The sequence below is a fragment of the Nicotiana tabacum genome, chromosome 2, assembly GCF_000715075.1.
Source record: "Nicotiana tabacum cultivar K326 chromosome 2, ASM71507v2, whole genome shotgun sequence".
Taxonomy (NCBI): domain Eukaryota; kingdom Viridiplantae; phylum Streptophyta; class Magnoliopsida; order Solanales; family Solanaceae; genus Nicotiana; species Nicotiana tabacum.
In genome coordinates this window covers 99713455-99785046 of record NC_134081.1, presented here as the reverse complement: position 1 = coordinate 99785046, position 71592 = coordinate 99713455, and the positions used below count along the sequence as shown (strand labels likewise).

Sequence of the window (71592 nt, the reverse complement as noted above, 5' to 3'; positions counted from 1 at the left end):
TGGCAACATTACGCCCTATGCTACAGGATTTGTAGATTGAAAGGAATGGAAAGGCTAAAGCATATCCTAGAGCGGAAGGGGAACTATAGAGTATAGACCTTCCTCTCTGGCCTTTAATATGACAGAGTGATAGGAGAATTTCACCTATTTGAACATGAAAGGAAGAGGAAATCATTTTATCAGAACACGAAAATTTCAACTTGATTTGATGGGATAGACCGGTTTTTTTTTCTCCAAGTAGCCAAAATTTTAAGTTTATTGTACATTCAAAAAGTTCATTGTTCTTGGCAGTTAGTCTTGATCAATTTCCTACAAGATTAAAAGCGCTTAAATATCACCAACAACAATCTTAGTGGTCCCGTTATGGCCTCACATGCACGTTCCATAACTGAAAAATCAAACTGTACAACCTTCTCTTCAAGGCATGTAAGCTACTCTTAACCAAACAATAATCATTAGTTCAGCTTCTAAGGGACAAAAAGTATATTTATTCAAAGAAAATCAAAGCCATAACATGCAACGATGCATAGAAACTAAAAGAAAAACTTATGGAGCTCACAGCAGCAACAGAGTAGAAACCATTTGGAATTGGTTCTGACAGTGTTCCAGTTTTCCAGAGAATCTGTGAAGCAGTCTGACATGGAAGACTATCGTATACTTCATTTTCCCTTGGTTCCTTATTCCTCAAATTTTCTTCTTTACTATCAAGGGTAACAGATCCAAACTTTTCGACGAAATCTGAAGGCCACCATGCAGCCCCTGGGGATCTCTGCTCTGAATGCCCAACTTCATCTCGTGTCTCTTCCATGTCAGTAGATAGTTTAATTGCAATACCATCTCCCTGACACTGCTACCCAATAAAAGAGCTTATACATCTTGCACTTGTTTTAAGACACTGTCATAATTAAAGAGCTTCTCCTCCTCCAACCAAGTTGGATGCCGTAAAATCTGCGAAGTATAAGTTATTTGAATGAGAGTGAACATGCTTCTAAAAAGAGATGGCTGTCAATGATTACTTTAAAGGTACTGAGAGGACTCATAACGGAAAAGGAGTGAACATGATTGAGCCTTTGGCTTCCAGAATTTGTCTTCTCAAGCCACAATAATGAACAGAGATACTAGTGCTTTTTATTTGTCTCGCTGCTACTGGAACTAGAACTCCACATAAGATAAGTTGTGGGGACATTAACCAGAGATTAACTTCAATGATCTCTATCTGGGATTTAACTTAGATTATTATTGTGGTTAACTATCTAAAGTGGTGAATAGCAGTGTTTTGGAGAATTGATCAACAAAAAAACAAGAAATACCAAATTCTAATCCTAAGAGATTGCGTCAGATTGCTCCTCCAGTACACAAAGCTGAAAGTGAAATGCACAATGCATAACTCTCAAAATATGCTAAGTTTTGCCGTTTGTCAGATAGTCTTGCACCGGCTCAGATGAAGGGCGGAAAAACATTATACGCATTAAGCCTATAGAACAGGCTTTCATGAGTAGAATTACGCACATTACTGTTTATTTCCCAAACCAACCCTACTTGGCTGACAAATCAATTTCATCAAAACTAACAAATGTACTACCCAAACCACATGGAACTACACTAAGTGACACAATTAATTCAGATTAAATTGACATATTCTAGGTTCTGACTGACGAAGCAACAGATAGATTGATTCGCAATTCATTTTTCATGCACTGGAGTGCAGTCAAATTCAGCATCAATACAGTTTCTACTAGCATTAATGTAACAATTTAATTTAAAACTCCTCATAAGAACTCACGGAGAACTCAAAATCAAGATACTACTAATGATGAAACAATCAACGAGCTGAATTTAACAAATACACATGCAAATAATACTTATCGAATCTGAAATTGATGAATACAAAGGCAAATAATTAAAAAAAAAAACGTGATCGGAGAGTTTACCAGCAGAGTAGATCTTAGAAAAATGAATCTGAAGCTAACTTCACTAAGAGGCAATTATCGCATTTGAATCCTACATCTCCTGAAGATTCAGCTTCTTGTCTCAACCGAAAGTAACACCTCAAAGACGAAACCAAATTCTAGAGAGAGAAAGAGAAAGAGAAAGAAAGAGAGATAGAGGCGGGGATTGTGTTTGATTATATTTTGGGTCTATTAATTGTTATTGATGCATCCACCGAGAAAGCGATTTTTATTCAAAGTATTGTAACTATTTTACGCTGATTTCTTAAGCTTGTGATCTACTGTGCTTTCTTGGTACAAGGAATAAAGCGTACGGTACAAGCTTTGAATGGCACAAGAGAGTTGGTTTTAGTCAACAGTCAACGGAATTGGGAATTTAATTCCATAATTTCGGGAAATGAAGGAATATACATACAATATATGATGAATAAAGAAAAAGGGTGAGAAAAAGAGTGTGATTTGAAGGGAGAAAGAGAGGTGTGAGTCACGTGCGGGAGAGGAAGTTTGCCTGTAAACTCCGACAGGCCAGCTGGCAGAGTGGGGGTGGCTTACCAACATCCACATAATCATCCGCGTGAATCCTTTTACACTTTAAAGTTTAAACACACACAGTTCGCCTCTCAGCTGGCGCAACACTCAATTCTTTTGAAATGACTTTTTTTGAATTAAATCACCTACTTAAATCTACTTTATTTCCCATCAATTTAAGTAACGTTTTAAAAAAGAGGTTCATGCAAAGTCGTGAATGCTAAAAATTGATAAGTATGAAATACAAGGTTATTCTTTTTATGTATAGTCTTACTTTTTTCGTTATTCATTTTTAAAAAAAATAATATTTTGTAGGTAAAGATTTTCACCTTCACTACCTTACACGTTAAATATTACAAAATTGATGGAATAATAATTTATTAATAAAAATATTTGGCATAATCCTAAGCATATAAAAAGTTGTGGGAAAAAACTATTTGCACTTTTTAAAAATAACAATGATTTAAAACTAAATGGTGAATATTAAGTGGTTATTATTCTTGTGTTTAAACAACTAATATTCGAAGTTCACTTACCTAACTAATTCGATTCATTTCATTCACTATGGAGAGCTGCGACGAAGCTCTCCATTTTCAAGATTCAAATATGAAATCTCTCATTCAATGTACATTGTACAAGACTATAAGGATTTTATTAGTATGATAATGATATGAGTTGAACTTAAATAAAAGAATACATAATCAATAAAATTATATGTCGAATTTAAGATTGAGACATAAGTATTATTGTAAAGATAGAAGATTATAACCATCTCGTTTTACCTAGGAAACAAACTACTCCATATTAAATCATCGACCGACGTGAACAAGAATCCAAATCGGGCTCATGTGTGAACAGGAAGCCTCGATCTTCACCAAATTGCAAATGGGGTTTAAGTCAATTTGGCTTTCGAGATCAAGGCACAGCAACTATGGTTGACTAGGTCCAATCCACATTACACGATGTACCATTAGAGAGTAGTTGTACAACTTACATGCCTTTCGAAATATATTTGATTTATTTACTTCGTACCTTCAAGAAAACAGAAGATTAAAACGACATATTATGAAATGTAAAAAGTATATCCAATTAGGGATGGCACTAATAGGTTTTGACTAAGCATGTTATTCAACATTTTCATATCCAATTTAAAACCTATTTTATAATCTTTAAAATAATAAATAGAGGATGTGAAGAATTATTGATGAAACACCATATTATGGCTCTATATCCATGAAATAGAAGCCCACCAACCAATTAAACTAAAAATAGTCGATTGAGGTATAAAATATGCATAATTTATGTATTATGTGTGTATAATTATTTATAATCAATGTATAATTTATGTATATGGCTAGAAAAAGTGAACAATAAATATCGCTGGCTATTTGTGTATAATTTATATTTTAGCATTGTTAAAGAAAGTTTTGGTAAAATAGCTTTGTGTTAGTATTTTAAAGTTTGCTGCTAGAATTTTGAAGAAGCGTGCTTCAAATTTAAAATTCTGGTATCTAAGGCTATTTTTTCAAAAAATTTCTTAACGAGGTCAAACTATAATTGGTGACATTAAATGATCCAATCTCTTTCGACTTTTCCCCCACCCTTTTTACATGCATTTCATCCACAACCAAATCACAATTGCGACGAAATGCGTGTTTCCATCGGACCTACTAATTTGTTTTTGTTTTTGTTTTTGTTTTTACTTTTGTAGGTTTTCAGTTTTCACCGACAAAACGACGTACTCGTCCTTGTTTTGTTATGACTTTTGTATTAAATTTTGGTTTGGGCAAATTTCGGGGTGTTAATGTTAATTCAAATTATGAATTTCATATCTGTCCACTGGAGTAAAACGCGAAAGATAAGAAGGTTTTCTCCATAGATAGTACTAACTTTCCTTTCTTGGTACTTCTTTTGGAACCCACAGCTTTATTTTCTGTCACCTGTAGGGCTATGAGGGAAATTATTGGTATTTTACCCAAAAAAGAGACACTTTGGTCTTTGGAGATGGTTTACCTTCAAACTCGGATAACAATTATATTTGCAAATGGATTTAAAGATATGCGAATTAATTTGACATAAAGCGATAAATTAAGTTGTTATTGAGTAAATAAAGATAAGATAAATTCAAACTACATGAGTTGGATAATTTCAGCCTTGATGGAATAATTGCCCTCGAGTCGGGCTCATCACGACCGGTGTCGATAAACAGAAGAACAAGAGCTTAAAGACAAAGAAAATAATAATGTATTGCTTTTGAGTGCGTGTTACCATGTGTCCAAATGAATTATTAGACCCCCTTTATATAGTAGGGGATTTTAGGTACAACTCTATAAAAAGTAAAAATACTTCTGATTCACTAATTGTTGGCTCCTTATCGATACGCGCCGAGATCTCGCCGTAATATTCGGTCGGTCCCGGATATTTCGGCCTTCTGTTGGTTATGCTGGATTGTCTGACATTGTTCTTCGAAGTCGCTCGAGGCTAGGACCGGCTCCGGGATCATGGCCTCGATATTCTCGAAGGCAGGCGTCATGCCCCCGGGTTCTAGTCCGGTGGGACTTTGGCTCAATTTCGGTCCCTTATTGCCATGTCTCGAGCTTGGCCTATCTTGTCGGAGGCTAGGATGTATCATGAGCTCGGTTTCACCCGTATACAGATAGTCTCCTCGTTTTTCGGAGAGTAAACGACGAGAAACGACACGAGCTTCTGATTCTTGCTTCGATGCACCGTGACAGAAACGACAAAACAACTAAAACGTCTCGGCAGTCAAGTCTTAATGGCATTAAATGCATGTCAACTACCGGTCGGCCGTCCCTGGATGCGAAACGTCGCTGAAATACTATAAATACTCCCTTCTTTGTTCATTTTAACTTTACATCTAAACCTTCTACCATCGTACCTTTAAGATTTCAATACTTTCTAGCACTTTTACTTCGATTTTTCGAGATCCTTCGCAAGAATTTTTACCCGTCTTCATCTTAAGCTATCATGTCCAATCTTTCAACTTCCTTTCTTTCTCCACCTTTCTCAAATTTTCCTCTATTATTTAAAGAAATGGCAAAGATTTCAAAAACCGTTCCCCAGAAAGAAACCTCTTCTACGACCGTTTCGCGCGCTGCCGTCGAGGAACCAGTACCTGAACCTCATTTGAAAATGTTCATCCCCGGGGGATGCTCGGTCAACGTCGATTTCAAGGTTGAAAAACCTCCCTCCGTACAAGGCCGGCGTGAGGAGGTCTTGAGATACATCTACTTGATCACTGAAGAAGTCCTTTCTACGGTCCGAAAAGACTGCAACTGGGCCGATAAGGACGTAGTGATCTCCGACCCCGATGAAGCCATTACCACCCATGTTGAGGGATACCTAAGTGTTTACACTTATCCCTTTACATTGGGCCCGGTGGACCCGGTCATCATAGATTTCTGTAAGAGGTACGAGGTATGCCTTGGTCAGATTCATCCTTTACTCTGGAGGATCGTGATCCTCCTCCGGTTCTTCATGAACAAAGTCGATGGGTGCTCGTTCACCATCGACCATCTTCTTCACTTATACAGTCCCCGAATCTTCCGGGGGGACTGATAAAGCTTGTGTGTCGGGCCAGTAAAGCCCCGTTCTCATGCATTGATGAGGACCAGGATCGGGGCTGGCAAGGCCGTTTTGTCCGAGTAAGGACTTCAGAATTAATCCCAGCCGAGTGCAGGCCATTCCCCGAGAAGTGTAATACCTCAAGTAAGTATGACTTACTTTCGAATGTCGATTTTACACTTATTTCTCTTTTTCTTACCGATGTTTTATGGTGGTGCAGTCGTTGTTCGGGTCCAGAACGTTGTCCCTCGACTCAAGGAGTGGGTCGAGGGTTTCGTATCACAGATGCCATATTCCGAGCACTCATGGCGTAAGCTCTCGAAGGGACGTTGGGAGGCCCGTTCCCATGGTGAGACTTCTTTCTTGAGTAGGTAGTATTAGGATTCCTCTTTTAATATTAAGCCTTTACTCCCTTTACTTCTTTTTGCAAGCTTATCTAAGGACGTCGAACTGAGGCCTCTAACCGGTGGCGAGGACTTACCTATCGAGTCCCATGCTCCGAGACATGCCGAAGAGAAGAAAAGAAAAAGGACTCCGAGTTCCCCGAGCTCGTAGAAAAAGAAAACAAGAAGAAGGCTGGTGCGCAAGTCAAAAGAAAGCACCAGTGCCCAAGAACCATCTTCGGATTCACTCTATCGGCTGAGAGACAAATCCGAAGAGGAAGAAGAACCCATTGTTCTGGTGGCCCGCGTGCCGTCGCAGCTTGAAGGGCAGGGGGCCTCAGAACCAAAGAACTGCGAGGCCGATTTACCTCAAGCTAAAGAGGTCGATGAGGAGGCCAGGGTCGAGGCTTCCCGGGATGTGGGCAGTGCCCCCGAAAGAGGCACTCGGTGTGATAGACATTACCGAGTCACCCTCGTTTATTGAATCTATATACAACGAGGCCCAAACGGCAAAAGAACTCCCAACGAGGGGCCCATGGGGCGGACGACCCTTTCCGCGGCTTTTTTTTATGGCGTGGATTCCACTGCCACGGAGGACGTCACCGGATTAGGTGACTTAGAGGTACCGAAGAAGAGTCCATCTTCAGGAGCAAGTGGGCCTACCTCGAGCCCGAAACTGATCAACCGGTTCCCTGCCCTAAGCGTGGATCCTGACCGGAAGCGATCCATCATCATCTCCATTTCGGAGAATGCCCGGGTTCTTTCCGCCCCCGTAGGGGTGGCCAGTTACCTTCGGTGCCTAGTGACCGAGGAAGACCAAGACAAAATGAACGAGGTAGATGCACCCTACCTGTTCAACGAAGCACAATAGGTGTTGAACCGGGTAACTTTAGAAAACTCTCGATGATTTCAATTCTTCCTCTTATACTTGAACTAATTCATTGATAATCCTAATATTCTTCTTCGTATTTGTAGGCCTCGGTGCTTTACCATGAAACTTTCCTCCGGTATCGGGATGAGTTGAACCAGCTCGAAGCCGAAGTCAGAGGGCTTGCTGAGAAAAGAGACACCTACAAACTTCTCAGCAAGCAGCGTGAAGGAGAGGATAAGAGCCTTCGAGCTGAATTGGAAGTGGCAAGGAAAGAACACGCCGACCTGGTTGAACAGGTAAAAATCTTTGAAGTTAGTGACGATGAGCTAGACACGGTGACTAATGGTCGGAACCCGTAGGTCCAGCAGAATATTGATAGGATCGACCAACTCCGAGCCGAGATGGATACAGTCAAGGTCGAGGCCGAAGAGTGGAGAGTCTGGATGGACCGCCTGGCCTCGAAAAAAGAGACTGCCCGAGCGCAGTTGGTCTCAGCAGAGGCCCAGCTTCGGGCGGCGAAGGAGAAAGCTGAGACTCGATCCCAAAAAGTTGAGGAGCTTTAGTCTCAGCTAAGCTCGGTCGTTTTTGATCGAGAGACTCTTGCCAAGGAGCTTAAGCGACCAAGTCGGTGGTTGAAATGACCAAAGCTAATGCCGACAAGATGGTGGCCCAGTATAAGGCCGATGCCGAGGCAGACCAGGACCGGCTGAAAGATATCATCGAATATGTGAAGTGGCAGTCCCTCGAAGAAATTCATGCTCGGGGTTTTGATTTATCGGACGAGGTCGAAAGTTCTAAGGGGTTCAAAGCCCAGGCCAAGAAACTAGTGTATCCTGAGGACGAAGAAGACTCCAAAAGTTCGGACGAATCTGGGGCAGAGAAGACTCTGATGGTGTCGGTGACGAGGCGGGCTCCAGTGGAGACCAGGCCGTTTAAGTGCCTTGTATATTTTTCTTTGTTTTTGTATTCTTGTACTTTGTACTTTTTTTGTCAAGGCCGTTTGGCCTTTGTAAAGATCTTTTCATATATATATATATATATATATATATATATATATATATATATAAGGCTTTTTTTCCCCTTCAACAATTTTTAAGCTTATTTCCTTTCGCTTTGTTCTTTATGATTGCAAAGATATTGAAATGCCTTAGCATGTGATATTTAGGTCTTGCCCGAAGGTTCGAACATGCCTTTCTTTAGATATTATTTTGTTTAAGATTCGTGGGGGCTCGGTATGATCGGAAACTTTCCACAAAATACTTAGAACGTTTTAAATTATAGTTTACCTAGGGTAGCCTTTTGAATCGGTTTAGAAATTTTGAAGGCCTTATTTTTTGTTATGGGTCTCGGACGTCTCTGAGCCATTTTGCTACGGCCGTAGCCTTTCTAATTTGGGTGTTGCCCAGTGGGCTTGTTACACCGAGTCATCTGGGCTTAACCGAGATAATCGTTCCCGAATGAGGGTGGTCGTAGCCTTTAAAGTTATGGCACTATCAAATAAGCTTTGTGCCCCCGGACTTTATTATCTCGAGATGTCCGAACCTGCCTTGGGCGGCAGTCCCAGAGTGAGGTGGCCCTTGGGTTCTATGTCTTTGGGGGATCAAATGTAAGAAAGAAAAATGTTCAAGGGGCAAAATATTTATCCGCAAGGCAGAAATTTTCTTTTAATTTTGTGCGTAATATACAAAGTTACACATATGGTGTTCAAGCTTTGTGTCCAAGCTCGGGTGGTCTATGCGGGCACTGTTCATTCTACAGTTTGGCCCTTACAGTAAATCCTATCGATCGAGCCTAGACTATTCGAGCACAAAGTTTCTTTCCTTGCCAAAATCATTTTCCATGGGTGATGCCCCTCCAGTGTTCGAGGTCGATCATAGAGAAGCCTTAGATACTATTGACAACTGATCTTCGATTCTAAGTTAGCACGATCCACTGTTGCCTCGTTAAAAACCTTGCTGGAAAATCCATTTGAGACAAAACCAGTTTTCAAGGGAAAAAGAGTGCAACGCGTGCTTTCATGCCTAAAATTTTTATCGTTCTTTGACGGTTACCTGCAGGTGTTAGTCAAAAACATAAATAAATAAAAGAAGTAAACGCTATCGAACCTTAGAAGTAATATCGTTTCAAGTGAGTTATGTTCCAGTTGTTCGGTAGTCGCTCACCGTTCATTGCTCTAAGCTTGTACGACCCTTTCCCGGTGATCTCGATAATTTGATACGGATCTTCCCAGTTCGATCCCAGCTTTCCTTCGTTCAGGTTCCGGGTGTTTAATGTGACCTTCCTCAACACTAAGTCCCTGACATTAAAGTGTCGAAGGTTGGCTCTTCGATTGTAATACCTCTCGATCCATTATTTTTGGGCTGCCATCCGGACAAGGGCAGCTTCGCGCCTTTCATCTAACAGTTTCAGGCTCGTATTCATGGTCTTGTTGTTTTTAATTCTTCGGTTGCATATCGGAACATAAACCAACGAGAACGGGGTAGCCCCAGTACTGGACTTCGAGGTCGTACGGTAAGCCCATAGGACTTCGAGCAAGATTTCTTTTCATTTTTCTTTGGCGTCGGTCAATCTCTTTCAGAGATTTTGGAGTATGATTTTGTTCATGGACTTCGCTTGCCCATTCCCACTAGGGTGATATGGTGTCAACAAGAATTTTTTGATCTTATGATCCTCGAGAAACTTGCTTAATTTGTTGTCGACGAACTGCTTCCCATTGTCACACACGATCTCGGCCGCCATTCCAAACCGACATATTATGTGGTCCAGATGAAATCAATGACTTCTTTCTCCCTGACTTTCTCAAATGCTTGGGCTTCCACCCATTTAGAAAAATAGTCAGTCATAAATAATATAAATTGAGCCTTACCGGGTGCCCATGGAAGGGGGCCAACAATGTCCATTCCCCATTTCATGAATGGCTAGGGGGACAAGACCGAATGTAGTAGCTCCCCGGGCTAATGAATCATTAGAGAATGCCTCTGACACACGTTGCATTTTCGTACAAACTCCTTCGCGTCGTTTTCCATGTCGATCCAATAGTAGTCGGCTCTGATTATTTTCTGAACTAATGATTCGGTGCTAGAATGATTTCCGAAAGTGCCTTCATGGATTTCCCTAAGAACATACTTGGTGTCTCCGGGTCCTAGACATATTGTGAGGGGGCCATCAAACATTTTCCGGAACAATGTACCATCTTTGGACATGATGAACCGGGTTGCCTTCGTACGCAGAGTCCTAGATTCCTTTGGGTCCGAAGGCAGTTTTTCAGTATTCAGATATTCTATATATTTGTTTCTCCAGTCCCAAGTCAGGCTCATTGAGTTTATCTCGGCGTGAGCTTCTTCCACTACTGATCTCATGAGTTGCACGACCGTTCCTGAGTTGAACTCGTCGTCATCGATAGACGACCCCAAGTTAGCAAGGCATCAACCTCGCTGTTTTGATCCCGAGGCACGTGTTGTAGATTCCATTCTTTGAACCGTTGTAACGTTACCTGCAGTTTATCCAGGTACCTTTGCATTTGTTCCTCTCTAACTTTGAAGGTACCATTAACTTGGTTCACCACAAGGAGGGAATCGCACTTAGCTTCGACCACCTCTGCCCCCAAACTTTTTGCCAGTTCGAGACCTGCAATCATGGCCTCATACTCGGCTTCATTATTAGTTAATTTTACAGTCCTGATAGATTGTCTAACTATATTACCTGCGGGCAGTTTCAATACAATTCCAAGTCCGGACCCCTTTGCATTCGAGGTGCCATCCGTAAAGAGGGTCCAGATTCCCGAAGAGGTCCCCAAGTTCAACAACAACTCTCTTTCGACCTCGGGTATTAGGGCCGGTATAAAGTTGACCGCAAAGTGTGCCAAAATTTGAGACTTAATGGCCGTCCGAGGCCGATATTCGATATCGTACCCACTGATCTCTACGGCCCATTTGGCCGACCGTCCTGAGAGCTCGGGTTTATCCATTACATTCCTCAATGGGTAAGTGGTTACGACACATATGGGGTGACATTGGAAGACGGTTTTAGCTTCCTAGAGGCATTTAGCAAAGCGAGCGCCAACATTTCTAGGAGAGGGTACCTAGTTTCGGTCTCGCCGAGATTCCTGCTAACATAGTAAATTAGAAATTGCGTACATTTCTCTTCCCGGACCAGGACTCCACTTACCGCTATCTCTGATACTACCAAGTATAGGTATAGTTGTTCGTCTGTCATCAGCATGTGAAGTAGTGGTGGGCTTGATAGATATTGCTTGAGCTCCTCCAAGGCCCATTGGAACTCCGGGGTCCATGAGAAGTTATTCTTTTTCTTCAACAGCGAGAAGAAATGGTGGCTCTTATCGGACAACCTCGAGATAAATCATCCCAAGGAGGCTCTGCATCCGGTTAACCTTTGTATAACCTTCACGTTGTCCATATCAGTGATATCTTCGATGGCCTTGATCTTATCGAGGTTGATCTCGATCCCCCGGTTGGATACCATGAATCCAAGGAATTTACCGGACTCGACTCCACATGCACATTTCTCCGGGTTCAGCTTCATATTGTATTTCTTTAATATGCTGAAGGTTTCCTGCAAATGTTTCAAATGGTCCTCTGCTCGCAGGGACTTAACCAACATATCGTCAATGTAAACCCCCATTGATTTTCCAATTTTCTCTTCGAACATCCGATTTACTAGGCAATGGTAAGTGGCGCCGATATTTTTTAGTCCGAACGGCATCACATTATAGCAGTAGGTATCGTACTTGGTGATGAAGGAAGTTTTTTCCTGATCACCCGGATCCATCCAAATTTTATTGTACCCGGAATAAGCGTCGAGAAAACTGAGGATCTCGTGGTCGGCCGTCGCATCGATCATGCGATCAATGTTAGGCAAAGGGAAAGAGTCCTTAGGACTATCACGACCCAAACCGATGGGGCGTGACGATTGCTCGAGTTCTACCTATCGAACACCCCTATGCATACGTCTAAGATATAAACATGAAATAAGTGTAGGTCATGCATAACGTCTGAAAATAAACTACTGATTCATATGAACAACATACGTGGGAAAACATGCCCAAAAGACATATATACATATATATATATATATATACGGAATACGGTAGATATATATATATATATATACGGTCTGGCGAAATGACAAAGCCACATACTATCCAACTATACATAACTGTCTACAGACCTCTAACAGAGTGTAAACTGTATAAAGGATGGGACTGGGCTCCGTCATACCCATATGTATACAAAAGTATCGTACCAAAACTCAATAGCAGCTCCGGATCAAATGGAGCACACTAACTCTCGCTGAGCAAGGATCATAAGATGGGGGACCGCCAGCCTGTCTACCTGCACCTGCGGGTATGTAACGTAGCCCCCCAGGCAATAAGGGGCGTCAATACGAATAATGTACCGAGTATGTAAGGCATAAACATTAGTATATTAAAGACATGAAAGAAACATGGAGTAAAGGACTCAACCTGTAAGTCTGAATAGCTCTGTGAATTATGAAACATTTATAATGTCATACATATGCGTATAAATGTCATCTCATGCATAGGTATATACGTACATAACATCATCAAGCCTCTGAGGGAATTCCATCATATCATCTCAGCCTCTGTGGGCGAAATCATAAATGTATACTAGCTGATCAGGTGGTGGTGCATATATAACGCCATAACCTTTCCCCATACCCCATGTACATATACTATATGCATATATAACGCCATCTGGTCATGGGTCAATATACATATATAAATTGATGCAATGCATAATGAAGTAAGTCAATAAGATCTCTCGGAATGTCATGAGACCCATGAACAGACGATATGATAGTAGGACATATGGGGAATCCAGAACATAGGCAACCCTAGTACTTCTAAGAATAGAATCATTTATAAAAGTTGTGTGCTTGATCGTTTTGTTGTATCATATGGATCATGCCAAGAGGAAAGAAGGGATAGCCTTAACATACCTCAAGTCGTCAATGCAACTCAACAACAAGCTTATGACAACTAGCGCGCCAACCCTATAACAAAGAAATACATGTACAACTTAGATGGCGCTAGTATATCACGTATCTCAAATGATAACTCGATTCTAAAATAAAACGGGCAGCATTTCCCCTAATTTTACTGATCCCTCAAGCCTACTATAGGTGATATACAAACATAATACAGTCAGCAACTCAAAAATAACCCAACTACAATTCAGGACCTTCAATACAAAAAAAAACCCCAAATATACCATAACACACCCAATCAACAAGTTATCAATTAGCCTGAAATTGCAACGACGAGCGACCAACCTACTACCCTACCACATGTGACGTTTTTTAACACACTTTTATCCTTCCAAACTCCATAAATCAGCAGCACTATAGGCCAACATGAGTGGACTACAAAACAGTCCACTAAAAGTAAAATAAATCGAACTCACGGCTTCCAATCAACGTCCCGTGAGTTCTAACTATTAGGAAACAAATTTATCAACCTTAAATGATATTTAAAGCTTAAATACAGAAATTAAATATTTTATTAACTATGTTGTACCTTCCAAAACTCAAACTACAAAGAGAACGAGAGGCGATATAGAGATACTTACGTCGTAGGGATTGTTTTAATGTTATCACTTCTTGATTTCGTACCCGGGATGTTAATCTTCTTTGAAACCCTAGAAGAGAGCTTATGGATATGTTTATGGATGTTATCAGTTCGTGTTCTATGGAAAAATAAAGATAAAGATGGCCTAAGGCCTATATATATCAACTCTGGAAAAGTCAAAGAGGTACTAGCTTGGCACCCTAGCATTGGCCCATCTTTTCACGCTTATATTTTTTAATCCGAATGTCGTATGAATGAACGGTTAAGAGCGTTGGAAACTAAATTCTAAGCCCTTCAATTTAGTATATAATATGTCCCCAAAAGACTCCATATAGTACACGAAATATATTTCTCAAAAAGCTCCATTACAAGGCAGATCCTTAGTCGGTTTTTCCGCAACTTAAATCCGATTTTCCCAAACTTTATATTTTCTATCCAAACACCATATATAGTCATATTATGACTTTAAAATTATTTAAATCATCATTAGCAAGTTTCATATTCATTATACGTCACCTTGGGACGCACATGGTATAACAAGGACACTTTATTCAAATCCTTATAATCTACACACATTCTTAATTTGTTCCCCTTTTTTGGGACTACTACTACGTTTGCTAACCAGTCCGCATATTTTACCTCTCGGATGGACCCTATTTTAAGGAGTTTAGATATCTCATCCTTGATGAAAGCATGTTTGACTTCGGACTGGGTCTCCTCTTCTGCTTGACCGGGTGGAACTTCGGGTCCAAGCTTAGCCTGTGAGTGGTTATTTCCGGTGGGATCCGTATCATATCAAGGTGGGACCAAGAAAAACAATCTTCGTTAGCTATAAGAAATTGAATGAGTTTTTTCCGGAGCTCGGGATTCAACCCCGTGCCCAGGTATATCTTTCGATCAGGTAAGTGTTCGATCGGTACGACTTGCTCCAGTTCCTCGACCGTCGATTTGGTACCGTCGGAGTCATCGGGAGCTACGAAAGACCTGGGAACCCCGTAGTCATCGTCCTTACCCATTTCCTGCTTCTCCGATTGGGACGGAACCGGTGTCAGTAGTTTCTATTTGGTTTCTCCCTTGGTGACCGGACCCAGCTCCTTAGGTACCAAAATTGTTGATATCGGGACCACCTCGTTGACTAAGAACATATCTTTGGCGGCCGGTTGTTCCCCGTAAATTATTTTTATTCCTTCCGGCGTCAAGAACTTCAACACCTGGTGCAAAGTTGAGGGTACTGCCCTCATGTTGTGAATCCATGGTCTTTCGAACAGAGCATTGTACCTCATGTGCCCCTCGATCACATAGAACTTTGTTTCCTGAACGGTCCAAGCGATGTTTACCGGTAACGTATCTCCCCTTTAGTGGTCTCATGTGCCATGTTGAACCCGTTTAGGACTCGGATCGCAGGCACTATCTGATTTTGTAGGCCGAGTCATTCCACGACCCTCGATCTGATGATGTTGGCCGAGCTACCTGAATCAATTAACACACGTTTAACTCGAGATTTATTTATGAGTACTAATATTACCAGTGCATCATTGTGGGGCTGCATGATCCCCTCAGAGTCTTCGTCGTTGAAAGATAAGGTTCCCTCCGGAACATAATCCCGAGTCCGTTTTTCCCTTATGATAGATACTTTGGTGCGCTTCAGCATCGGCCCCTGGGGGATATTTGACCCCACTGATGATCATGTTAATGACGTGCTGAGGTTCCTCATGTTCAACCTGTTTACAAGAATCTCTGTTCCTAATGTGGTTCTTGGCTCGATCACTTAGGAACTCTCGGAGATGCATGTTATTGAATAACCGAGCTACTTCCTTTCTTAATTGTCGGCAATCTTCTGTCCTGTGGCCGTGAGTGACATGATATTTGCACATTAGGTTAGGATCCCTTTGGGTTGGATCAGATTGTAGAGGTCGAGGCCATTTGGTATCCTTGATATATCTAATTTCGGATACGATGGCGTCGGCGTCGACGTTAAAATTGTACTCCGATAGCCTTGGTGCTTCTTTCGGCCCGATGGGCCTATCGAAACTGTTTTTGCTCATGAGTCCCTAGTGTTTTTTTTACCTCGATCACTTCTTCTTTCACTTTTCACGGGGTTTCGCCCAGATCCACTACCTCTTCGATCTCCATTATATGGCTGATACCGATCTATGTTCGACCTTGGCTCACGATCTATGTCTCTCTTGACTCTGTCAACTGATCTGACGGGGTAAACGGATTCGGAAGAGGCCCCGAGTTGATCATCTTCGACCCTTATTTTTGATTGATACCGATTATGCACGTCGGCCCAGATGACAACCGGGGTACTCCACCAGATTTTGCTTCAGCTGATGTGAAGCCAACGAGGTTCGAACATTGAGTCCCTGGGTGAAGGCTTGAACGGACCAATCGTATGCGATCGGAGACAAGTCCATCCGTTCCATTTGAAATTGGGACACGAATTCCGTGAGCATATTATTATCCCTCTGCTTCACTTTGAAAAGTTCTAATTTTCTGGTCTCGAACTTGATAGCCCCGGCGTGTGCTTTTACGAATGAATCTACAAGCATACAAATGAGTCAATAGAATTAGGAGGTAGGTTGTGATGCCTCCTAATGTCATAGCTCCCTTGGATAGAGTTTCCTCGAACGTTTTCAGCAGGATAGACTCGATCTCGTCATCCTCCAAGTCATTCCCTTTGATGGCGCATGTGTAGGAGGTCATATGCTCATTTGGGTCGGTCGTTCTATTGTACTTAGGAATCTTGAGCATGAGGAACGTTTTTGGGATCGGCTTCGGCGCTGCGCTCAGAGGAAAAGGTTTTTGAACAAATTTCTTGGAATCCAGGCCCTTCAATATCAAAGGTGCTCCTGGGATATGATCGACCCTGAAATTGTAAGTTTCTACCTTTTTGTCATTGGCTTCGATTTTATTCTCCCCCGATTCTATCCGTTTTGTCAATTCCACGAGAATTTTTATGATCTCGGTGTTAGTCCCCGATTCATTTTCATTCGGCCTCTCCGTGATCGGTTTATTTCTGCGGGTGACTTCCCAGGATGGCTCGGGATCAACCCTGCTCGGCGCTCGGTTTTGGTTCTGCAACAGGGCTATCGCTGCCTGTTGAGCATGTAACATTTCGAAGATCACTCCAAGTTGATCCCATCATTTTTGCCGCTGCAGTATTCTGGGCAATTGATCGGGCTTCCCCGCGTACGCTGTTCTCGGGGTCGGTAGGCATAATTGTGTTGATGGCCAAATGCAAACTGGTGTCAATGGGGTCTGCCACCGGAACTCCGCTGAGATCGACTAGGGGCACCTCGTTACCGGGTGCTGCATTGTTGTTCTCGCCATGGTGGCTGGACTCCGTATCCGTGTTTAGAGGGGCAGACTGTTGGTTTGACATTTCGATTTTAACCTAGAATCAAAGACACTTCAAAGAACAAGTGTAAAATAGGGTGTGTTACGGGAATTTATATCAAATTGCCGCTATTATCCTTAGCCCCACGGTGGGCGCCAAACTGTTTACCCTCAAAATCGGATAACAATTAAATTTGTAAGTGATTTTAAGCATACGCGGATTAACTTGACACAAAGCGATAAATTAAGTTGATATTGAGTAAATAAAGATAAGATAAATTCAAACCACACGAGTTGGATAATTTGAGCCTTGATGGAATAATTGCCCTCGAGTCGGTCTCACCACGACCGGTGTCGATAAACAGAAGAACAAGAGCTTAAAGACAAAGAAAATAATAATGTATTACTTTTGAGTGCGTGTTACCATGTGTTCAAATAAATTATTATACCCCCTTTATATAGTAGGGGAGTCATATTTTAGGTACAACTCTATAAAAGGTAAAAAAATCTTCTGATTCACTGATTGCCGGCTACTTATCGATACGCGCCGAGATCCCCCCATAATATTCGGCTAGTCCCGGATATTTCGGCCTTCTGTTGGCTATACTAGATTGTCTGACAATGTTCTTCGAAGTCGCTCGAGGCTAGGACCGACTCCGGGATCATGGCCTCGATATTCTCAAAGGCAGGCGTCATGCCCCGGGGTTCTAGTCCGGTGGAACTTTGGCTCGATTTCGGCCCCTTATTGCCATGTCTCGAGCTTGGCTTATCTTGTCGGAGGTTAGGATGCACCATGAGCTCGGTTTCACCCGTATACAGAGATGAAATCAGCTAATCATGGTTAAATGATATACATTCTTACTTTAATTCGTAAATATCAAAGATATGATTTTGTTTGATGTATACATATACAAAATGGTTCACACGGAGAATCATCATTTAGAAAACTGGCTAATAGAACGATCAGAGGTCGAATAAATCCAAGTAATTAACCAGACTAGCGAGATATTCTAATTAATTATTACCAGACCATGTCGTTTACACCTTAATTTCTCTATCTTTTGACATATTACAAATCCATTTTCCCACGATGAAGGGAATGTTAATAAGGAAATGGCTAAAATTCACACAAAATGGACCCAATTAACTAGATTATCTAGATATAGTCTAATAATAAAAAGCATATTACTATTCCTATTTTTGGCCATAACTCAGTGCCATGTAGTAGGCATCCTAATTCGAAACGCAGCGGAATTGCTTCAGAAATCCAACTTGAACGCTGGGAAAAAGAGAGAAGAAAAGTCTCCCTAGGATGGTACTAAGTGGGCGTTTGGACATAAGAATTGTAACATTCCGGGAAAAAGTGAATTTTTTTTTTTTAAGTGAAAATGGTATTTGAAAACTAGAGTTGTGTTTGGACATGAATATAATTTTGGGTTGTTTTTGATATTTTGTGAGTGATCTGAGTAAAAATTTTAAAAAACAGTTTTTTGGAGTTTTTAAATTTTCGAAAAATTTCAAAATTCATTTTCAGTAAAAATTTAAAAATTTATCGCCAAACACTGATTTCGCAAAAAAGTAAAAATTTTTAGCAAAAAAGTGATTATGTCCAAACGGGGTCTAAGATTTCCTTTATTAGTACTTCTCTAGAACCCACATCTCCTTTTCTTATATTTTGTACATGAAAGTGATAATTCTTCACGATAACAATAACATATCAAATGTATTCTTACAAGTGAGATTTAAGGAGGGTAGTGTATGTTGGATTTTTAAGTTTATTTTAGTTTAAAAGAGGGTGAATGAAAAATGGAGGAAAAAATAAAATTTTTATTTTCCATCCTTCACAAAGAGACATTGTCTAATATTTGAGGAGTAAAAGATTTTTGATGGGTATATATATAATTGCTCTTCTTCTAGCTCTTAAAGAGTTAAGAAGAAAGCAAGCCCGCGCCGTCGTCGTCGCTCGCTCGGCTCGGCTTCGGTCAAATGATTGATTGATTAATTTTTTGGACCAAATTTATTTGTTAATATTAAATATTAATGTAATATTATTTAATCCAAATTATCCATTTTTGTAATGGAAAATTAATTTTCCTCCTCGTTTTAAATTCCCGTTTTATTTTGCATAAATAGCCATTTATGTTATGGCCGTTTTACGTAAACAGTCATGACAGACCTTCTGAAGAGTTGCATCTCTTCATTTAAACTCAACATGTTGGCTATAAATAGAAGGTCATTCTCTCAGATTTTCCTTACGAAAATTCTGAATTCTCCTCTTCCTTTCTGCACTGTTTTAACTACAACAAAGCAACAGTAAGTGTTATTTGCTGCCGCCATTAGTGTTAAACACTGGGGTTTGAAGTACCGCTATACCAGTGTGTAATCCGTTCTATCCTGAGAGGAAATAATCCATAACCTCGGGTACTAGGAGGAGATTAAGTTCCTTAAGGAAACACTGTGAATTCAGTGGGCTCGAATTAATTTCTACTTCTTTTATATTTCTGTCTATACGTTGTTTTCTTCTCCAAAAATATTTTACAAATACAGTATAATAACAAGCTTAAGGAACTTAAATCATTTTCTGTATTTGTGTTATATTCACTGTTCTGGAGACTAAAACCTTTGTGGTTTTCTACTCCCGTTTTGGAGATTAAAGCCTTCGTGGTTTTCTATTCCATTTATTTACTTTAACGTATATTCTGTTTTGGTTTACTATCTGTTATTTGGAGATTAAAATCCTAGCAATTTTCTACTCCATTGGAGATTAAAATCTACGTGATTTTCTACTCCAGTTTTATTCGGTTTGAAGATATAAAAATTTCGCAGTTTATTAAACGTTTGTTTGTGTCATTCTTTTACAGAAATGACGAATGAGAACGGAAACCATGCTATTCCTATGGTGACTACCAATGTATCGACAAGCCGAACAACTCCGGCATTGGCACCGACACCGGCAGAAAAGCCCGAAAAATTTTTCGGGATTGATTTCAAGCGGTGGCAGCAGAAGATGTTCTTCTATTTGACGACTTTAAGTCTGTAGAAGCTCATTAAGGAAGATATTCCTGTTCTTCCCGATGAAACTCCAGATAATGAACGCTTTCTCGTGACTAAGGCGTGAAAGCATTCTGATTTTCTTGTGCAAGAATTACATTCTTAGCGGACTGGAGAACGATCTGTATAACGTCTATAGTAATGTAGAGACGTCAAAAGAACTGTGGTTTGCGCTTGAAAAGAAATACAAAACTAAGGATGCCGGGTTGAAGAAATTTGTTGCTGTTAAATTTTTGGACTACAAAATGGTAGATAGCAAGTCTGTTATTACCCAAGTCCAGGAATTGTAAGTGATTATTCATAATCTCCTTGCTGAAGGTATAAGTCGAATTAATATTTATATTGAAAGTATTAATTATATTATTATTACTAACAGAATTTTTATTGAAGGTCTTATCATCAATGAAGCATTCCAAATTGCAGTAATGATTGAGAAGTTGCCTTCTTTGTGGAAGGACTTCAAAAATTACTTGAAACACAAACGCAAGGAGATGTCGCTTGAAGATCTCATTGTTCGGTTGAGAATCGAAGATGACAACAAAGTTGCTGAAAAGAAAGGTCGTGAAAACTCAACAATTATGGGAGCAAACATTGTTGAGGATGCTCCTCAAAATAATAGAAAGTGGAAGAAAACTTCTGGACCGAAAAGTAACCCAAGAAAGAAGCGATTCAAAGGAAATTGCTACAATTGTGGGAAATCTGGGCACAAATCTACAGATTGTCGTGCTCCAAAGAAAGACAAGAAAAAGGGTCAAGCAAACATGGTTGAAAAGCACGAAGATATTGATGGCTTGTGTGCTATGCTTTCTGAATGCAACCTGGTGGGAAATCCTAAGGAGTGGTGGATTGATTCTGGAGCCACTCGCCATGTTTGTGCTGTTAGAGAAGCGTTTGCTACATATTCTCCCATTGGACATGAAGAGACGCTTTCTATGGAAAATTCTGCAATGGCCAAAATTGAAGGATGTGGCAAGATATTTCTGAAAATGACTTCTGGCAAGGTGGTGACTCTGAACAACGTCTTTCATGTTTCCGAGATTAGGAAGAACTTAGTTTCTACTGCACTTCTCGTTAAGAATGGGTTTAAGTGCATTTTGTATTTGATAAGGTTGTAATAAGTAAGAATGAGGTGTTTATTGGAAAGGGTTACCTCACCGAAGGCCTTTTCAAACTGAATGTAATGGTCGTTGAGAATAATAAAATTTCAGCTTTTTCTTACTTACTTGAGTCAAATGATTTATGGCATATACGTTTATGATATGTCAATTATAAAATCTTACGAAAAATGATTAATTTGAAAGTATTACCTAAGTTTGAATGCGACAAATCAAAATATCAAATATATGTGGAATCTAAGTATGTTAAACATCCTTATAAGTCAGTTGAAAGGAATTCAAATCCTTTAGACTTAATTCACACAGATATTTGCGACATCAAGTCAATACCATCTCGCGGTGGAAAAAAGTATTTCATAACTTTTATTGATGATAGTACTCGATATTGCTATGTTTACTTACTTAATAATAAAGATGAAGCAATAGATGCATTCAAGCAATACAAAAATGAAGTTGAAATGCAACTTAACAAGAAAATCAAAATGATAAGAAGTGATAGGGGTGGTGAATATGAATCTCCTTCTGAAGAAATATGTTTAGAATATGAAATTATTCATCAAACAACAGCCCCTTACATGCCCCAATCCAATGAGATTGCGGAAAGAAAGAATTGTTCATTAAAGGAGATGATGAACGCATTGTTGATAAGTTCTGATTTGCCACAAAATTTGTGGGGGGGAAGCCATTCTTACGGCTAACCGAATACTAAATCGAGTACCCCATAGAAAAATACAATCTATTCCATATGAAAAATGGAAAGGAAGGAAGCCCAACTTGAATTATCTTAAAGTGTGGGGGTGTTTGGCAAAAGTGCAAGTTCCTAAACCCAAAAGGGTAAAAATAGGACCGAAAATCATTGATTGTGTTTTCATAGGATATGCGATCAATAGTAAAGCATATCAATTTCTGGTTCATAAATCAAAAAATTTCGATATTCATAATAATACGGTTATAGAATCAGATAATGCCGAGTTCTTCGAAAATATGTATCCGTATAAAAAGGAATGTGAGTCGATTGGTGAAGGATCTAAACGACCTCAGGAAGAAAAAAAAAAAAGAAAGTACGTTTAATCAGGAGGATCCAAGACGTAGTAAACGTCAAAGAACGTCTACTTCATTTGGACCAAATTTTGTGACTTTCTTATTGGAAAATGAGCCCCGAATATTTAAAGAAGCTATGTCTTATTCGGAATCATTATTTTGGAAAGAGGCAGTCAATAGTGAAATAGAATCCATATTGAACAACTATACATGGGAATTGGTTGATCTTCCTCCTGGAAATATACTGTTGGGTTCTAAATAGATTTTGAAGAGAAAAATGAAAGATGATGGCACTATTGATAAATATAAGGCAAGACTTGCGGTCAAAGGATATAGACAACGAGAAGGTCTTGACTATTTTGATACATACTCTCCAGTTACAAGAATTATGTCCATACGAATATTAGTAGCATTACATGCGGTTTATGGTCTTGATATTCATCAAATGGACGTTAAGACGGCTTTCTTAAATGGAGATTTGGAGGAAGAAATTTACATGGAACAACCTGAAGGGTTTGTGATTCCAGGTAAAGAAAAGAAGGTATGTAGACTTGTTAAGTCCTTTTACGGACTAAAACAAGCACCTAAACAATGGCATGAAAAATTTGACCATACAATGTTGTCAAATGGTTTTAAGATAAATGAATGTGATAAATGTGTGTACATTAAAAATGTTCCAAATCACATAGTCATTATTTGCTTATATGTGGATGATATGTTGATAATGAGTAATGACATTGCCAACATAAATGCGACTAAGCGTATGCTAACTAGCAAGTTTGATATGAAGGACTTGGGAGTTGCTGATTTAATTCTGGGTATTAAGATCCATAAGACTCCTCAAGGTCTGACATTGTCACAATCTTATTATATTAAGACAGTACTTGAAAAATTCAAGTACTTAGATTTTAAAGTTGCAAAAACTCCAATTGACGTGAATCTTGCACTAGCAAAGAACAAAGGCTAAAGCATATCACAATTGAATTATGCTCGTGTGTTGGGATGTTTAATGTATATCATGAATTGTACACGACCAGATATAGCTTGTGCTATAAGTAAATTAAGTCGATACACGAGTAATCCAGGTCAATCTCATTGGATGGCAATGAAACGAGTTTTGGGATATTTAGAACATACCCAGGACTTTGCCTTGCACTACAGTAAATATCCTGCAGTGATTGAGGGATACTGTGATGCAAATTGGATCACCGGTTCAACTGATTCTAAGTCCACAAGTGGATATGTATTCACTATTGGTGGAGGAGCGATATCTTGAAGTCGTCCAAACAAACGTGTATTGCCTGCTCTACAATGGAGGTTGAGTTCATAGCCTTAGATAAAGCCGATGAGGAAGCTGAATGGCTCCGAAATTTCTTGGAAGATATTCCATTTTGGCCCAAACCGTTGGCCCCAATATGTATACATTGCGATAGTCAAGCGGTAATTGGAAGGGCTGGGAGCATTATGTATAACGGTAAATCTCGTCATATTCGATGAAGACATAAAACCGTTAGGCAATTACTCTCTAGAGGAATTATCACGATTGACTACGTAAAGTCAAGTGATAATGTGTCGGATTCACTTACGAAAGGCCTAACTAGAGAGGTAGTTGAGAAATCATCGAGGGGAATGGGACTATGGCCGAGGACAAGTCATTGTGGCGGTAACTCTACCTAGAAGACTGGAGATCCCAAGATCTAGGTTCAAGGAGATCAAACAAAGTCATTAATGACGGTTCAACATTGTCAACTAAAATTTTAGTCCATTCTCGTGATGAGACAATGTTTAGTACCAAGGATAAAACATTAAGGCCTTTTAATGGTTTCTAAATTTGATACGGGGTATATCAAATAGTGTATCTACGGGATGACACGTTTAGAAATCACCTATGTAAGTGTGAAGTGTTAGCCGCTTCAAGGAGAATTTTGTAAGGCCAGTTCTCTATGCACTTATGAAACCATGCGGTGTTCATGGCTGAAACGAACATAATAATGAGAACCAAAGAAGGTTAAGGGTTGACTGTGTGACTTATAGTTGTCTAGGTATACACCAAAGTTCGACGGTTCAAATATATCAAATCTACCGATTGACCGAGTATATCCGACATAAGTTCACTACGGAAAGTTAAAAGAGAAACCTACTTATCCAGATGCAATTAATCCTTTCTTGCGAATCACACAATTTTTTATGCATATTTCCGTGATATAGCCATTCCCCCATTCATGTGGGGGATTGTTGGGTTTTTAAAGTTTATTTTAACTTAAAAGAGGGTGAATGGGAAATGGAGGGAAAAATAAAAATTTGATTTTTCCTCCTTGACAAAGTGACATTGTCCCATATTGGAGGAGAAAAAGACTTTTGATGGGTATATATACAATTGCTCTTCTTCTATCTCTTAAAGAGTTAAGAAGAAAGCAAGTCTCGCGCTATCGTCGTCGTTTGCTCGGTTTCGGCTTCGGCTTCGGATTTGTTCAAATGATTGATTGATTAATTTTTTGGACTAAATTTATTTTTTAATATTATTTAATCCAAATTATCCATTTTTGTAACGGAAAATTAATTTTTCTACGCATTTTGAATTCCCGTTTTGTTTTGCGTAAATAGCCATTTATGTTGTGGCCGTTTTACGTAAACAGTCATGACAGACCTTCTGAAGAGTTGTATCTCTTCATTTAAACTCAACCTGTTGGCTATAAATAGAAGGCCATTCCCTCAGATTTTTCTTACGAAAATTCTGAATTCTCCTCTTCCTTTCTGCATTGTTTTAACTACAACAAAGCAGCCGTAAGTGTGATTTGTTGCCGCCATTTATGTTCATCGAAACACTGGGGTTTGAAGTATCGCTACACCAATGTGTAATCCATTCTATCCTGGGAGGAAATAATCTACGACCTCGGGTACTAGGAGGGGATTAAGTTCCTTAAGGAAACACTGCGAATTCAGTGGGCTCGGATTAATTTCTACTTCTTCTACATTTCTGTCTATACGTTGTTTTCTTCTTCGAAATATTTTACAAATACAATATAATAACAGTGTGTACTCAGACCTTATTCCTACCCTGTGGAGGTAGATAAGCTGTTTCCGATAGACCTTCAACTCGATAAATGCATTTCAAAATTGTTTTGAAAAAGAAAAACAATAGTAATTAGCCATGTGGAAAATTAATGAAGACAAGAACAATAATAACAATAAAATTACAAAGCAATAAGATAATCAAAGCATAAGAAACAACTTGCATGTAGTAATAAAACTCAAGAATAAGACAATGAGAATGATTATAAGAAAGACAATTTTTTCTAACATAAAATAGCTCTCTTCTTTTATTGCTTTGATCAAATTATACAGGAAAATTTGTAGATGAAGAAATGTCAAAAGGTTAACGTAATGGAATAATGTGTCTTGCTCAAACAGTTACGTCTGTCATTCCAATATGGATCTACACTTCTGCTTTGACACTAGTGATTAATCTAAATGAAGTATTGAATGTATGAGATGTTAATATTTGTAGGAAAATATTTATGACAATATTATCTTGTTTTATTAAATAAGAATGAAATAGAGGGTAAAAAAGTGTAGTACATTTGCGATTATTCAAACGGAAAAATAGAACAATATTATGGAAGGAGTGTTTCAAAATATTTGCAGGAATTCGTTTTCCTTTTTAGGGTTGATCGGATTCTTGGTCTTTCCCTAAATACTATATAACTCTCAAGTTCCCAAATGAACCATTGATTGCTAAATAAGGAAACCAAATTATTGAAATTTTATTTCCTATTGGAGATTGGAATATTATAGCAGCAAAATAAATCTACGAGAGTACTATGTGCAAATTGTGCATTATAACTGTTGAAAAAGAAGAAGTATACAACATACTTTGCACATGTATGGACTTTAGCAGAATGATTTTTGTTCTGTTATTATAAATTTCCCTTTCTTGTGTCGAGTAAATTATTATTTAGTCAAAGGGGGTAATCAATTTTAATAAGATCGAATAGATCCAGCTAACCAGGCTAATTAATGCTCTAATTATTAAAAACCATAGTACTTATATACACCTTAACTCTCCCTAATTATTGCCACAAATCAAAATTCAATGTATTAGGTATCATAAATTGAAATCCACCTTATTACTTAATCCCAATTTAAACACACCTAAATCAAAAAAAGTGTTTGCAATTAAAGTGATGTAGCTAATCATTTACTCCATTCGTCTCAAATTATCTGTCATATTTTTCTTTTACACGGCCCTTAAGAAACATTAATTAAAATAAATTTTTGACTATTTTATCCTTATTTATGTCTTAAGATATAATTTATTTTTATTGAATATTTATTCTATTTATGTGGCATTTCCATCTTCAAGAACAATTACTACTAAGGATAAACTAAAAAAAAATTAATTTTATCTTAAACTTCTAAAATAATAAATAATTTGAGATAATTATTTTTAAAAATTACGAATGATAATTTGAGGCGAAGGTAGTAACCTCTTCTCTTCTTGATAGTGGGCAAAAAGATATTTTTTTGCCAAAAAAGTAGTCCCCTAATTATTACTACAAAGAATCATGTAGAGAATGAGGTGTCCAAGAAACTGGAATAATACATGTATGATTATAGACCAATTATTTAGAAAGACAAGTTGAGGGGTCAGAAAATAAATAAAATTCTATTTCCCAAGATTACACACTTAAATGCATGACAATGATGCATGTGAATGACTAAATGACTATGACTTTTGAGGGCCCTAACCTTTTTAAATAAATGCCTATCACATGATCCAAAAACCAGTAACCAAAAGGCTAAGTCAAAAATATCAGTAAACTTAGGAACGTATTGATTCTTTTTAGCTAACTTCAAGTTGTTTATTTGAATTTAAAAACAATATTTGGTACAGTATTTGCTATAGTTTATAAGTGTTAAAAAAACAATTTAGTGGAGTTTCTCCATTGACGCAAGGTAAGTTAAGTTCTCAAGGAGAATACAGACATTAGTATATGTAAGTGAGGTTAGTCCTTTATTCTTGTCTCTCTGTATGAGCTCATCTCTATTGTTTTTCTGTCTCTTTTTTTTTTCTCTCTCTTAGCTCATATCTTTTTTTTTTTTTTTTTTTAAAGATTTGTGATTCTTGGGTGTTTTACAGCTATGTATACATAGCGTTTATGCTCATTCATTTATCCTAGAAAGTCATTTGCAGTTCAAGATCAGCCATTTATCAGAGGTACTCTGAATTTCTCACTGTATTATTCATTTTCCTTAAAAGAATGTATTTTCATTGGTTATACTATCTTGATTTCTTGGGGTGTTTGCTAATTTTGTTGAGAGATATTTGTTGCTGAATTGGTATGATTTATTTTCCATTTGATGCCTTAGAATTGTTTATAATTACAAGGAACTCCCAAGCCTTAATCTTTTTTGTATCTTGCAACCCAGGAAGAAAGAAGAGGGTGTGGTGGGTTTTGGTTTGGGGGGGGGGGGTTGTGTAGGGGGGGGGGGGGACTTCCTTTATATTCAGTTTGGGTGTTTCTTTGGGTAGGTATGCTACATGTAAAAATGGAGATTATGGGGTTTGGGAAGATGGGGTGGTAATGCATTAAGGTAAAACACTTGGATTGATAACAATATTGGTTCAGATAGCAAAACAGAGTGCAAGTAAATTTGAGTTTTTTAAATTTAGGCTTGTGGAAGTTAATCTTTCTTTTATTGAACTATTTTTTTATTTTTTTTTATTTTTTTTTTACTTTTAGAATAAGCAAAACACCAGAAATAGGGCTAACCATATTGGTAATTTTCGAAGTAAATGGAATTTCTGAGTCTGTGAATCTACCGTCCTATTGTCAATCCAAGTATCAAAAGGTGACATGGTTGGAACTTATATTTAGTAGACAGGGAGATTGCACTATTTAGGTTGGTTGAGAGGTAGAATCATTAGTGAATATAAATGAGTTTAATTGGTTGTAGTTGAAATTAAAGCTAGTTGGCAAAAACTCATGAACTACATGACAATTCCTTCTGTTTTTGCCCCATCTGTTACCATTTTTCTCTAAATGAAGTGGCTAAGAATCAAAAGAAAGAATCCTTATATGACAGTATAAAACCTTCAACATTTCCAGCTTCCTGATCCTACCAATGGATGTAAAGAAACATGTTTGGTGCCAGCTGCAAGCACAAACTGGTTAATTCGATGTGTCTTTAACAAGAGACTTATATTGGGTTATGTGTTTGTCTGGAGTATGTTTATGAGTATTTGTAGTCTGGTCAAAGGATTTATATAACCGTCATCAACTAACTTGGGATTTAGGGGTAGTTAGATTGATTGATTGATTGTTGCTTCTCCTAGAAAAGAGACAGAAGTAAGCTGATATATACAAACTTGGATTGTCTCAGTTAGTTGTTGGAAGGAGTAAAATCAGTCTGCATTGATTCATTCATCAACTGTTACAAGGAGTAACATCAGTCTGGGAAAATGTAGCAGCTGGTTGAAATAGTGTTTTATTACAAAGTAAAAAAAGGCAGCCCGGTGTACCAAGCTCCCGCTATGCGCGGAGTCCGGAGAAGTGCCGGACCACAAGGGTCTATTGTACGCAGCCTTACCCTGCATTTCTGCAGAGACTTTTATTACAAAGTATTTTGTTGTTATTATTGGGGAATGTGTCATTTGTTATATTGTCCATATTGTTGAACATAGCAGTAAGTTTAACAGTTTGATGGTTATATCTGCAGAAATAAGGTGTTTGTATGTTGCTGAAGAATTTCATGGAGGATAAGCAACTGAATTTGAGTCAACCCTTTCTGTCAGTAAGACGAGTCTCTCCAACATCGGCTTCTGGGAGAGATGAGACGAAGAAAACTGAATATTCTCTCCCCACCGTAACTCATCCTCCTCGTTACAAATCAGAACTGAAGTCAGGTCCAGTGAGGAACCCAGGAGTTGTACCTTTCCTCTGGGAACAAAGCCCTGGAAAACCAAAGTATGAAAGCAAACGGCAAATTCGTGCTTCTGATAAACCACCTATTGCCCCGAGACTTCCCCCAGGGAGAAAACTAAAAGATAACCAGGATTCTGATAATGCCCGTGAGAGTCAAAACGTTAGTAAGGGCCAAATAGGAAATGCTCAACATTCCTCGCCGAGCTGCATGAACTTGGACGAAAAGACGAAGAAGATTGATAGTATTGACTGCTCAAAAGAAATTAAACAGGATAAGGAAAAAAGTGAATCAGGGGATGGTGATGAAGCATACATGGATGCCCCTGATAAGCTTTCGAGAACTGAATCATTCTTTCTGAATTGTAGCATAAGTGGCTTAAGTGGATTAGACGAGCCAGAAGCAAAACCATTTAGTACCTCGTTAACAGATCCACAAACTAGAGATTTCATGATTGATCGGTTTCTGCCAGCAGCCAAGGCGATGGCTTCAGAAAAGACTTTAGAAATGCCTCACTATGCGCCCAGGAAGCAACAAGCTGTTCAGGAGCAACCAAGACAACTGAAGAAGGTAGTAAATGGGGATAAACGGCCTCAACTGCGTTATGGACCTAGTTTTGCACGTCGTTATTCCCAATTTCATGATAACGGCGAAGAAGAAGAAAGCGATGATGACAGTTATGATGATGGAAATCTACCTTATAAAGTTTGTGGATTACTGCCTCGTTTTTGCTTGAAAAGTTCATTTTGTCTTCTGAATCCTGTACCTGGTATGAGTGTACGAACTCGAGTGCCCATATCTCCTGCCAGTAGAACACGAACTGGATCATCATCTACCGCTTCTTGTAGCGGATCCGAGAATGAGGATAAGAATGATGTGAATGGCAGGGACATTTCTGCCTATGCTAATGATCCTTCTCAGAACTATGTAAATAAAGCAATCCCTGGCTCTAATGAAGAAGGAAATAATCCAGAGCCAGTTTGCTTGGGGTTGCAGAAGAATACCAGAAATAGCTTTCCTTATCGGAACGATGCAAGAATAGCGGATTTAGAAACTCCTCTGGCCGAGAAAACTCTGCATGTAGATATTGTACATAAGGTGGAATCTCCAATTATGAAATCATGTTCTGCTACAATGGAGAGACCATTTAACTTACATGATCAGGACCATGAGATTCTTAAAAAGACAACAGAACAAAAGCACTTGGTAGATTCTTCGCTTAGCTATTTTACTAATCCTGCGGAGGATAGAACGTCACAGCAAAATACTCAAAAGGAAGTTTCCTATCCACCATCATCAGCAGAAAAATTGAACAATGGAGGGGAAATGATGGCACTGTTGGTTTCTGGACAAGCTCAAGACCATTACCAGGACGCAGTCACCTCAACAAAGCCAAAGAATGATGTTAAGCGCAGTACAAGAAAGAAAAATGTTAAAAAAGAAAAGTTAGAGAACTCAAGCGTGGTACACTCGATGCTTCCTGCCCCCCCTCCTTTACCAAAATCTCCTTCAGATTCATGGCTTTGCCGTACTTTGCCTTCACTATCCACAAAATATGCATTGTCAAGATCATATGTTGGGACAGGAATAAGTCCTGAAAAACAATCTTGTAAGACACTATCCACTGATCCCAAGTGGGAAACAATTGTTAAAACAACGGGACATCAACAGTATCCGCGATATTCTGAGGTAAACACTCCCTCCCTCTCTCTCTCTCTCCCCTCAAGTTTGTGCACTTGTCTTTTCAACACCCCCACCCCCACCCCCACCCCCACCCCAACCGAACTTTTCTCTTTCTGTTTTAACATTTATCTCCAATTTACCAGGAACGGATGGCTTTGACACCTATACCAGAAGCTCAATAGAAGACGTAGAGGCTTTTCTGAAGTCGTCTGATTGTTTCCCATGCTTTCCCGCGTAAAATGAAATAGTTTCTCGGGTAAATCAATCAGTACAACATGTTGCAAGATGATTGATAATATTCAGTTTTGGTCGATTCTACACTTCCTTTGTCCAGCTATAATGGGTTTGTAACTGTAAGTTTTATGCCCAATTCATAATATACTGTAATTACAGCACGGAATAAAAAGTCTTTGTACAGGTAAACATGAGAGTCAATCAACATGAATCCCCTATATGATTGATTTATAATAAGAAGGTTTCTGGTTTACATGTATCCGTTCTATCTTCTCTGCTCTTTAAGGTTGGCATCCTGCAAACTCTGTTTGTTGATCATACTTGTCCAAGTCAATGCACTGTATTACAGAAAATCCTTTTTATGCTGTTTGGCTCAGTTAGCACACTGGTTGAACACTCAACAGTGGTTGGAAACAGCCTCTTGCAGAAATGTAGGGTAAGACTGCGTACAATAGACCCTTGTGGTCCGGTCCTTCCCCGGACCCCGCGCATAGCGGGAGCTTAGTGCACCGGGCTGCCCCTTTATAGGACCTCAATTACAATGAATCAAACTATTAAACTTTAAATTATCCACCCGATGACAACAACAACAACAAACCTAGTGTAATCCCACATGTGTGGTTTGGGGAGGGTAGTGCGTGCGCAGACCTTACCCCTACCTTGTGGAGGTAGAGAGACTGTTTCCGATAGACCATCGGCTCAAGGAACAGTGAAATTCACCCGATGACACCATATCCCATTAAACTTCAAAAGCTTTAAACATAAATATAAAAGTTTCAACCACAACATCCAAATACATTTCAAACTACTGAAGCTGCAATAAAGTACTAACATCCTAATTACATCAAACTAGTAATAAGTGTTCAGAAAATACCTAAGTTGCTCTGACATGGCAGTTTAGGTGCCGCACCCGTGTCGACACGACACTAGTATGGGTGTGGGTATGTGATCCGTACCGGATTTGGTCAAACAATTTTGAGTACTTTAACCATGACAGACAGAAAAAATCGAGACAAAATACAATTTGATTACCGAAATCAGAACTAAAACTAGGATAAATTTGAAGAAAATAACATATCTTATCTAGGAAATCAATCTTTTGTTTATCTACAACTTGAGAATAAAAAGGAAATCCACACTTTACAAGCTATACGTAAGTATTCCACAAAATTTCTCATAAATTAAAGAGATTTTTATATTTTTTAATTATTTATAGCCGGATCCCCGCACCCGTATCCGTACTAGGATCTGTATCCCCGAATCATAGAATTTACATCTTGAAAGATCCGACCTCTAGATCCGCACCCGTGTCGGACACCCGCACCCATGTCCGAGCAACTTGGAAAAACACAAGGACATGAAACTAGACATCATTATCGCCAGGGGCAACATCATTTACTGGCTTACTGTTATCAAAGTCGGTCTGTGGAGAAAGGGGTAAACGAATATTATTATTCTCGACAGACTTCACCATCCACTTAACTTGAGCCTTGAGGCGTTTTATATCTTTGTCAATGCGCTTGTAATCATCGTTCTTTTCTTGCAGAGACATTTGACTTAACTCCAACAGCCTCTGTGTTATCTCTAACTGTCTTTGCGTTGTCACCAACTTCCTTCGTGTTGCCTCCAACTCATCCTCCGACTTATCCTGATTCACAGAGGACTGTGAAGAAGAAGAAGACGCACCAGCAAATCTGGACGAATGACGGTTGATTGAACGCTGCCCATCTTGATCGCCGATCGATCGACTCCGGGTGTACTTCTCCAAGCTTTGTTTATACTCATTCTGCAGGAAAAGCGATGACTATTATTATATAAAGGGCAGCCTGGTGCACCAAGCTCTCCTATGCGCGGGGTCAGTGGAAGGGCCGAACTACAAGGGTACGCAGTCTTACCCTGCATTTCTGCAAAAGACTATTCCCACGACTCAAACCCATGACCTCCTACTATTACTATTATTATATTAACTTTTAAAGAAAACGAAATAAGAGAAATGTTTGGATCTTACATATGCTTGCTCAGCCTGCGATTCAACCCAAACCTTTTTACCATCCTTCTTTTTCTTTGTGTGGGTCTCATGAAAGACCTCATCACTAGACCCATATCTCTTGTAAACCTTTTCATGCAAAAGAAATAATAGGAGTTCATTGGAAGTTCCAACGAATATAATTGAAAACAAATATAAATATTTCAAGAATGTTACCAATCTCTTTCTACTCCTCATAGTGACTAAACCCTCGGTGTGCAACGAGCCATCCTTTTTAGATGTTCGGGCAGCCTTTGCCTGGGAGGTCTTCCACTGAATGACCTTACTATCGCTAAAATTTTGAAAATGCGCGCTGACACTAGGCTTGAACTCTTCATGAGCAGTCCGCAAATGATATTTTTCTTTGAATCCCTCTTTATAAAGATGAAATTTAACAATCTCTGGTTTCAACAACTTTCTACACTTGCAATTCCCACAAAGACATCTAATCGTGCCTTCATCACCAAATTGAGAAAGCGACTTGGCATAGTCAATAAACTTAGCTACCCATAGTATAAATTCTTCATTCAACCATCCGCGATTAGGATAATTTCTATTATACATCCATCTATGTTGTTCAGGTTCCATCTGCACAATCAAGAAAAAAAGGACAAGATAATTCACTTCTTAAATTTTTCAATAAAGCAATCTTTTGATATTTATTCTCAATTATTGCTATTCAACCCATATATCCTAAATTTATTATTCTAAATGCTTTGTTTTAACGGCACTACACGTTTATTAAATATTAAAATGAATGCGACTTTATAATTAGCTGTAAAGTTTTTGGTGTATTAAAGAATATCCGCTAAAGAAAATTTCACTTTAATTTACATACTTCTAAACTAGAAAACCAATCCCAACAATACAGTAGAAAATTTTCATCAACTAAATGGAATTGGAAACTCAACAATTTTCACAAAGACAACAGAAAACTATAAATATCAATTCAAATAAGTAGCACAAATCAAAATTCTATTTTTAGTCAATTACTTCCCATGCCTCATATTATCTGTCATATTTTTCTTTTACACTCTCCTTAAAAAATATTAATTAGGAAGGGATTAAACTATTTTACCCTAATTTATATCTTAAGATAAAATCTCTCTTCATTGAATATTTATTATATTTATGTATTATCTCCATCTTCAAGAACAATTATTACTAAGGGTAAAAAAGAAAAAATATAATCAATTTTGTCTTGAACTTCTAAAATGACAAATAATTTGAGACAACTATTTTTAGTAACCAGAACTAATAATATGAGACGGAGGGAGTACTTTCGAGCAAAAAACTATGTCCTAATTCCACATGCGTAAACAGTAAAAACAATAAATTAAATTACCATATATAAACTAAATCCTAAAGACTAAACATCAAAATTAATACTTAACTAGTATTAGTACCCGCGCGGATGCGCGGAAACTAACCATGTCACATATTTGAGTTATTTAGATTATATGTAAATAATCTTAAAATTTAAATCTTCTCGATAAATATAGATAATCATTGAATATTAATTAAGCAACACTACATGAAAAAGATTAATCATTTCTCAAATCTCCTAGTTATAATTCTATTTTTCTTTTTTGGTACAATTTTCGTCGGTGTCATTGGATCCTAAAAATAGTCAGGAAGCAAAATAATAACTCATATTTATGGCAAACACAATATTCAAAGGCTGAGACTATGAAGGACTCTTTAGATATGACTTGACTCTTTTACTACTACTTGAACTCTTATTTGGTGTGTTGATAAACTTAATATCTTTCAAAAAATATTTCTATTTTAAAATTTCAGTTTCTAAAACTTTATTTTTCAATAATTATTATTTTTATAATAATATAAGTGAAAATATTATCCTAATTCAAAACTCATTTTAGTCGGCTATCTAAAAATTTAAAAAATTCTTTAGCCAATGAATTTTCCCCCCCCAGTATGACTCCATTTTTGATATTTGATATTAACCATGTTAAATATCTGAGGTATTTGAATTATATGTAAATAACCTTAAAATTTAAACCTTCTAGATAATTATAGATAACCCTTAGATATTAATTAAGAAACAATACATGAAAAAAGACTAATATTTTCTCAAATCTCGTAGTGATAATTTTATTTTTGTACCATTCTCATTGGTGTCATTGGAACCTAAAAATTGCCACAAAGCGAAATAAAAACTCGTATTTATGGCAAAGCATAAAGGTTGACACAATATAAACAATTCTTTGGTTACGACGTGACTCTTTTACTACTACTTAAACTCTTATTTGGTATGTTGTTATCTTTCAAAAAATATTTCTATTTTGAAATTCCAATTTCTAAAACTTTATATATATTTCAATAATGATTATCTTTATAATGATGCAAGTAAAAATATTATCCTTAATTTAAAATTTACTTTAATTGGCTATCTAAAAATTTAAATAATTCTTTAGCCGGTGAAACTTTATTTCAGTATGACTCCATTTTGAGTTTATCGATATCTCTATCCACAGATTGTGAATTTTGAATACCTTATATATACAGATTTTTTATTTTTTAAATCATTAAATGTTAAGTTCGTTGATTGTCATTATATAACATTACATATATTGTCTTAAAATTGCCAAGTAGTTTTTTCTCTACACCATACTTGGCTTAACCTCAATGCAAACTACGCAAATTGCATTTAAATTCAAATTCGAATATCATATCAGTTTGTTAGTAATAGTAATTTTTTTAAAACGGCACACAATGTGAATTAAGAAAAATATTCTACGATATCCCTATTTTATAATTTATGTATTTGAGTTGAAAAAAATATTTGAAATCAATGAGATCAGCTTCCAAATTTTTTATACTTAACAAAGATGAAACAGAAGAAGAAATTCGTTGTCATCTCTTATTTATGGTTTTAGATTTTTCATACATTTTTTTTCTATATTTATTTTCTTTTATCTTTTTTTTTTATGTCTTTCTTTCTTTTATTACAAAAAGTTAATTTATTTCGCTATAAAAAGATGAGTTCTAATTGAAATTATCTACATAAGAACTTTATTTATATTTTTAGTCTTTGATTGAAATTCTTTCATATTTTTCTTTTGGCTTTATCTAATCAACCTAAATAGGTGCTCTCACAAAAAAATTAAATGATGGGTAATTTTAAATATAATTCATATATAATATGTGTATAATCGTGTGTTGTAGGTATATCATCTATGTATATTAGCTATAAAAAGAAACAATAAATCTGACCGATATTTATGTAAATATTTCATAAGATTTCGGTTTCTTGATTTTATCCATGATATGACTTCTATTATAATAATTTTAAAAAAATTCTACTAAAATTCAAAAATATCTTATCTTTTTATTTTTAAAATTACATTATATTTTAAAAAATAATTCCATTTCGAAATAATTTGTTTACATTTTAAAAAAATCACGCCATACCAATTTTTTTAAAATATACTTTTTGTTATGCTTGAAAATCGCTATAGAAACTATCAATTAGAAAGAAATATCCCTCTTGTTGAATTCGAGAAAAAAATCTTTCACATAATCTAATGATTCAAAACTAATATTCTTCATCGAAAAAAATATTATACCCTTGCAATGTTGGCTTGACTGCAACTAAATGAAGAGGTTTCAGCTTATATCCTTCAATTCCTAGAAGGTGCTAAATTGAAATTAATGATAGCAATTGTATAGCCAAAGTTTTGTTATTTGTTTGATGTAGATTTATACAAATTGACTCTTCAAACAAACATTTTTCAAAAGGGAAAAAAATAACTTTTTTTGAATATTGACTGATTTTTGTGTTGTTTCTTTCTCCAGCATGTAGGTTTACTTCATTATATATGTAAGTAAACTTTTATTAGATTTTTAAACTCTTTTTTGTTATCTGGATAAACATAGACGTGCACCCTATATATAACATTTATTTTAAAAGAAATTCGCTTTATTCAAATCTAGATATAGTGTTTTAAAGAACTATAATTATAGGGTTTTAAATGTGAAAGGATTCTATAGTTATATGGAGTAGTTTTTTTCTTTTTTGCCAGAGGCGAAGTAGTATTTAAATAATTAGAAAAGATAACAAAAGTTCCTAACATGATTGCATATGATGATTAACCGAATTAAGTATAATGACAGAAGATAAATTTCTTTTTTATTTTAATTTTAATTTAAAAACTTTATCTATAAATTCAAAATTATCCTTTAATTCAAATTCAATATATATATATATACACACACACACGCACACACTCTTGTATTTCTATTTGATTAACATAATCAAATATAGAATAAAGTTATCATATACTATTGGTATTTATTAGCTTGCCACTTGGCTTAACCACAATGCCAAATATATATGGTAACTTTATTCCTTTAATATATATATATATATATATATATATATATATATATATATATATATAAACAAAATATAATACATATAAACTAAACCCAAAAAAACCAAAAATCTATACAAACAAATAAACTAAAACAGATATCACCACTAAATTACCTAAATAATAAACTAAAAAAAAACGCTGATACAGATCTGAAACTAAAACATCTAAATAAATATCTAGATAGATCTCAAAATTAAACATCTATATAAACAATAAACAAAATTACCACATGCAAACTAAATCCAAAAACTAAACATCTATATAAACAAATAAAAAACAAATCGGAGAAAAATAAACCGCTGAATACAGATCTGGAAAAGGAAAAGCTTACCTGAGTGGAGGAGGAGGCTGCCGGTGGAGGTGAAAGTTGAGAAAGGGAGAAATGACCGAAGAAAAAAGAAAAAGAAAAATGAGAAAGAACGAGGGTTTCGTCCGTTTTATAACAAGTATTTTCCGAGGGGAACCGTGGGTCACTCCGCCAAAAATTACTTTTATTAATCTTCGTACTTTGCCTTGGTCGGAGCGCCTTATTTCCGACCGAAGCCGTCGGTCGGTTGAAATTTTTTAGTTTCATATAAATAATCGTGTTTTCCGTCCAAGCTCACTGAACTGCTGAGACCTTCCAATTTTAGGAAGGCTAGAATGGTTAGGAATCACAACAAAAATGGTCCAGAACAATGAATTCAGGCTCAATGAAAACTCTCAGAAATTATAAAGACTATGAATTTTTCTCAGTCAATCATGTAACGTGATTCGTTATTATTGGAAAGTATTCACGAGGAAAATTATTACTTTTATTTGCAAAGTGAATGATAAGCAAACAATGTTTTCTTTATCTTCCTCAAAAGTTAGAAAAAATACTAAATTATGTGACATGATCCTTATCAACCGTTATAATTCTGGTGTTCTAGGTAGGAGATTGAGTCCTCAATAAATATGCATTCTACAGATATAATAGAGAAGTAAGAATGGCTATGTTCTTGGTTTCTTCTTTGGATGGTGATGATATCTGTAGTGAATTGCTTACTCTAAAAGCCTGTTCTTGCTCTGCCTTATCGTTTTCTCAGTTTTAGTAGCGTCAATAGTGGAAATTGCATGTCGTGATCATCTTGAAAAAGACTTGACTCCATCTAAGACGAAAAATAAAATCAAGCTAAAGCCCATTAGTACTCATGTTTCTGATTGAGGAAGTACTGGTAGCAAAATAGTGTGTATTTTGGTGGTGCTGGTGGTTTTGGCGGCCAAGGGCGAATCCAACATATAACTTTTATCCGAAACCTGGATTTTCGGTATAAAATTCATTAAAATAACTGAAAAAATTGAGTTATGAACCCATAACTCAAACAAGGTGATGGGTTCAATAGTTGAAGTCAAAATCTTGAATTCTAGATCCACCTCTGGTGGCGGCTATGGCGTGGTGGCTGCGGTGGTGGTGGCTGAGTGACGGTAAACTTTTGATATTTTATTTTTTGGTAATAATTGCGAAATATTACCATTAATAAACCAAATGATTCTTTACAACCTGTTGGAGCGATCAGTATTATAACCACCTCCTAGGAAGTGTTACAATCTCTGAATCTCCGAAACAACAAACAAACAAACAAACACTAGTTACAAATCCTTTGTATCAAACTCTAACATTTCGTAGCTCTCTTTATATTCCCTATCTATTCTATCCTTTCCCTAATCTCTCTTTGTATCTGCCCTATTACAAAATCTGTATTTACATCTATGTTTCTAAATATTTTTCAGTTTCTTGCTTTCCAAGTATAGTATATAGTTGCTCTCACAATTGCAGCAGCTACCTCCTTGAATTTCTTCCATCTCCTCCTCTTAATCCATCTTATGCTAGTTGCTGGATCTGCTTGTGCTAGTTGAATCCCCGCCCAATTTGTTATAGCATTTCTTACCATTGTGATCCAATTACATGTGGTAAATAAGTGGAGCTGTGTTTCCCTAGTATTTGCTGTACATAGGCTGCATTTGTTATCGGCATTAGGCACTTGTAGTCTCTACAATCTTTCCTTTGTTAGCAACCTCTCTTGATATGCCAACCATAGAATTACTCTTTGTTTAGGCAGCATGATAGCACTCCACACCAGATTTGCAACACTCATTTTTGTAGGATTCCCTAGCAAAGTTAAATAGCTTCTGCTTACAGAGTATTCACCTTTAGTGGTCAGGACATGCTTACCATTCTGATACAAATGCTTCATCATATCTTTAAGGGAAATTATTTTTTTTCCAGTACCAGCTACAATCCCGTGGGGGAGTGTGATTCCGGACATCTCCATTTGTCTTCAAATATACGTCATTTACCCATTTTACCCATAACACATCTTTCTTCACAGCCACTTGCCAAGGCAGTTTGCCCACATATGCTATATTCCATTTCCTGCAACTTTTAATATTAAGCCCCCCATATTTTTTATGCACACACACTTTGTCCCAAGCAACTAATGCCATTTTCCTTCTCTCCTCATTGCCCCCCATAGGTAATCTCTGTATTTCCTGTCGACCTCGTTCAATACACTTTGAGGCAAGATGAAAACTGCGCCCTAGAAATTGTATATAGAGAACAATATTGCATTGATCACTTATAATCTACCAGCATAGGAAAGGTTCTTTGCATAGACTTGCTTTATTCTTGTTGTTATCTTTTCCACCAATTGAAAACACTCTAGTTTATTCTACTTCTTAGATGAAAGGGGCAATCCCAAGTACCTAATAGGCAGTGTCCCTTTTGAGAATCCTGTATACTGCAAGATCCTAGTCTGTTCATCCTCTTCCATGCCAGCTAGAAAGATGTTTGACTTCTCTATGTTTTCCACCAAGCCTGTCACAGCACTAAGGTGGTTTAGTGCTCCCATCATTCTGCTTATAGATGCTAAATTTCCTTTGCAAAAGACCATCTGCAAAAATCAGGTGTGTCAACTTGGTAAACTTACACGAATGATAATATCTGAAGTCCGGCAAGACCAGTACAAACAAAAGTGGTGATAGAGGATCACCTTGCCTCAGTCCTTTTCTACCTTCAAAGAAGCCAAATCCTTCCCCATTAACCTTAACTGTGAATTTTGTAGAGGTTACATAAGTCATGATCAATTGAGTAAATGATCTAAGGAACCCAAATCCATTCAAAGCTTCTTCAATGAAATCCCAACTCACCATATCATATGCTTTCCTCAAGTCAATCTTCATAAGATACCTGAGTGATATCTTTCTGCTGTAGTATCTTAAGAGGTCATGGCATATAAGCACATTGTGAATGAGTGATCTACCCTCAACAAATACTTCCTGATTCTTATCCACAATCAGTGGAAGTATGTCCTTAAGTCTTGCACAGATCATTTTAGATATGCATTTGTAAAGGACATTGCAACAATGATATGGGTCTAAATTGGCTGGCATTCTATGGCATCTCCACCTTAGGTATCAGGGTGATTGATGTTGAGTTGATCTGTTTTAGTAGCTTTCCATTCTCAAAAAATTCCAGTACAGCTCCTACTGCCTCCTCTCCTACCACACTCCAAGTATCTTGGAAGAATCCACTTCCATAGCCATCTGGCCCCGAACTTTTATTTTTATCAATACCAAACATTGCCTCCTTTACATCCTTAGCTGTATAAGGTCTTAGTAATTTCAACTGATCCTCTACAGATAAAACATATCCATTCATTAGAAACTCCCAAATGCATTAGTTATTTCCTTTTCTTTTTCCCCCAGAAGGTCTTTATAGAAGTCCACTAGTATTTGAGTAACAACTTCCTGGTCTGACTGTAGCCTGTCATGTTTTTCCCTTAACTGGATAATAGCTTGTTGCAGCTTCCTATGTTTAATTATGGAGAAGAAATACCTTGTATTATCTTCTCCCAATTTTATCCATGTGGGCTTACTCCCTTGTTGCAGGAATAGCTCAACCAAATACGAGGATCTTTTGAATTTCTGATGTGCGTCTTTTTCCTTTTGCTGTAGTTATTGGTTATGTGGATCCTTTTGTAGTGTTTACTAAACTTGCATCAGAACTTGCCTATCATCTTCCACTTTGGTGAGTATATTTCTGAAATGTTGACCATTCATCTTACTCATATCACTTTTCAACGGTTTCATTTTCCTCACTATCCTCATCATTTGACATTCTTCTATGCTCAAGTTCCATCCAACTTTCACCCTTTCTAGAAATAAAGGATGACTAGACCACACATTACAATATTTGAATGGTTTTCTTCTTTTCTTTGGGGAGTTCGGCAAAGATAACTTCATTGGACTATGATCACTAATCTCCTCAGGCGGGAAAGTAGTGCTGAAGTCAGGCATACTATCCAACCATTCTGAGTTCACAAATATCCCGTCAATTTTTGAGAAAAATCTACTTCCACCATGTTTATCATTCCATGTATACATGCTCCCCTGTTTAGGCAATTCGAGGAGTCCACAGTTCTCCACACATTCATGAAATTCCTTAACCTCCGCCATACTAACTGGATTGCCCCTAATTCGATCATCCATGTACAATACAACATTAAAGTCTCCCATTATAATCTATGGTTGACTAACATTTGCACCCACTACTTCTAAATAATTCCATAAAGGTCTTATTTCCTCTTTAGTGTTGAAAGCATACACCACTGTTAGCATCATTATTTTTTGTAATGATATATACACCACTTCACATGTAATTCATACTAACTATATTCTTCCATTTGGACGGTAGTCTAAGTTAGTCATAGACCCCCATCCTCCAAACAATTTATTAGCTACTTGCTCAATCTTGTTTCCTTTTATTTTGGTCTCCATTAGACCTGCCAAACCAATTCCTTCTCTACTACAAAGGAGTTTTACCTCATTTTGTTTGTTAGGGGCATTGAGGCCCATAACATTCCACCATAAAATATTATTATTTTCCTATGAGATAGGTAAGTCAGTACCTCCCCCTTTCCTATGTGGGCTCCTAGGTAACACTTTGTTAGGCTCTGGCCTATCCATTATCTGGATGAATTCTGTTGACCTCCTTCCTGCTCATGATGTTTTGGTGGATGTTTGATAGTGTTCTAAGGTGTCACCCAAGCTGTTCTTCCTATGTTCTGGTGGTTCTTTACATTGCCTCGAGTTCCTTCTGTGTCCCCTGTAATCTTCTGTGTATTCCCTTTTTCCTCTTCCTTATTTCCATCTGTTGTCCTCTGCTTAGCTTTAGTTGCTGGGATTACATCTTCTTCTATCTAATCTTTTCCTTTTTGATGCTTTGGGGAAGCTGGCTGATCATTTTTCCTTTTCCTGCATTCCTCCTCTGAGTGCCCATATTTGTGGCAACAGGCACACAAGGTAGGTTTCCAATAATATTGCACCTTCTGCTCAATCGGGTTCCCTTTCTCATTTCTGAAAATTACTTTATCCGGTAGATTTGGATCAACTTCCACTTCAATCAATAATCTTGCGAAATTCAACCCCATCTTTTTCTCTGTGTTATGGTCCACCATTATAGCTTTTCTAATAAGACTCCCTATTTTACTCAGACCCTTAAGACTCCAGTATTTGAAATTCAATCCTGGCAATTTCACCCAAATAGGGACTGTATATAGTGCTTCCCTTGTGAACTTCGTATCTGGCTCCCAAAATTTTACAATCAATGGTTTGTTGTCAAAATGATATATCCCTCCTTGGATCACATCATTTTTACCAATAGCAGTATCAAACCAAACCAGTACTATACCATTCTTTAACATAAAGACCTTATTTATTCCATGTTTTCCCTAAATCTTCTGAATATAGCCATTCAATACAAAACAATGATGGGTAAGCTCCTAACACGTAGCATACTATGTCATTTTTCCAGTATTCTATTTCCGTGCTTATATCTTCTAGTTCAATTTCACAGATGGACGACTCACCATGTTTGTCCGGTGAAACGAATTTCAGCTTGAAACCAGCATTCGACACTATTTGCTATATCAAAGTTGTCCCAAATTGATGCCTTCATCTCCAAATCTGCCAATGCTTCCACCTCGTCTGCCCATGATAGTTCACTCTGACTTCCCGATGCTTGTGAGTCCTTCCTCCACTCCGATTGCTCAATTGTATCCACAAATTCCATAGTTTGCCCTAGCTCTATTTCAATGGTTTGTTCCGGTACATCCTCTCGATCAGTGGCGAAAGCAGAAATTTTATTTAAAATGTTTAAACTTGAAATAAGTAAAAAATCCCCGATAAAGGGTGTTCACTATATGTTATATACCATTAAAATCTAATATTTTACCTATATATACAATATAATATTTTGTCAAAGGGTGTCAGTTGACCACCCTTAAGGCTATGTACCTTCGCCCATGCTCTCGATTAACAGTAATTGGTGGTGTTCCTTTCGATTTCTGCTGCCCAGCTCCACTTGCAGCAGATCCCAGAGCTTTGATTGCCTTCGGCGAAGGGATTCTCGTTCTCTTTCCCCCATGGACGCGCACGTTAGTTATCATGCGCCGAGAGAAAGCGAGACCTTAGACTTCTAAGGGTGTATTTGGTACGGAGGAAAATGTTTTCCTAGAAAAAATTTCATGGAAAATGAGTGATGGTTATCACTCATTTTCTCTTGTTTGGTTGGTGAGTGAAAACCTTTTTCCGGAAAATATTTTCTAGTGTTTGGTTAGAGAGTAGAAAATATTTTTTAGAAAAATAATTTTTTATGCTATTCACCTCATCCCCCTTCTCCAAGTCTTAATGTTCCCTGTGCTCTCCCCTCCCCCTCCTCTCTCCCCCTTCAAATATCCAACATTTTCATGACTCTATTTTCTTCAAGAATTTAATTATTCTTCCATAATTCACACAAACCCAAAGGAACTAATGTGTTGCTTTACTATTTTATGCAAAAACAACGTTGAACTTGTGCTCCATAATTAAAAAAAATTTACTCTTTTTTTGGTTGAAAACGAAAGTATTATTTCTACATCATGAAAAGAAAGTACTCATTTTGTTGAAATGAAAGAAAATACTTTTAATACATCATTTTGTTGAAATGAAAGAAAATATATTTCCTACATCACGAAAAGAAAGTACTTTTTTTGTTAAAATAAAAAAAATATTTTTTATATCATGAAAAAAAAATATTCATTTGTTGGAATAAAAAAAAATACTCTATCTATAACATAAAAAGAAAGTACTATTAATAATATTTCTATTTATGTAGTGTGGGGTGGGTGGAGTTGGGGTAGGGTGTGGGGGTGGGTTGGTGGGAATGGGGAATGGGGAATGGGGGAAGGTTGGAAAAGAGTTTTGGAAAATATTTTCCTTCTCTTGATAGAGAAAATATTTTTCTCTAATTGGAGGAAAATGAGTGGAAAATATTTTTCAAAACATTTAAGCCAACCAAATATGAGAAAATTGGACGTACCAAACACACCCTAAATATAAAACTTTTGATATTGCGCCGAAAGTGCTTTGTTAAGTTTCCTTATTATTTTCTTTAGTTTGTCCGCTTTACTTTAATATATGTATGACAATTCCTCACGAAATATCAAAGCCTTTCTCAGTTTTCAGACTCTATAATTTTGACAAATATCTCAAGCACAAGGCGAACAATCTCACTTCCTCTCTAAACCATCTGATTTATGCTGCAAATAATTCCTCAGCTTAGGAAATTTGGAAGCTTTTCTCTTCTTTAGACTCGCATAACAATGAGTCAATGAGTAACATGATAACATCTCTAGGACAAGTCAAATTTCAATTAGGATCATCATCATTTGAATGAGTAACAGAATTCCGCCATCCAAGTAACATTCCAACCAAATAAAACAAGTAAAAGTTCCAAAAATCACAAGTACAATACACTAATTCTTCCCATCGTAGCCGGAGTCAGACACTGGATTAGATCGACAACTGTGCGTGAATTCATGCATTAGTTTCTGCAGTCGATCAAGTTCTAAAAAATCTGCTTCAAACATTTCTGTCACCTCTTGCATTTGTCTCCGCAATGAATCCATCTCTTCTTTTTTCCGCATTGCCTCTAACTTCCTCTGTGTTGCCTCCAACTCACCCTGATTCACAGAGGACTGTGAAGAATAAGAAGCAACAGGCGATCCTGGCGATTGACGACTGAATGAACACTCTGATCCAACGCCGTAGGCTCTCTCCTTATGTAGGCCACCACCAACCTTAAGACAAATGTCCACATTATCAGATGGTTTGCTTGGCCTATCTTGATTGTCGACTGACTGATTCTGAATGTCTTCCAAATTTTGTTTATACTCATTCTGTAAGAAAAGTAATCATAATTATATAAATGAACTTAGTTAAAGAAAACGAAATAAGAAGTTTATTTGGATCTTACACGTTTGCTTGGCCTGCGATTCAACCCAAACCTTTTCTTCATCCTCCTTTTCATGGTGTGTGTTTCCTGGAAGACTTCATGATCACGAGACACAGATCTCTTGTAAGCCTTTTCATGCAAAAGAAAGAATAGGTGTTTATTAGAAATTCATGACTATAGTAAAAAAAAAATAAGATAAATATATCAAATAAGTTACCAATCTCCTCCGGGGAGTTCTCGTGGTAACTAAACCCTCGTTGTGCAACGAGCTGCCCTTTTCAGATGCTCGAACGCCCTTTGCCTTACCACTCTTCTTCTGAAAAGCCTCCTCATTAGTAAAATTTTGAAAATTCATATCCATATTAGGCGCGATCTCTCCATGATCAGTCCAGAAATAATATTTCTTTTTGAACCCCTTTTCATAAAGATGAAGTTTAATATCCTCCGGCTTCAACAACTTTCTGCACTTACACTTCTTACAAGGACACCTAATCGTGCCTTCATCACGAAATTGAGAAAGCGACATTGCATAATCAATAAATCCAGCAACCCCTTGTACAAATTCTTCCCTCAACCCTCCACGATTGGGGTAATTCCTTTTATACATCCATCTACGTTGTTGTTCCATCTACACAATCAAGAAATAAATAATTCACTTCTCAAATTCTTCAATATAACAATCTTTTAGATATTCTCAATTAAATATATATGTTAACTTATAAGGAGCACAACCTTTCGATTTTCTCTAATTAAGTGTCTCACTCCCACATTTTTGTCATGTTTCAGGGTTTTCTGGCTATGTTACGCTAGGCTTTCTCAACAATTGCTACTTGTCCGTGACTAAAGAATTAAAGTTTCAATGCATATCTTTTTAAATTTGATGCTAAATATGTTTTCAGACACTACAATTTTTTCACTTGAATATATTAAGCGCTTCTAAACTAATTAGCCAACGTCAACTATACAGCATAAAATTTTCATCTACTAAATGGAATTGAAAAACGCAACAATTATCAAACAAAGATAGCACAAAACTATAAATATCATTTCAAACAACTATCACATATCGTTTTTACAGATTTTTATCAATTACTTTCACACAAAAAACCTAAATCCTAATAAACTAAATACAGATCTGCAAAAAGGAAAAACAATAAATAAACTACAAGAAAAACATAGAAAAAGAAACACTGAATAAGATCTGAAAAAGGAAAAACAGTAAATACAAAAAAAATAAAAATAGAAAACTTACCTCAGTGACTTTATGCACTAGTTTCTCAAATTGAGCAAATTTTAAACGACCTGCTTCGTGCTTTTTTGTCAGCTTTTGTTGTTGTCTCCGCAATGAATCCATCTCTACCTGTTCCCGCATTGCCTCTAACTGCTTCTGCGCTGCCTCCAACTCATCCTCATTCACTAAAGACTGTGAAGAGGAAGAAGAAGCACCAGACAATCTTGGCAACTGACGAGTGAATGAACACTCTGATCCAACGTCGTAGGCTCTCTCCTTATGTACGTCACCAACCACCTTAATACTAATGTCCGCATTATCAGATGGTTTGCTTGGCCCATCTTGATCGCCGATCGACTCATTCTGTATGTACTCCTCTAAATTCTTTTTGTACTCATTCTGCAAGAAAAGTACAATTATTATTATACAAAAAAAACTTTTTAAAAGAAAACGAAATAAGAAATATATTTGGATTTTACATTTGTTTGCTCAGCTTGAGGTTCAACCCAAACCTTTTTTCCATCTTTCTTTTTCTTTGTGTGGGTCTCCTGGAGGACTTCATCACAAGATACAGATCTCGTGTAAGCCTTTTCATGCAAAAGAAACAATAGGGGTTTAATAGAAATTCATGAATATAGTTGAAAACTAAGATAAATACATCAAATATGTTACCAATCTCTTCTGCTGAGTCCTCACTGTAACAAAACCCTCATTGTGCAACGAGCTGCCCTTTTCAAATGCTCGAACACCCTTTACTTTGGCACTCTTCTTCTGGAAGGCCTCCTCATCAGTAAAATTTTGATAATTCACATCCATACTAGGCTCGATCTCTCCATGAGCAATCCAGAAATAATATTTATCTTCGAAACCCTTTTTATAAAGATGAAATTTAACATTCTCCGGCTTTAAAAACTTCATGCACTTGCAATTCACACAAGGACACCTAATAGTGCCCTCATGACGAAACTGAGAAAGCGACATTGTATAATCAATAAATCCATCAACCCCTTGTACAAATTCTTCCCTCAACCCTCTACGATTGGGATAATTTCTATTATACATCCATCTACGATGTTCAGGTTGCGGACTATTCGACTAGAGGAAGAATCTTTATTAAATAGGATGCCTCCCAAGCGCCGAGGGCCTTTTCGTTGTCATCACTTACCTAGATCGATATGGCTAGTTTTCTAGCGAGATTTCTAGCTTGAATTAAGGCTTCAAAGCCCCTCTCCTCTCTCTGTAACTAGAGAGGTAGGCAAACCTGTAAAATAAGTAAAATCACAATCAAGAAAAAAATAAGTAAAATATTTCACTTCTTAAATTTTTCAATATAAGAATCTTTTAGATATTCTCAACAAGTTAAATTATACGGAGAAAAACCCTTCTATTTTCTTTAATTTAGTGTCTCCCTCCCACCTTTAAATAAAATCATGTTTCAGGTTTTTCTGGCTACCCCATGTTACTTGCTAAGCTTTTCTTATCAACCTTTTTGTTTTCAATAAAGCAATCTTTTAGATATTCTCGACAATTGCCACTCGTCTGTGATTAAAGAATTAAAGTTTCAATGCTTATCTTATATTTGATTCTAAATGCTACTATGTTTTTTCGACACCACAAGTTATTAATAATTAAAATTGAATGTCGTGATGACTTTATAATTTAGAGTCAACTACATATTTTTGGTGTATTGAAGAATATCCACTATAGTTTTTTCACTTGAATGCATTTATACACTTCAAAACTAGCCAATATCAACTATACAACAGAAAATTTTCATCATCAACTAAATGGAATTGAAAGCTCAACAATTTATCACAAAGATATCACCAAACTATAAATATCCATTCAAAAAACTACTCCTTCGGTCCATATTAGTTGTCGTAGTTACTAAATATATCTAGTCCAAAATAGTTGTTATTTTAGAAAATTAAGGTATAATTAATTTTTTTTTTCTATTTTTCCCTTAGTATTAAATGTTCTTGAAAGTAAAAACATTGACTACATAGCGTAAAAAACCTAAAAGTGAAGAGTATTACAGGGTATAGTAGTCAAAAAATACGCTTATTAATAGTTTCTCAGGGACATGTAAAAGAAAAACGGACAACTAAGTGGGCCGGAGGGAGTAGCATAAATCATTTTAACTGATTTTTTTATCAATTACTTTCACATTAAAAACTAAATCCCAATTTCACATGCTTAAACAGTAAATTTAGAATGAACAATAAACTAAATACAGATCTGAAAAAAGGAAAAACAGTAAATAATCTACAAGAAAAACAAAGAAAAAGAAACGCTGAATACAGATTTGAAAAAGGAAAAATAAATTTAAAAAAAAAAAAAGAGAACGAAAAAATAACGCTGAAGCCTGAATAAGATCTGAAAAAGAAAAAAGAATAAATAAAAAAGAAAGAAGAAAATTTACCTCAACGAAGGAGGAGGCTGCCCGGGGGGGGGGGGGTGTGACAGTGGAGGGAGAAGAAGAGAGAAATGGGAGACGCCAGAAATGAGAAAAGAAAAGAGAGTTCTGTCCGTTTTATATCATTTCAATTTCCGACTGAAACTGTCGGTCATTCCATCGGTCGGAAAATCATTTTAAATTATTTCCGACTGAACTCGTCGGAGATATATACACGTTGTATGTATAATATTGATATTTTTCTATAGCAAAATTCCATGAATAATTTGCATTTTTCTAGTAGCAGAGGAAGAGGAAGAGAGAAAAGGAAGAAGTCAGAAATGAAAAGAAAAAGTGGGTTCTGCCCTTTCTATAACATTTCAATTTCCGACCGAAACCGGGAAAATCATTTAATCTTGGTTAGATCGCTTTTTCCGACGAAATGCGTCGGAAATATATACACATGTATATATATGGATTTTTAAATAGGACAATTCCATGAATAATTTGCATTTTTCTAGTAGGGCTAAGAACAGCTGTGACATTCCAATTTTAGGAGACTAGAATGATCAAGATTCACAACAAAATTGCTCGAGAACAATGAATTTAGGCTTAGAGCCTGTTTGCCCAAATTTCCTGGAGGCTAAAATAAAAATACTTTTCAAAAAATTTAAGGTGTTTAGCTGAGACGAAAAGTACGAAAAGTACTTCTGAGCACCGGTATAAGCTATTTTTCTGCTTTTAGAGAAAACTACAAATTTTAACTTTTTCTAAGAAACAGAAATAAAAATAGACAAAAATCTTATAATAAATTTATATTTTCTAAATTATCACTCATTAATTTAATATTTTTCTTTTTTCTTTTCTTTTTCCTTTTTATTTCTATATACCTTTAATCTCTTTTTTATTTTAATCATATTTGTATTCTCTTCTTCCTATTTCTAAGAGTAGATTTTAAAATTATATTGAATTTTATATTTTGACATATTTAAATTATCATATAAACAATAAGTAATATCAAACACTAAATGTTATATCTTTGGAATAACTATATTATATTGATTGGAATTTTTAATTTATATTTTTACTTTACGCTTTATATTTAATTAATTTTTTAAAATAAATTTTTTAATTTATTTTTCTTTTTTAAATAATACTAATTGCAAATTAAATATTTATTGTCTTTTTTCGTAATTTGATACTTAAAAATAATTTTTTTTAAAATTGGCCACACATAATGAGCTTGCAAAAAGCACTACTCAAACGAATTGGTCAAACACAAGCTACTATTGCAAAAATACTTTTGATCAAAAGCAATTTTCAAAATAACCAGTTTTTGGCGCCAAACGGGCTCTTAGCGAAAGATCTCATCCTTAAATAATTATGAAGACTATTCTTGAGAGACAATCTTCATGGTAAATAATTATGAAGACTCTGGATTCTTATAGAAGCAATGGTCAAAGATTTCCAGAAAAGTCATTAAATTACAGTACTATTATTCTCTTTAACGAGGGAAACATTACTTTTTATTGTGAAGAGTTTGAAGATCAACAAACAATTGTCTTTTTGCTCAAAAGTTAGAAAAAATGGCAAAGCTATGTGACATTATCCTAACAAACAGTCGTAATTCTTGTATTATATGTATTGGAAATGAGTCCTCTATAAATGCATTCATGTTCTGCAGATATAACAGTGTAAAAATATAATGGCTAGGTTCTTAGTTTCTTTTTTAGATGGTGATGATAGTTTTAGCAAAGCTGGTGCTAGGATTAGCTACTCTGGAGGCTTGTTCTTGCTCTGCGTTAACATTTTCTCGGTTTTGGTGGTGTCAATGGTGGTATTTTCATGCACTGATGATCCTGAAAGGGACTTGTCTAAGAAGAAAAAGATAATCAAGTCTAAGCCCTCTGGTCGTTGTGTTAGTGGTGCAGCTACTGGTAGCAACATCATGATTTTTGGTGGTGCTGGAGGTGTTGGCAGTTGCTGTGGAGGTGGTGGCTGTGGTGGAGGCGGCGGTGGTGGTTGCTGAGTGGTTGTAAACTATCTTATTCTGCTATGACTTATAACAACAACAACAACATCCTAATATAATCCCACAAGTGGATCTGGGGAGGGTATGATGTACGCAGCCTTATTCTTACCCTGGCAAGGCAGAGAAACTGTTTTTGATAGACGCTCGGCTAAAGAAGATGAAAGAGGCCTTGATAGCAAGTAATAGCTACACAAATAATTAGAAAACTAAATCGAATATAGCAACAAAGAATATAAAACAGGTACCGATAACAAGTAATAGCAAGACAATATATGTAGAAAACTAAATCCAAGGCACCAAACGAGAATATGAACGAATTACTGCCAGCAAACTACGGAATTACTGATGGCAAGTAATAACAGAACAAGACATGCGAATATAGCACACTAAGGAAAAAAAGGTACCGTACTAACACTAAAACTATCGAACTATAGAAGTCAAAGAGAAACGCACGACTACCTACTAACTTTCTACCCTAATCTTCAACCTCCACACCCTTCTATCTAGGGTCATGTCTTCGGTTAGCTCAAGTTGCGTCATGTCCCGTCTGATCACCTCTCCCAAGACTTTTTTGGCCTACCTCTACCCCTCCTCTCACCTCCCAAGGCCAACCTCTCACGTCTCCTGACTGGGGCATTTGTGTTTCTCCTCTTAACATGCCCGAACCATCTCAACCTCGCCTCACGTATCTTAGCCTCCACAGGGGTCATTCTCACTCTGTCCCGAATAACTTCATTCCTAATTCTATCCTACCTAGTATGTCCACACATCCATCTCAACATCCTCATCCTCATCTACTTTCATCTGCTAAACATGAGAGATTTTGACTGGCCAACACTCTGTCACATACAACATAGTCGGTCTAACCACTACCTTGTAGAATTTACCCTTAAGTCTCAACGGCACATTCTTATCACACAAGACATCGGAAGCGAGCCTCTACTTCGTCCACCCTGTTCCGATACGGTGTGTGACATCCTCATCTATCTCTCATCCCTGTGAATTGTTATAATTCTGTATTGCTGTAATAAACAATTAAACTTTCTGGAAAAACAAAACAGAAAGTTAGTAATAATTATTTAACGAAATAAATTCTGAAAAAACAGTATAGGAAGAATTTGAGCCCACTGAATACACAGTGTGTCCTTAAGGAAATTATTCCTCTCAAGTACCCGAGGTGTTGGAATATATCCTCCCAGGATCGAACGATTTAATTCACCGGAGTGTTGGTACCAAAACGCCGGTGAACAGCGAGCCACTCGAAGGCTGTAAAACACACTGAAATTTTTATTGCAACCTTTCAGAAACAGCTATGGCTGTTGGAAAAGGGTTGTTTGAAATATTGCGAAAAAAATATATTTAAAATAATCCGGTAAAGAAAATGGGCCTGACCGAATCGGGTCGCGGGTTATTCCGGATTGAATTTTTTCGCCGAAGCAGAAGCAGAAGCAGAAGCCGAGCGAGCGACACAACGCAAGGCTTACCTTTTTCTTAACTCTTTAAGAGCTAGAAGAAGAGTAATTATATATATACCCATCAAAAGCTTTTTCTTCCTCCGATATGGGACAATGTCCCTTTGCCAAGGGAAACTCAAATATTTTATTTTTCCTCCATTTCTCATTCACCCTTTTTAAGTTACACAAGCTTAAAATCCCAACAGAAATTATAGACCCCAGATACTTAAAACTCTCTCTCCTATGAATGACTTGCGTATCGAGTCTTATATCCACGTCTGCTATGACTTACGAATGAACTTTTATATAAGGTGAAGTGCTGTGTTAAGTTCCCTTTTTAATTTCTTTTTATTCCCCCCTTCCATTTTTACCTTTTATTTTATAACCAACATGAACCATTACATCTTAGCTAATTGGAAACATATTTAAAAATAACTACAGTTAGACATCTCTCTAACAATATTCTTATATAATGACACTTCACTATGAAAACCAAATTTTTTTGAAACCAAATATCATGTTTTATAATATATGTTCTCTATAACAGCAATTCGCTATAACATCCAAAAATATCCGGAACAAACGATGCTCTTATACAGAGATTTGACGGTAGAATCTCACTTGTGTGCGCCAAAGGTTTCAGCCGCCTGTATATCTATATTAGAATACCAGATGATTATCCTAATGTTCTAGTAATTTTAATTAGAGCCTGAATTTATGATAGTTACAGCTTTGATCCCTTAATTAGTTAGTTGAGGAGTTGAAGCAGCTACTCTTCCACATGGATTACACAGATATCTACTGTAATTTAACTTGCACAACCTAAAGTTTATGATTGATACAGGAATCAATCCTTAGGAAATATCAAAACTTTTCTCTTCTTTAGGCTCCATGATTTTCGCCAACATCGATAAGGGAATCTCGGTGCACAAGGCATCCCGCGTTCACGCAGGGTGCAGGGAAGGATCCGCACTATAAGGGGTGTGATGTAGACAGTCTATCCTAATGCAAACATTAGTAGCTGTTTTCGCGACTCGAACCGATAACCTATAGATCACATGAAAACAACTTTACTATTATTCCAAGGTTCACAACATCCCAAGGACAAGGAAAATAATCCTTTCATGAGTAACATCTCAAGTTGCCATGGGGACAAAATGAATGAGTGGGAGAAAATGATTCTATAAACCAATTTGTAACAAAGGGCAGGCACCCTTTTCATTATATAGGGTGTCTTGTAACTTCAAATTACAGATATCTCAGTATGGATTTAATCAGACATTTGTAGGGGACTATTTCTTTTACACTTGTGACAAGAAATGGAACGGCGATATAATTGGGAAGATCGAGTTCCATAAATCAACAAGCAACAAAGTGAAGTTGAACAATTTTTGACACTAATAAAACTGTGTATGAGGCCTACGAGGCCAGTACTTAACAAGATCTCACTCCAATGCACAATATTTGACTTGCAAGGTGAGATCCTGTGTACTTATCCCCCCACATTGGCATTAGTATTCCCTTGTATTTGCTATCTCACCTTAGTTTTCAGATGGATTTTATCCATATGTGTTTGACTAAATTTGAATTCCTCCTCAAACTTCGGTATGTATACAAGAACCCAAGAATCTACAAATAGACATCTTTCCCTTTCAATCATCAATGGATATATTGTACTCGTACGCTAACATTATCAAATGAGTTTAACTTCTTATTTACGCAACTAGTTCACCTAAAAAATAACTATAAAGCATCCATCCATAAAAAATGGAGTTAATAACTTGGGAAATAAGAGGTTAGCGCGGATTTGAAGTGTGTGAGTTTTAAATTTTAAAATAAAATATTACTTTCAACGGGAATCGAACCACATCTTTCCTAGCAAACCCACATCCCTTACCGTTGAACCAAGACCCCTTTTGTTATTGAGTTCGGTAGTATATATTTATATAGATTTAGTAAATATTTCAATACAAATACAGGATTTCGGAAAAAGTCACTGGGTTCGCCCGAACCCGCACTCACTACTGTAGCTCCGCCCCTGCCTCCAAGTCTTTCCACAACATTTACAAAGGCAAGATGGAGATCAGGAGTCCAGAGAAGCCAAGGAATTTTGGATCGAACATATTTCCTAAATCTTGATCTTGCTTAATTTTTGCTCTTTCCCTCGGACAATTTTATTTCTTCCCAGTAATAACTCAGTTTCATAAGCTTTATTACCACTAAAAATGGATACTTTATAATCTTCGTGACTAATATTGGTGGCAACCTCATTCAAATCAAAGTAAGGGGAAATTTGAATTGAAACACAAGAGTCACTGCATGTTTGCATATTACTGTTAGTGTTAGATGTCTTTCTGTTGGACATGATCAGTAGTACTGATTCTCTTCTCAAGTATGAAGAACATAACGGAAAATCGGAGAACTCTCACTAAAGTCTGAAAAACCAAAAGCTTCAATAATGCAACTATAACGAGCGAGCTAGTTACGGGTGTTCAACTGTTCATAATCATAAAAACCCAAAAAAAAAAAACGGAACCAAACCCACCAAAAAAATAATACTTTTTTGGTTTGGTTTTGATTTTGAATTTTAAAAAATCGATCAAATATGGTTCGGTTTTGGTTTTAATAAAAAAACCAAATCAAACCAAATCAACTATAGAAGTAGTTATTTACAATTTATTATTATATATATATATATATATATATATATATATATATATATATATATGTGTGTGTGTGTGTGTGTGTGTGTGTGTGTGTGTATGTATTAAAGTTTCTAAAATTTTATGGTACATATTAATAACTATTATAATAATCTAGTTCTTTGTCTTTAAATTCTAGTTTGATTGATAGTTTTTTTTGCTAAGTGCACGAATATATTTCATGTTAAAAATAATCTATTTTTAATTGAGTTCTAATATTACTCATCACTAACAATTATCATCAATATATTTAGGTAAATGATGAATTTCTCAAGCAATTGGTTTGATAGTGTTACATTGAAAATGTAGTTGCCAGAATATATGTTTGGTAATGTGTCTCTCATATTTAAGAAAAAATCCGATAAATAGCCGTAAAAACCGAAAAATCGACATAAACCGAATCAATAAAAAACCGACTTAATTGGTTTGGTTTGATTCCAATATTTAAAAAACCAACTTACTTGATTTGGTTTCTTTTTAGTAAAATTCCGATCCAAGGCGAATCATCAACACCGGCTAGTGATCAATCAAGACTGAGAAAGAGAAATAAGCTTTTCTGGAAAAGTTTTTATTGTTGAGGAGTTGAGGAGTTGAGGAGAGAATTTGAGAACAAACCATTTGATGCCGAAGAATGTTTACTATCAGTATCATTTATTGGCAGACCAAACAATTGAGTCTAAGCTTCCTCAAAGTATTCCATGATTTAATTTAATAATGTGAAATTAAAAAATAGTCAGATTTATAAGTGGTAATTGAAAAATAATCATAATTTTAAAAGTAATCAAAATTTAGTCACTTTTCATGTAAAGATAAATCGAACGAAAACACTGTTTAATATACTGGAGTTCGAATTTTTTACATGTGAACTTCCAGCATAATATACTGGTCCAGAATAATATGATAGAAGTCCATACACATGTGCTCCAATCTCCAGTATATTATGCTGGAACTTTCTGTATGTTGGAGTTCCAGCATAATATGTTGTAAGTTCATACATAGGTGCACCAATCTCCAGTATATTATGCTGGAACTTTCCGTGTTGCAGCAGAATAATGGCTATTAATAACTTTGCAAACGCTGGCTATTTTTCAATTATCAGTCCGAAAACTGGCTAGCCCGCGCTATTTTCACTAAAAAATCATAAGCAATTAGCAAATTAGAAACACCACCGCAAAATCAAAGATTGAATTAACTAACGGGATCTTTACACAAATAGCCATTCAAATTTATTGTTTATATTTTCTAGCCAATATTATAGATTATACATAATTATATATGGTTATGCACATATTATACATAGATTATACATATATTATACATCCGCTGGCTATTTTAAGTTTAAGCGCCTGGGTAGGCAGCTGTTTAAGTTAATATATTCTTCTTAACTTAAAAGGGTAGCCTTGTGCACAAGACATTCCGATGTATGATGTAGACAGCCTACCCGTGACTGTTTTCATGACTCGAACTCGTGACCTATAAATCACACAAAAACAACTTTACCGTTTGCTCCAAGTCACCCCTTCAAAAATTAGTACCCCTTTTACTAGTCAATCAATGACCGCTGATATATAGTTATGGCAATAATTAGGTTGATGACACAAAGTTCTACCAGAATAGTTGTACATTTTAACTTCAATGTTAGAAATGGAAAACCGGCTAGTTTGATTATGTTGAGTTGCTCAAGTCTTTGCACTTTCACTAAACATTTCCCCCCTAGGAATACACAAAAATTGTACTAGTATATATGTTATCTATCTTATATTCTTAGAAAGGCCTATATTGGTTACGTTGGAATGCTTCATGTCAATCTACTTCTTGAGAAAACATGACAAAAATTCTTTCCCAAAATTGTTGAACATTTTAACTTCAATGGTAGGAAATGGCTGATCGTGTGTTCAGTTGCCCACGTCTTTGCACTTTCACAAGACATTTTTCCCTATAAGAGAATTCTAGTATGCCATCTATCTCGGAGAGGCCTATAAATAATAATGACGAGAGTGTTTTATGTCTAATCTACTTCTTGAGCAAACATGATACAAATTCTTTACCAAAATAGTGAAATTTTTAACTTTAATATTGTCAATGGAAAGCTGGCTGATTATGTTTAGTTCCCCTCGTTTTGCACTTAATTGCACAATAATGATTGGAATGTTTTATTTCGGTCTACTTCTTGAGCAAGTTTGTTAGCTAACCAAAAGTTTTTCTTTCTTTTTAATCAGGAAAAGGGTATAGAATAGTTATTTGAATTAATTAATGGTACAAAACCCAGAACGAATCATCAATTAAGTAATCCTTGTGCACTTATTAAGGAACAATTAAAAGGAAGAAGCAAACATAGAAAATACATAACCCCTTCTTCGTTTTCTTTTTCTTTTTCTTTTTTCATTGCACAAACTATAGAACTTTTCATGTGAGGTTCGAAGACAGTCCAGAATTAACCAATATTATTAGTACATATATACATGCACATAGAAGAGAGGCAGGGGGAGACAAGTATTCGAAGTATTAAAGTGTACTTAACATTATGGATTAATTTAACGAATATGCACTAGCATTATAAAGAATATTAACATTATCAGTGTATTTAACTTGTTGATCATGCAACTTATGTTAGTTTACAGGTTACAGGTTCCACTTTTCATGGACGATTTCATATAGTTATCTTTTAGGTGGCCTGTAAGTAGTATAACATTCTTTTGAATTATCTCTTCCAAAAATGCTACAAATGTTTACTTATTAAGGGAAAGTTTGTGTCTTGTCATTTTTTGTGCATATGATTGTTGACATTCAATATTTTAAAATGTTCGTTGTCAGGGGTGTACGCAGAAATTTTTATAAACGATGTCAAATTTTATAAAAGAACGACTGAACGAATAATAACTTTAATTATCATATTTCTAGACAACAAATATCCTTACTCTATTAATTTTGTTGAGTCCTAAGTTAGAAAAGGTCTTGAGTTCAATTCTACTTCATCATAATTTTTAACCGCAAAAGTTCTCTCAAATATTTGCAAAAAAAAATGTGCTAGTTGAGGTTCGAACATTCGACCTATTAGAGCAAAATCAAGCACATAACCAATGCACCAAGAGACAATTTAAGTTAAATGGTATCATTTTTTTCTACTTATCCGTTTCTTCATAGTATTAATATATATATTTAGTAAAACGATGAAGCGGTTTCGCGTGACACCCCTCGTTAAAAGGTGCATCCGCCCTGTTCGTTGCCACGTAAAACAAAGAATCTTTCAAATAATTGTGATCACATTACATGGAAAAGGGATAGTTGGATAGAGCTCCATGCTTCATTACCTTTTATATTAGGGTTCAGTATCCTACTTCTCTTTTCCATCTTCTTGTTTGTCTGTTTGTACATCTGTATATGAACGCAAGAAATGTAATGACATGTTCATATGGGAATGCACCAGACTTTGCTACAGTTTTCACTTGCGTGTGAACTTCATCAAAATAATACTCCTAGGAATTAAGGAGACACTTATCAGAATTTATGGTGAAGAAGGAAGAAGACAGAATAATACTTCCAAGAGAACAAACAAAATAACCCTAAGAGACGCAGCTTAAATTAGGGTAAAGAAAGCATAAAGGGAGCTAAAAAGTTGGTTTCCTGATTATTTTGGAGTTGAATAAATTCTCTGGCTAAAATATTCTGAGGTTTTTCAAATATTATCTAATTATGAGTTTTCTTAAGCAGTAGTACTTTGTATAGTTGTCAGTTCAAATTTTTTGCCAGTATAACTATACCAGCATCCATACCAAAAAAAAAAAACAAGGATTTTTTGTTGTCGTACTCCGACCTCTTCTCTGATGAAAAGAGTTTTTGTGAAGTGACGATCTAATGTATCGTGGCTGACTTCATTGGCCAGGGAATGGTGTCAAAAATTTGGATAGTCGTTATTACAGCTTTTGATTTATCGAAAACATTTATAAGGTAAAAGTAAGATTAGTGTATACATTACCCTCCCCAAACTCCACTTGTGAAATTTCATTGGATTTATTATTGTTGTTGAGTCTATAGTTATTTAATTTATTTTAAAATGATAATTTGTATCGAGTGTGAGGTAATGAAACCCTCGCTTCTTACAAGAAGAATTGAAACTGTGTTTAACAGAACAGTTAAAACTACATCCTTCCCCTTCACCAAATTGCACCTAACAAGCAGAGCACATGCTAAGCTAGCTATCTGTAAAGCACTTCTAGTAGGCCCTTGTTCGTTTCTGCGTCGATTATTTTGTCCAAGAGATTGGATAAAACAGGATAATCAGCAATGCAACGGCAAACATAATTTGAAAAATCAAATTTCTGACACTTCTTACTTTTTCAAATTGTTCACCATTTTCATATCATGTATGTTGTAGAGTTTACTTCTTGTACATTTGTACTGCTATCTCACACAAGCACACTTGTTTAAGAATGTAACCAACTTATTTAACTTTTAATTAAGTTAGTTAAATAGGAGTCAAACTAACTTTTATGTTAATCTGCCCCAGCACATTCAATCTGCAGTTCAAAAGCTAGATGGAAGGCCGATAAAAAAACGCAATCAAATGAGCATAATTGAGTGTTAGTGGTATGACGGAAACATTTTGCTGGAAAATATTTTCAAGATCAAGTCATTATATGGTATTTGTTTGTCGGAAAATATTAAAAGAGGACAAATGACTTCACTTAGGAACAGAAATCATTTTCCTATTGCTTCATCCAACATTGAGACATTCCAGCTGTGATACTCAAACTATTATCAAGAGACTAGTAAACAAAATTTAGACTCATCATTTGACAAACTACCCTGTGAAAAATTGAACCAAGTTCAAACAAGCCAAGCTTCCCTGCTCAGTGATTGAGGTTTCTATATATTATTATGTGTACATCATTATCGACCCAAATGGTCATGAAGCAGAATAGCAGGCACAAGCCTAAGCAAGCTGGTTTGTTATCGATCAAAACTTCGGAGAATTGTTTATACTCAGTCTAACCATTAACTAATTTAAGGTGAGGTCAGTAATTTAATGTATGGTATAATGATATGTACACCTCAAATGCCCTACTTTCTGACCAATACAAGTCATTATTCTCATCGGCTGAGACATTACTACTTAATCTGAATGCGTAATAAGAGTTGATGGATAGAACCAAAAGAATGAAGCACCTCAAGTTTTGATGACACGGCCTCTGTATTGCCCTCTACGGACGACAAAGTCATCGGGAGGTTGAACTTCTTCCAACCAAGTCACATCTGAGAATGTCACTCCATCCACCTCAAGCTCACCTTAATAAGGTGTAAAAATACTTTAGCTTTTTAATATAATTGAATTTCATATCACATCTATCTGCGCAAAATTTCTCACAGTGCAATTACCTGGTAGATCTCCTATGGGAGACCTCCGGAAATAAGTGCAATGTCGTCCATCCTCAGAAGAGTAAGGTGGAGAAAGGATGTCAAAAATAGCACATGGACTTATGGCTTTGAAACAATGGATGTTGCCTCCAGATGTAGGATACAGAACAGTTGTCCCACACGGAGCTGTCATGTCACAGTCTTTAACAAGCTTTGCCGGTCTAGTACCTGTGCAACACTAGGGGTTAGCAATAGAAGATAGCAAACACCGATGTGTGTGTATGCATGTACAACTGTATATGAATTCAAGAGGAACGAGAAGAAGTAGCAGTAAAATCCTCTAATAATAGCCCCGGATAAAATATTAATGAAGAAAAAAGAAAAAACTAAGCTCATAAAAGTGACTCCTTCCTGTTGATATAAAATAATTGCTAGTATCTCTCTAGTCATAAATCTTTCGTCACCCAGTCGTAGTCAACTATCTACAAGTAATATAGTTACATACACAACATTCTCACATTTTGCCTTCCCGCTGAAGCATCGGATACAAAATTCTGCATAAGATGTAACTTGAACCTTGATTTTGCAAGTCTACTCAACTTAATATAGTGATTATTAGTAAAAGCAAGCACAACTACATGATTCTGGTTGAATTCTTAGAAGAGGAGTTTCATTAGGCAAAAATATGCATGTCATGAAACAAATACATGATTCAGAGTTATCTGAATCATGTATTTGTTTCATGACATGCATATTTTTGCCTAATGAAACTCCTCTTCTAAGAATTCAACCAGAATCATGTAGTTGTGCTAAACAGAAGAGATCTACGGATAACAGTAAAGGCCCGTCAACCCAAGACAACATAACCAGAACAAGAGAGAACCTGCTACCTAATTAGAGATAACTTAGGAGAAAACAAGCAGTAGTAAGGCCTCAAATTAATGGCACACCAAAAACATCTCATGCAAAAACCCTACGTTCTGCAATGAAGTGTAATTACACATCCACCAAAGTATATCCTGGACATCTACTTAAATAGTACGTACCTTCCGTTAAAACCGAAGGACCTGGAATATCAATCCAATCATAGGCTTTCACGTGAAAGGAACCATATACCAGCTTACTTAAGACAGTCATCCCAGGGTGGTTGTGTAAAGGTATGATAGAGGAAGGTGGCATACAAAATATCCCCATCTGTGAAAACATCAAAGAGGATAATCACAAATTCAACAGTGCAGCTTTCATATCTCTACTATCGGATATTATTCATCCACATTCTCCAAATATCAGCACTCCTATAAAACCATTATGCAACACTTACAGAGAAGCTGTCACATTCATGTATGTGCAGGTATTTGATTGGTGGGGGTGACCGTATTCCTCCATTGCGGTCATGCAGAGTACCATTCCAACTCCGCACAAGTTGTGCTTCCTGCTCAAGACCCACATCAGAAGGCTTGATTTTGTCTGAAGCAAAATGAATAGCCGAATGTAAGTAATGTAAGTCATTTCTGGAAGCATAGGCCAAAATGAGTCTGAAATTCACGGGAAGGCCAATAATCACAATATTGACATTTCAACTCATGGCCAAATAAAGTTATTGTAAGTGAGATTTTGGAGACTAAGGAAGAGATCCGGAATCATATTAGTGGGAAGAAATCGCCCAGTGTTTTTTGCCAATGCTGGGATTTGAACTGATACCCTTGGGTGACAATGGTTAGACACTCATCCCTTAAGCTTGTTTAGATTCCAGCAATATTATTCAGATACTCCATTAGTCACAATCCACCAATGGCGAATGAGAAGGATCAAATGTGGTTTCTTCACATAAATCTATTAAAACATATTGAAAGCTGCTTAAAGTTCAGTATCAAATATACATATGATTGATAGTCTCAGTTACCTGTCTCAAAAAAAAATATACATATAATTGGCAGTCATTCCCTTGGTCCATACTTTGAAGAAATAAAAGAGAGAAAATATGTACTGAAGAGTTTGGTCTTCATAAAAATATATACTGAAGAGTTGGTGATCATGGAATACAAATACAGCTATTTATAGGTGTGAGATACAATCCAATCATCCAATTAACCATTGAGGGACTAACTTCATACAAACATTCAACACTACTCCGACAGCTTTTAGCACCAAGACTTAACATCTTAAAGACAAATAACATAGGTTTTTAACCTACCTATATACCAATTTTGCCACCTTTGATACTCTAATAGTGAAGCGCACCAATCCCCTTCCTTTCCACTTTCAAGTCTCTCTGGTCTTAAATACATCCAATATTCCTGCACCTCATTAGTTTCATCACATAAGCTCTATATCCCCACCTGCCAATCTACTCTCACCAATGTGGCAAACTGAGTAATGCTTGCATAAATGTGATGTATTAAAGATGCAACTGCATTCATATTGCTGAAACAAAATATTTGAAAATCCCCTGTAATCAAGAAGCCTAATACTCCAATTAGAGCTACATTTATTAACTGGCTGAGAGCCTAGAAATTTTAAGGTGAGGTTCAGAGCTGCGCAATCGAATACAAACTTGTAAATCAGAGTAATCAAAGATGAAAAGTGTACAAAAGCGCCAAGAAGTAGAGAAGCTTTATTTGCAAAGTGCAATTGAAGTAATTATTTTGAAGAAAAAAGGAATTGAAAAACCCATAATTAAATGAAACATATGAAGTAAAAAGCATGAGTAATTAAGTTCAAAAGTTATTTTAAAACTCCTGAGTTAGATGTAATGATACAATTTTTCACCAGCTTTCTTATATTAAGTATCAACTTTTTCCCCAATAAGTAAAACACTCATTTATCAAATTTTGTTAACAATTAATTTCACTTTGCCAACTGTATTTATTGTTTGTACTGCATTGTTAAAGGCAAAAACTATCAGCAATAAGATGCATGCACTAAGGTACCACTAAGGGAAGTGAAGTGCTCAACCAGATCTTCACCCAGCTTCAGGGCGTACGCACACTCAAACAAGCCTTAAAGAACATTGTTATAATTAGAATCTAGGAGAAGAATTTAAAGTAATCGTGAATGAACATTGCTACGAAACAATTTATGATTTTACGAATAGATGTCTTATTATTCTTGAGCAAGGAATGATGGGGAGACACTAGTCATATCTGTGGAACCTTGCACTCTCCCCATTCAATGCTTCATGGGTGACGCCATAGGCTATCACAAATGGAGGCTACAGATGATCTGCAAGAAGGACAAGGAAATTTGGAGGATCACATCACTACTAATATTCTTTGCATATTTGGATAGAGAGGAATTCCAAGCCTCTTTTGTCGACAATAGGAGTGCATTACAGGTAGAATCCTCCTACCTAAGAAATGGAAGGGGGCAGGGATATTCTAGAACTGTAGAGCTGTGAGTTGCAACCTACACATTAAGATGCCAATGAGTTCAAAATTAAAAAAATTCTTTGTTTGTCGTTTTTCTCATTCTACATTTATTGAAACTCTGTGTATTCAATTTCAGTAGTAGAAGAAAAGGACTTGGCTCCAAAGCTATTTGTAGAGCCCAATTCCCACTTTCTTTTTCTTCTTTTTTTCCTTCTTTTTTTTATCAGTAAGCCCAATCTCCTATTCTAGGTAACCAAACCTTAGGAAGAGCCACAAACAGCACCATTATCATGACCTCAATTCAGTTAGAATTGTAATTAGTTCACCCAATGTTGATCAGCACCCACAATCAGCCCTATGTTTCCTTCTGGATGTGTTTCTTTTCTCTAAATCATCCACCAGCCTAGTCCATACCGAAACTCTTCCTACGCATCCAGGAAGATTACCATCTCTCAGACAACTTCCCTTCAAAAGCAGTATGGACTGTTCAAAAATCAGATTTTCATGCTATGATCACCAAGATTCTCCTTCATCACAGATTTAGACGGAGGTATGAATTGATATATCATGTCTGTCCTAAGTGGTAAACATAACAGCCTAAAATCTAAAAACTCTGATTGACAATGAAAAATGAGTAACACTATCACACAAAAAAAGATGAAATGAACAAAGATTCTAAAGAAGGGGCAGGTAAGGTGGATTTTTGTCTAATGTATCGAAAAAGCACATTAAAGTTATTAACCTCACAACATGCACAGCCAACAGAAAGCCCTAGCACAATTGCGTTTTCAGATCTCCTAAACAAATGGTCATTGATTTCAAAAGATGATATCAGCTTTTGAACATGAGATATAGATTTGCTTATTAATATTCTTGAGTGGTATAAATTCTCATGCCTACTTTTACAACCTAATATTACTAATGCCTTAATATCATAAACGGGTTCGAGCCGTGGAATCATCCACAATGCTTGCATTAGCGTAGGCTGTCTACATCACACCCCTTAGGATAAGGCCTTCTCCGGACCCTGCGTGAATACGGGATGCCTTGTGCATCGGACTGCCCTTTTTTTGTTGTTGCATCTATCAAAACTAAATTATATTCAAGAGCAGCTATAGCGTCCAATCTCGAAATGGCCAAAAAGATAGTCACTCAAATAGGTTTAGGAGATTCTAACTGAACATAAAACGGTATATTAAAATTTACCAGATGATTTTCCAGTAAACTATTTTGTATCACATCTAGAAGAACTTGACTAAACAAATTAGAAGACAAATAAAATAACCATTTAAACCGCACGGTGGTTCGAACTTTATCGTTTGGTAGCCGGTTAGAGAGGAGTTATCCATGTATTAAAACTAGGATAACTTTATACATTGTTTGGTTGAAAGGGAAAAAATAATCTCCACATAGAAACTAGCATAAGTTATACAATGTTTGGTTGTTTTTTCCTCTTTTCCACATAAAATGTAGCATTGCTAATACAATGTTTGGTTCATATTTTTCTTTTCCGCATAACTAATACATGTATAAGTTATGAGAGAATCTATGTATTATTTATGCAGGGTAGAAGGTGGAATAATTTATACATGTATTAGTAATACTTGTATTAAAACACAAAATGACAAGAATACCCTTTATTCAAACTTGTATTTTTTTGTTTAAGAATATATATTTAAACTATACTAACAATTTTAATAAAATAAAGTAAGCTAATAATAAATAACACTCATATTACATTTATATTACTAATTTTTATATAACTACCGCATAACTAATTCCAACATAACTCAACCTAAACTTATCCCTGCATAACTAATACATGCATAACTAATCCCTGCATAACTAATACCTGCATAAGTCTAACCGGCAACCAAACGACCCCTAAATACATACTACAATGTTTAAGTAAATATTACACAGATTAATTAACATAAAAACATACCCAGTAGGGAACGGACTTTCTCGAGAGCATCTTCTGAAACCGGTCCATTAGGCGAAAGTGATGCTTTACAAGCGTTATAAAGCTTTTGTACAGCTGGCATGTTCCGCAAATCGAGAATCGTTATACCCACCGCCTATACAACAAAACTTATCTTACTGTGGCTAAAAGCTTCGAACTAACCCAAAAATTTTCCAGCCTGAAGGGTCCTCTATTTCCCGAAGACCCCTCAAGAACAGCCTTTCAAGCAGAAGACCCTTCAATAGCACAATTGGGCACAAACTGGACTGTACGATGCAAACCAAACCGATGATTACATATCCATGTGTAGCTTAACTGATACAGTTCTATACTCTATTATCAATGCCACCTAGCAACAGAAGAAATTACCATTAAACTCGATAATTCTGATCCACAAAAAATTCTTGCTTTCAACAGTAAAAAGAATTTGGAAAAAAATAACTTCAATATCATATTTTCATTTGCAAAGCCCTAATTCCAAGCGAAACAGTTACAACATGCAAAAAAAATCCCTCATAAGCTAAAAAACAAGTGTAATTAAAACCGAGGTGCGCTAGCTACAGTACTCTTCACCAGCAACAAAATCTGGATATGAAATTTATCGGAAAATGAAGACTCAAATTTATAAATTAAATTAAAATAGAAGAAAGCTTGAAACAAAGAGAATTGAAGTAAGTATATTGCGAGGGAAAAAAATCGATGTGTGTTCAGTAGATGAGTAAATCAATTGGAAAAAATTTATATAAAATATGTGCAACAATCGAAATGAAAATAGTATTAGAGAACAAATTACAATGAAACTGAAAAACTCAATAAATTGGACATGAAGACACATAAATGGAATACACAAATCAGTAACTACCAGGTTTAAACAAAACAAAAGAGTTATAGTAAGGATTGTCTGAAGAGGAGCAGGAGAGGACAGGATCATACAGTGGGCAGGAGCACAGAGAATCGAGAATGGAGGAGGAGGAGGAGGAGGAATGAGTTTGCTTAAAAATTGTTTTCTGGGCGTTTTGGCGGATTCGGGGCTCCGCTATGGGTCGGTGTTCTGGATATGGACTTATGGTGCATACCCTGTTTGCCCACTCGGGCCGGCAGAGAAGTAAGGTATAATTAATCTCAGGATTAAATTTGAGATGATTTTATCATTACAATATAACTAATTTTAGGATTATAATATATTTTTATTCCTATGAGAGGGTGGGATGATTAATCCTGGATAACTCATTTCCAACCAAACGACCTCTTAGGGCTCGTTTGGCATGAGAGATAAGGGATAATTAATTTAGGAATTAAATTTAAGATGAGTTTATTTCACGTTTGGTTGAGATAAAATCGGGATATAACAAATCCCGTAAATCGCGATTAGTTATTCCGGAATTGTAGTATTTTTTATCGTCATGTTAAGATGGAATAATTAATCCCGAATTAATTAATAATAGAAAATTATTTTCCAACCAAACGACCATTTAGAATGATTAACCACGGTTTCCGGTGGAATAACAGAAGGGCCATTGTTATTCTCCATTTTCATTTATTTACTTAAATAACAAGACAAAATGGATTTCAAGACAAGGGGAAAAAAGATAAAATAGATTTCACATCAAAAAGAAAGAAAAAGAGGGGAAAAGGGTAATTGATGATTTGATTCATGTATCTAATTGATTCATGAATCATTTGTCAGTCTTACAATTTTTTGATCATTAATGATATAACACGTCAAATATGGAATCGAAGTGAAACTAAGTGATTACCTAATTGATTCATGCACCTTTTGAAAGAATATTTATAGCCTATTTGGCCAAATTTTCTTTTTGGCCTAAAGTATTTTTTTATCTAAAGTATATTTTACCAAAAAATAAGGTGTTTTGTCAAGTTTTTAGAAGAAAAAAAGCATTTTTAAGGAGAATTAGAAGTAGTTTTTGAGAAGCTGAAAAATGTAGCTTCTCTCCTAATGCACTTTTTTAAGAAGTACTTTTGAGAAAAATACACTTAGAAGCAGTTTTTAACAGCTTAACCAAACATTAATTACTGTTCAAAAGTATTTTTCAAATTAATTAGCTAAACACAAATCGATTCTCACCAAAATTACTTTTTTGAAAAATACTTTTGAAAAAAACACTCTCAAAATAAGCAGATTTTAACAGTTTGACCAAACAGGCTATTAGTCCAGCAGATTGAGAATTTGGGTAAAAAGTTAGTACGTAGTCGTGCGTTAATTTTGTACTTTTTTATTTTTTATTATTACTTGTTATTTTTTTCGCATCGATTTTCTTGTTATCTTGTTGATATTATTGCTCATTGCTATTACTTTTTTTTGTATCCTTGAGCATAGAACTATCAAAAATAGCATCTTTACTTTAAAATAGGGATAAACTCTATATGTACGGTATCCTTACCGGACCATACTACTAAAATTACACCAAATTTGTTGATGTATTCAGTTCAAGAGACTATTTAATGTTTCGAAGCAGAAATAACGAGAAGAAAAAAACTGTACGTACCTCGATTTTCTATCCAGAATGCTGGCCATGTTTCCTGTCTTATATGCCAAAAAAACTAAAGTTTGAACTCTAAATCCTGTGTTCGGAAAATAAAGTACGTGCTATCTTTTATGCATTTCACCTACTTTTACCCCATCTCATATCAAGTTGAGCGCAAATGCAAATCAAAGGATATTAGTACACTCTTTTTCAATTTAAATAACGTACTTTTTTTATTAGTTTGTTCTGAAAAAAATATTATATTTTTATAATTAAAAATAATGTAACTTAAACTCTTTATTTTATCCTTAACGATAACCTTTTATAATCATACAAATGTCATGGCCCCACAAAGTTTTTAGCCTTTAAGCTTTTAAGACCACAGGTTTCAAAAATCTTCTTTTTTTTCTTAAAGTTCGTGCCGAGTCAAACTACCTCATCTAAATTGAAATGGAGTATAGTATTATTTAGAAATGCAGTAGGGGTGGGCATAAAATCCGAAAAAATGAATTCCAAACCGGACCGAATTAATTCGGTATTTCGATTTCGATTTTTCGGTATAATTCAGTATTAAATTTTTGGTATTTTGGTATAACGGCACAGTCCTCGATATTAGGATCTTGAAATTTCGGTATACCGAAATACCGAATTTTTAAAGAATTTTATGTAGGACCTATACTGCCCAGCCCAACCCAAAATTTTAATGTTGTATCTCTACACTGCCCAGTCCAACCCAATAAGATTAGGCCCAACTTCCTTACCTTTTTTTCCTAGTTTCACTTCACTATAGGAATTAGTAATTAGAAACCTAACCTATACTGAAGAGATCGGTTGTGAGAGAGAACTCAGAGAAGTGAGAACTGAGAAACCTAAGTACTGGAGTACGATAGAGACGACGTCACGGTGACTTCACGATCTCGGCGCCGACGACTCTCAAGTGTGACTGCTGGTTTCCTCATTTTTTACCTTAATTCTTCAATCTTCAACTCTTCAACAGGTTCATAACTTTTCATTCTTCAGTTTTTTTATAATAATAGTTGTACTGTTGGAGAAGGAATGTTATTTTAGTAAACATCTCGAAATTTCTTGATTATTGTATATGCCAGATTTATTATGAAGCTTTAAGCACCTAGTAATTAAAAAATAGAGTTGGCTTTCTTTGCGGCGACAGGTTGGGTGGGAGATGGGGGTTGAATGATTCATCTCAAACTCTATTTTGAGCTATTGATATCGTGGTAAAGCTTTTCGCATAACAAAAATGCACATTTTTAATTCAATAAGACCATTGTTATTCTTATTCCCAAGTCTTTGTTCCGCATCGTATGAAGGGAAGACAATTAGACATTTAAATTGAGATTTGTTGGGGTGAGTTAGTTTAGGCCCAGTTCAATGACTTTTGATGAACTTTAACTCATCATTTTTAACTCACTTGATTTATTGTAAATGTTTTAAATAGTTTTTTATTTAAATTTCTCTGTTATTTATGAGTAATTGGCTATATTAAGGTTTATGCCACCTTTTAGGACCATGTAAATAATCTTTCCTTTACCTTTTACAACACATAATATATTATACTTATGATGTTTACTTGCCTTTTGAACGTACTGCAAAACTTCTCCACTTTGCTGCTTTGGAATAGCAAAGCTCGCTACCAAACTGGAGACTAAGTTGGTATCATAATGAATGAATTAAGGCATGCATGTAAATTGTAATGTGCTCGAAGATGCACACATTTTCTATATTTTATGGGTATTAGCACGAGAGATGTACAATGTACTTATGTCATCTATTGTGCTTATTGAATGCCCTATTATTATGCATATAGAACACTTTTAGTTTGGTTATCTTCTTTTATATCAATTTGGATTAGTTTTTCATATCACAGTATTTTAATCCACTTGATGCTGAAATAATGAAGATCTATGTTATTCAAAGGCTTACTTCTTTTCTTGATTCCAATTTACTATTGTTTGCACTTAAGAATGTCCGAACAATGACTTTATAATTTACTATATACAATGAATGTGAATGTCATCAAAAGTCATTGGACATAAATCTAGTGAGTTAAAAATGATGAGTATGTTCCCAAAAGTGTTCAATTCTATGAGCAAGTTCTCAATTTGTTAACAACTTAGCATTAGTCTAAACTCAACTCTAGTCTCAATTTGTATTTATATTTATTTTAATTTTGTATAGATGACAGATGAAAGTAGAGTAAGTGATGCCGGTTCAACTGAAAGTTTACCTATTACTGAAGATAGCAACACCAACACAATTGATACTCAAGATTCTAAGAAAACAAAAGTCATGCAACGTAGATCCAAAATTTGGTAATATTTTGATAAATTTGAGGTAAATGGGGTGGATAAAGCAAGATGTAGATATTGTAAGCAAGCTTATGCTGCTAATACATCTAGAAATGGGAACAACATGATTGAAAAATCATTTGACTAGATGCAAAGAATACCCACCTAACATTGATAAAGATAATAGTCAAACAAAAATAAATTTTTAATCTTGCCAAAATGATGGAGGATCACTTTGAAAATTTGATCAAGAAGTGGTTAGGAGGGCCTT

General features: G+C 36.2%; 5 protein-coding genes and 1 long non-coding RNA gene across 16 annotated transcripts in view; 1 reads left to right on the top strand and 5 right to left on the bottom strand.

Moving 5' to 3' along the window:
• LOC107810778 (serine/threonine-protein kinase EDR1) overlaps nt 1-2182 on the bottom strand; it is a 14193-nt gene extending 12011 nt beyond the window's left edge. For all 3 annotated transcript variants that reach the window (XR_012701960.1, XM_016635598.2, XM_016635599.2), the window contains exons 1-2: nt 1932-2182; nt 560-948 (exon numbers count right to left, since the gene is read on the bottom strand). Coding sequence is in view for 2 of the 3 variants with exons in the window: in XM_016635598.2 (XP_016491084.2) it covers nt 560-808 (249 nt within the window). In the remaining variant the exon portion in view is untranslated. The remainder of the gene's footprint in view (nt 1-559; nt 949-1931) is intronic.
• A 25076-nt stretch (nt 2183-27258) lies between these two features.
• Nucleotides 27259-31569, top strand: LOC107810776 (uncharacterized). Of its 7 annotated transcripts, none has more exons than XM_075236701.1 (5): nt 27259-27465; nt 27584-27687; nt 28854-29046; nt 29190-31082; nt 31220-31569. In XM_075236701.1, exons 4-5 carry the CDS (start codon nt 29205-29207, stop codon nt 31256-31258), a joined length of 1917 nt encoding a protein of 638 aa, XP_075092802.1. In that variant the 5' UTR covers nt 27259-27465; nt 27584-27687; nt 28854-29046; nt 29190-29204; the 3' UTR covers nt 31259-31569. The 7 variants fall into 7 exon arrangements, with proteins under 7 accessions (XP_075092802.1, XP_075092806.1, XP_075092790.1 ...); XM_075236705.1 differs by having other exon boundaries at nt 28854-29091; XM_075236689.1 differs by having other exon boundaries at nt 27259-27474.
• Nucleotides 31570-32104: 535 nt separating this feature from the next.
• Nucleotides 32105-38505, bottom strand: LOC107765427 (uncharacterized). The gene is made up of 4 exons (XM_075236708.1): nt 38068-38505; nt 33514-33924; nt 33319-33426; nt 32105-33096 (listed from the first exon to the last, which is right to left on the bottom strand). The coding sequence occupies exons 1-4, from the start codon at nt 38308-38310 to the stop codon at nt 32674-32676; spliced, it is 1185 nt and encodes a 394-aa protein (XP_075092809.1). The 5' UTR covers nt 38311-38505; the 3' UTR covers nt 32105-32673.
• A 691-nt stretch (nt 38506-39196) lies between these two features.
• LOC107763875 (uncharacterized) lies at nt 39197-44261 on the bottom strand. Its single transcript, XR_001643125.2, has 2 exons — nt 40748-44261; nt 39197-40648 (listed from the first exon to the last, which is right to left on the bottom strand). It is a non-coding gene; the product is annotated as an uncharacterized LOC107763875 (long non-coding RNA).
• Nucleotides 44262-45429: 1168 nt separating this feature from the next.
• On the bottom strand, nt 45430-50094 carry LOC107763876 (uncharacterized). The gene is made up of 7 exons (XM_016582381.2): nt 49683-50094; nt 47933-48521; nt 47740-47847; nt 47282-47659; nt 46247-46657; nt 46051-46158; nt 45430-45973 (listed from the first exon to the last, which is right to left on the bottom strand). Exons 2-7 carry the CDS (start codon nt 48320-48322, stop codon nt 45551-45553), a joined length of 1818 nt encoding a protein of 605 aa, XP_016437867.1. The 5' UTR covers nt 48323-48521; nt 49683-50094; the 3' UTR covers nt 45430-45550.
• Nucleotides 50095-60612: 10518 nt separating this feature from the next.
• Nucleotides 60613-67608, bottom strand: LOC107801082 (plant cysteine oxidase 4). 3 transcript variants are annotated; one of them, XM_016624350.2, is made up of 7 exons: nt 67463-67608; nt 66512-66878; nt 63393-63495; nt 62520-62665; nt 62245-62392; nt 61220-61426; nt 60613-61129 (listed from the first exon to the last, which is right to left on the bottom strand). In XM_016624350.2, the coding sequence occupies exons 2-7, from the start codon at nt 66557-66559 to the stop codon at nt 61011-61013; spliced, it is 771 nt and encodes a 256-aa protein (XP_016479836.1). In that variant the 5' UTR covers nt 66560-66878; nt 67463-67608; the 3' UTR covers nt 60613-61010. The 3 variants fall into 3 exon arrangements, with proteins under 3 accessions (XP_016479836.1, XP_016479837.1, XP_016479838.1); XM_016624351.2 differs by having other exon boundaries at nt 67392-67517; XM_016624352.2 differs by lacking the exon at nt 63393-63495 and having other exon boundaries at nt 67463-67607.
• Between the last annotated feature and the right edge of the window lie 3984 nt (nt 67609-71592).

What these genes read in the sequence shown, in the direction of transcription:
- LOC107810776 (XM_075236680.1), top strand. Translation starts at nt 29,205, where the DNA reads ATGTTGCTGAAGAATTTCATGGAGGATAAGCAACTGAATTTGAGTCAA. An exon ending in AGTATCCGCGATATTCTGAG is followed by an intron (nt 31,083 to 31,219) that starts GTAAACACTCCC and finishes CCAATTTACCAG; the next exon opens with GAACGGATGGCTTTGACACC.
- LOC107763876 (XM_016582381.2), bottom strand. Translation starts at nt 48,322, where the DNA reads ATGTATAATAGAAATTATCCCAATCGTAGAGGGTTGAGGGAAGAATTT. An exon ending in CTCAAGCTGAGCAAACAAAT is followed by an intron (nt 47,660 to 47,739) that starts GTAAAATCCAAA and finishes CTTTTCTTGCAG; the next exon opens with AATGAGTACAAAAAGAATTT. An exon ending in ATCGCAGGCCAAGCAAACGT is followed by an intron (nt 45,974 to 46,050) that starts GTAAGATCCAAA and finishes CTTTTCTTACAG; the next exon opens with AATGAGTATAAACAAAATTT.
- LOC107801082 (XM_016624350.2), bottom strand. Translation starts at nt 66,559, where the DNA reads ATGGACCGGTTTCAGAAGATGCTCTCGAGAAAGTCCGTTCCCTACTGG. An exon ending in GTGGCAAAATTGGTATATAG is followed by an intron (nt 62,666 to 63,392) that starts GTAGGTTAAAAA and finishes ATTTTGCTTCAG; the next exon opens with ACAAAATCAAGCCTTCTGAT. An exon ending in ATGAATGTGACAGCTTCTCT is followed by an intron (nt 62,393 to 62,519) that starts GTAAGTGTTGCA and finishes ATGTTTTCACAG; the next exon opens with ATGGGGATATTTTGTATGCC.
- LOC107765427 (XM_075236708.1), bottom strand. Translation starts at nt 38,310, where the DNA reads ATGAAACTAAAAAATTTCAACCGACCGACGGCTTCGGTCGGAAATAAG. An exon ending in CAGCCTCCTCCTCCACTCAG is followed by an intron (nt 33,925 to 38,067) that starts GTAAGCTTTTCC and finishes TTGATTGTGCAG; the next exon opens with ATGGAACCTGAACAACATAG. An exon ending in TGAGGAGTAGAAAGAGATTG is followed by an intron (nt 33,427 to 33,513) that starts GTAACATTCTTG and finishes TTGCATGAAAAG; the next exon opens with GTTTACAAGAGATATGGGTC.